The sequence below is a fragment of the Mauremys mutica genome, chromosome 5 (assembly GCF_020497125.1).
Source record: "Mauremys mutica isolate MM-2020 ecotype Southern chromosome 5, ASM2049712v1, whole genome shotgun sequence".
In the NCBI taxonomy this organism is placed as follows: domain Eukaryota; kingdom Metazoa; phylum Chordata; order Testudines; family Geoemydidae; genus Mauremys; species Mauremys mutica.
The window spans coordinates 1,451,085-1,512,032 of NC_059076.1; the positions used below are offsets into that span (position 1 = coordinate 1,451,085).

Genomic DNA, 60,948 nt, shown 5'->3' on the forward strand with positions numbered 1-60,948 from the left:
CTCTGCGTCTGCAGCCTGACAAGGGTCGGCTACCCCCGGGCTACTTCCACTTTCCCCCTCAGGGCTTACCTCGTCCAGGGCACCGGGTCCAGGCCAGTCAATCAGCATAGGCTCCTCAAGGCCAGGGCTTGGTGGCAGGTCCGGCAGCTCCTCGGGGAAGTCCGGCCAGGCGTGCTCGGGCGGCTCCTCCAGGTAACAGCAGGGATGGGGAGGCTCCGACGGCTCCTCTTCGTAGTGGGCGCGGGGGAGTTCCGGCGGCTCCTCCCAGTACCGGGCCCAGGGAAGCTCCGGTGGTTCCTCTTCGTAGCGGGCGCGAGGAAGCTCCGGCCAGTCAGGGCAGCTGCCTCGGGCCCTGGAGAGTTCCCAGTCAGGAGCTCCCGACGGCACGTCTGCTCCCTGCGGCGGCTGGGCTCTGACTGAGCTCTGGCGGCCGGCTTTTCTACTTCCTGTCCCACCCCTTGACTTCCGGGGGGCGGGGCCAGGTGGTGGTGGCTCCACCCACTTACGTGTCTGCAAGGGCACTCCCTCTGCTGGGCAGGAGGGGAGCCACACTGACTCACTACAGGGAGCATTGCGCAATGTTAAACGAGCATGTTCCCTAATTGATCAGCAACGTAACAACGTTACAACGTTAACCGGGGTGACTTTAAGTGAGGAGTTCAGTGCTTTGAATATAGTATCGCTTACTCACAGCCAGTTATGTGCAAGGCAGAAAGCTAAGGACTGTTAATCTCTGCTTAGAACAATGTCCAAGCTGCTCAGGTCCACGTCTGCCACCTTCTCTATGATTCCTCTAGAAGCGCAGCTGCAAAAGCCAAGCATGAGACATCACTACATACACCTCTATTGGTGCGTAAAATCCACTCAGTGAATACAGACCGAGTAAACACTGAGTCACCGCTCCACTCTCGCACCCACTGTCCAGCATGATTTTCATCCCCTCCTACTTGTTCATAGCTCCCAAGACCTAGCCTGTGGGGATGCACACCTAGCACGCCTGCCCGTGTGCTATGAAGGGAGAAGGGATAAGGAGAGGCAAGGACAGAGACAGAGAGAGAGAAAGAGAGTGTTGGCCAACATACTAGAGAAGAGACAGACAGAGAGAGAAACATGGGAGGAAGGGAAGCAACTCGTCACCTGGAGTCATCCCCCTGGATCTCACCTTCTGATGCAGAGGACACACCGCTACTGGCCAGAGAACTGAGCAGCCCCTGAAAATGGGGACCTTGTCTCCCTCGTAACCACAGCTAGTCAAAAACACTTTCTTACAAAAACAGCCCCAGCAAATGGAGCGTCCCTACCAGGAGCAAGGTGGGCCGGGAGCAGAGCAATCACCAAAACAGACACTTATCTCATTGAGAGTGGTGACTGTTCCACTCCCAGTAGGACAGCTTTTCCTTGGCATCAGTAGTTCTTGAGGTCCCATCGCTCTCGCTCGCTTTCCATGACATGAAGGCAGTAGACACTGACACGTGACTTCTTTTCCCTTGGTACTAAACCCAGCACCAGGGGAAAAACAAGTAAGTTACCTTCTCAGTGGGCAATGTTGGGGAGGCTCTAACTTTTCGCCTCTCCCACACAGTGAGGCTCTGCTCTGAACCCTCATCCCATCAGACCTTTAGGACTACAAGTAGAAAGCAACCCTTGGAATGACACCTTAAACAGTCACTCCGCACAGCACACTCTGGTCACACACACCACACCTGTGATAAGCATGATTTGGCTTGTAACTTATTGCTTTCTGTAGCTTGTTGCTTCCAGCAAGCAGAGGCAAAGGGGGGCGAGAGTCAGGGGTGCACAGTGGGCCCACCACAGTCCCAGACTGCAGATGCCAGGAGAGATCCAGAGACTCTGGTCCCTTCAAGCCTTAATCACACAGAGCCCCATAGACAATGAGGAAGCAAACAGAGTGTGAAGAAAATTGCAGTGAGTACAGATGAGGAATTACAAGCTCTGACCTCTTACTCACAGGCAGTTACGTGGGAGGCAGAAAGCTGAAGACTGTTCATGTCTGCTTAGAAGGATTTCCAGGCGGCTCAGGTCCACTTCCGCCAATTTCTCCTCTGGCTGCTGCTCCTGGATGATTCCTCTGCAAACGCAGGACGTAACCCAAGAAAAAGCCATCACTACACAAAATTCAACTGGTGCATGAAATCTTGCCCTCATCCCTACCTCCCTGTCCCACACCATCCACATCAGCCCCACTAGAGCAGAGACTCCGTCAACACCCACAGTCACCGCTGCACTCTAGCGCCCACTGCCCTGCATCATTTTGGTCCCCTCCTACTTGTTCATCGCTCCCAAGACCTAGCCTGTGGGGATGCACAACTACCACACCTGCCCATGTCCTACGAAAGGAGACAGGACAAGGAGAGGCAAGGACAGAGAGAGACAGATATACAGAGAGTGTGTTGGCCAACACATTAGAAGAGAGAGAGACAGAGAGAAAAACGTGGGAGGAAGTCAAGAAACTCACCAGCTGGAGTCATCCCCCTGGATCCAACCTTCTGCTGCAGAGAACGCACTGCTTGTGGACAGAGAAATGACCAGCCCCTGAAAATGGGGACCTTGTCTCCCTCGTAACTACAGCTATTCAGGAAACTTTTCCTACAAACTCAGCCCCAGCTAACGACAAGTCCTGGCCTGGAAGCAGGTGGGCCGTTACCAGAGTCCTCACGAAACCAGACACTTATCTCTCTGATGGTGACATCTGCTCCACTCCCAGCTTCATGGCATCTGCATAGCCTGGAATCAACAACGCTCACTGTCTCACGGCTCTTGGGCGCCTTCCATCTCACAGTTGGGGTGGGCTCTTACCCTTCACTTCTTTCTCCGTGGTACTAAGCACAACACAAGAGGGAAAAACAGAAGTTATCATCGGAATCTGCAGTGTTGTGTAGGTTCTTCTTCTCCCATCTCCCATTACACCTTTATAGATACAATTAAAAAGCACGCAACGCACTCTCAGCCTTTGGAGCTCCTGGCCAGAGAATGCTGTGAAAGCCAAGACTATAATGGGGTTCAAGTAAGAACTAGGTACAGTAACTCCTCACTTAACGTTCTCGTTATGTTCTTGAAAAATGCGACTAAGTGAAACGATGTTAAGCAAGTCCAATTTCCCCATAAGAATGAATGTAAATGGGGGGTTACGCTGCAGGGAATTATTTTTTGCCATACAGGACAGTACTATAGTTGGGGGGTGCCCCCGCCTTACCCCACACGGGCACAGCCCACTGGCACTGGTGACAATGAGGCAGGCAAGGAGGCTGAAGGTGCTGTAGGCTAGCAGAAGCACGTTGCACAGGAGCAGCGGCAGCTTCCCCTCCCTGCAAGCACCAGGGTCGGGGGCCTCAACCCTCTGCCGCCTCTTCCCCCAAGCCCCCACCCTTAACCTGCCTCTTCTTCCCCCCTCCTTCCCCTTTACTTCACACACCGGGTCCTCACTCCTGCCCGCAGCAATCAGCTGGCTTGCGGTGTTTGGAAGCAGGGGAGGGAGGGGGAGCCTGCACAACGAGTCTTCACTCCCCGTCCCCGGACGGCACAAGCCAGCTGATTGCCACAGGCAGGAGGCCGTGGGGGAAGGCACTGATCCGCGGGGTCTGCTGGGTTGTGGTAAGCTGGGAGGATGTTGGAGAGAGATGGGATCTGAGGAGTCCCTTGAATGGAGGAATGAACTGGGGGATACAGGCGTGTAGGTTGGGGAAAGTTGTTGCAGGCTGGGGGGTGTTGGGGAGGGAGGGAGGGGGCGGAAGGGGGCTATGGGAGAAGGCATGTACAGGGGAAAGTAGGGATGGGGTGCAGGTTGGGGTGGCCTAGGAGGTGTTGGAGGGAGAAGAAAGGACGGAGGGGCCCAACGGATGGGGGGATAGATGGGGGTGGGCTGGTTTCGGCTAGAGGAACGGGCGTTCAGACTGGAGAAGGCTGCAGGCATAGGGTGTGGGGTGGGTGGGTTGGGGACCGGGGAAGCGGGTTGGGGAAGGTTGGGGCGGACTGGGAGTTAAAGGGGGGGACGAGGAAAGTCAGGGCGGGCTGGGGGGTGTGGGAGGGAAGAGGAAGGTTGTGGGGGGCTGAGGGGGCTTAGAGAATGTCACGGGGAGCTGGGGAAGGTCACGGCGCACTAGGGATGCAGGGGAGCTAGGGGTGCGGGGGCACCAAGGGGGCTTGGGAAATTCACAGTGTGCTGGGGGCGCCGTGGGGGGAGGGAAGCTTGCGGCACACTGCAGGTGTGTGGGGAAGGTGGTGGCCCATGAGGAGCTGGGGAAGCTCACAGCAGTGCAGGGGCACGGGGGGGGCATGGGGGGTTGGGGAAGGTTGCAGGGGCTGTGGCTGGGCGGGGGCTGTGGGAGCCTGGGGGGGGGAGGAAAAGCACCCTCGAAGGGTGGGGGGAGTGGCTGGGTGAGAGAAGCTGTGGGGATGGGGGGGCTGTGGTTAGGCAGGGGGGAGGAAAGGCACGCTGGGGGTGCCGGGGGGGGCTGTGGGAGCCTGTGTGGGGGGAGGAAAGACACGCTGGGGGGGCCTGTGGCTGGGTGAGGGAAGCGGTGGAGATGGGGGGGCTGTGGCTGGGCAGGGGGGGAGGAAAGACGTGCTGGGGGTGATGGGGGTGCCGGGGGGCACCGTGGGGGCCCATCGGGGGAGGGAAGCTTGTGGCACATTGAAGGTGTGTGGGGAAGGGGGTGGACCATGAGGAGCTGGGGAAGCTCACAGCAGTGCGGGGGCATGGGGGGGGACATGGGGGGTTGGGGAAGGTTGCAGGGGCTGTGGCTGGGCGGGGGGCTGTGGGAGCCTGGGAGGGGAGGAAAGGCACGCTGGGAGGGTGGGGGGCTGTGGCTGGGTGAGGCAAGCTGTGGGGATGGGGGGGCTGTGGCTAGGGGAGGAGAGGCGTGCTGGGGGTGGGGAGGGGGCTGTGGGAGCCCATGGGAGGGAGGAAAGACACGCTGGGGGGGCTGTGGCTGGGTGAGGGAAGCGGTGGAGATGGCGGGCTGTGGCTGGAGGATTATGGGGGTGCCGGGGGGAGGGGGCTCTGGCTAGGCGAGGGGGAGGAGAGGCGAGCTGGGGGCCCCTGGGGGGAGGTGGGGAGGGGGCTGTGGGAGCCCGTGGGGGGGAGGAAAGGGGCACCGGGGGTGGGGGCTGTGGCTGGGTGAGGGAAGCGGTGGAGATGGGGGGGGCTGTGGCTGGAGGGTTATGGGGGTGCCGGGGGGAGGGGGCTCTGGCTAGGCGAGGGGGAGGAGAGGCGCGCTGGGGGCAGGGGGGGGCTGTGGGAGCACTTAGGGGGGAGGCGGGGCCGGTCCCAAACACCCCGCGGGAGGGGGCGGGGTCGCTGCGGGGGCCCCACGTCCCGGCGCCTCCCGCCCACCGCACTAGCGTCCCCCGGTTACCACGGGCGGCCTCCAGCCCGCCGACGTCACTTCCGCTCCAGGCCCCGCCCTGCGAGCGCAGCCCGTCGCGCCCAAAGCGCCGCCCACTGGGTGCGCGGGGGCTGATGGGAGTTGTTGGCCGGGGCGCACCGCCACTCCCACGAGCCCCTGCGTCATCCCGCCCTGCGCCCCTCCCCGCAGCGGGGGCTGGGGGCTCGGGCTGGGACCCCCCCCACTATTAACCCCGCCCCGGGTGCAGGATTGAACAGCTGGAGACCGGGGCCGTGCGCAGAACTCTGCAAAACCCACCGGTGCCCGAGCGAGAGCTGGACCCGGCTCGACCCTATCGGCTTTAAAACCAGATCCACAGACTGGAGCCAAGGGGGCAACGCTGGGGGGGGGAACGTAGCGGGGAGGGTTTTGCCAGGGGAACAGCTGCTATTAATTACTCCCCCCTCCCCCCGGGATCCCCTCCCTCTCCCCCCCCGCCTCGTCACCCCCCAATTCCTCCCCCCACGAGCCTCGTCACCCCCCGATTCCTTCCCCCTCCCCAGCCCCGTCACTCTCTGATTCCTCCCGTCCCCGGCTCTCCTGGGGCTCCGCAGGCTGCCAGGTCTGATTTCCCTGCAGCGGGGGCGGCGGCTGCTGCTGGGAGACCCTAACCCTAAGCCAGGGGTCCTGTCTCCCAGCAGCACCCCCAGCTGCTCGCTGTATGGTAACCCGAACAACAGGTTCTAAACCCGCTTCAAACTTAGCAACCAGTTCCAGCGAACCGGCTCCGGCTCCCCACTGTACGTAGGTATCTGTGCCCTCCACGACCCCCTAAGAAACCAAGGGAACCCTACAACCTGGACATAGAGATATCTACCTCCAGGCTGTAGGGTTCCCTTGGTTTCTAAGGGGGTCGTGGGGGGCACAGATTCCCCTCTATGCTGCACCATCACACAGTGGGGAGAAGGTCTGTCAGCCCACAGGTGTGAATGGCTCCAAGCTGTCTGGAGCTTAGGCCCCATCAGTGATGTTTCTGAGAAGACAACGGCAACCCCAGTCACCTGGGCAGACCATGGCCGGCCGACCTCTCGGCAGCGTTTGCCCAGCTGGAGAAGCAGGGCCAGGGAGGTGCCGCTGGTTAAAGGTCAGCTGCTGAGGGCTTTGGGGACACACCTGAACCGGGCCAAGGGGAGGTGTAGTGAGTGGGTGTGGCTCCCCTCCTGCCCAGCAGAGGGAGTGCCCTTGCAGACACCCAAGTGGGCGGAGCCACCACCACCTGTCCCCGCCCCCTGGAAGTCAAGGGGTGGGACAGGAAGTAGAAAAGCCGGCCACCAGAGCTCAATTGGAGCCCAGCCACTGCTGGGAACAGATGTGCCTGTGGGAGCTCCTGACTGGGAACCGTACAGTGTGCGAGGCAGCTGTCCTGACTGGCCGGAGCTTCCTCTCACCTGCTACGCTGAGGAGCCACCGGAGCCTAACAGTACCCAGAGGAGCTGCTGTAACTCCCCCGCGCCCACTACGAAGAGGGGCTGCCGGAGCGTCCCTGGCCCTGCTGCTACCCGGAGGAGCCGCCTGAGCACGCCTGGCTGGACTTCCCGGAGAAACTACCGGACCTGCCACCAAGCCCTGGTCCCGAGGAGCCTATGCAGCTTGACCGGTCTGGATCCGGTGCAACCGATGAGGTAGGCCCTGAGGGGGAAATGGAAAGTAGCCCAGGGGTAGACGACCCCTGTCAGGCTACAGATGCAGAGGTCCCGATGTCAGTGTGTTGCGGTCAGGACCCCACTGACCAGCGGCAGTGATAGCCGCTGCTAGGGCCCTGGGCTGGGACACAGTGGAGTGGGTGGGCCTGTGTCCCCTCTGCCACCCCACTCGCGGGTGGCAGTTTTCCCCCTCACCCAGGTGTAGGGACCTGGCCCTATATGGCTACTGTTAGTTCACTGCTCAGCCCCTGCAGCAGAAGGGCCTGAGCTTAGTGACTCTTGGCTGCTCACCCCTGCTCCAATGGGCCTGAGCTCCTTGTACTGTTTACTGTGCAGCCCCTGCACCCAAGTGCCTGAGCCTATTGTACTGTTTACTGCCCAGCCCTGCCACCGAGGGCCTCAGCTCATTGAACTGACTGCTGTTCAGCCCCTGCACCAAAGGGCCTGACCTTATTGTACTGATCGTTGCTCAGCCCTTGCACCAGAGGGCCTGAGCTTTCTAACCCTGTTGACTGTCGTTCAGCCGGTTCAACAGGAGACGAGGAGTGAGTCGGTGTGGCTCCCCTCCGGCTGAGAGGAGGGTCGAGCCCCGGCTCAACCGATTACAGGAGGTCAGAGCAGAGGGCTTGGGCTGACCAGGATGGGCTGGGCTGTAACTTTCCTCTCTGGCTAACCAAGAATTTGCCCCACTGTCCAGCCGGCTAATGAACCCATTGTTACCAGCGCTGGCTGCGGAGCTCTGCAAATGCTGCCGGAGATGGTACAAGTCTCCTCTGGGGTCTCAGCGGGACTCAGGGGGCGGCAGGCTCCTCCAGGCTAAGGAGGTGGCGGGGCCTGTGGCTTCCCCTAGAAGAAGATTTGGACCCCTTGGGAGTCTGGCTCAATGAAGGGGGCCCTCCCAGAGACTGCTCCAAAGCTGGGGTCTTAGTACCTGTCCTGTGGATCTGCAACAGTGGGTCCAGCAGCTGGCTGGACAATTCTTCCCCAACCCCTAGTCCTGTCCTCCCCACTCCCATACTTGCCTTCTCCTCTGTCTCCATGTCCTACCTGGAGATCTACCAGAAGTCCCACTCCTCAGCCCCGGGTCAGCGGCTCGCCTCCCGTGTCATTTGCAGGACATCCCGCAGCGCCTGTGGGATCACACCTGGCTGTTCTGTGCTGCCCAGCATGGTGTGCGTCTTACCTGGGGTGGGGGGCAAGAAATGACTTCCACAGCCCCCTGCCCCGCCTCTGGGCTCAGCCTCCCCCTCACTCACCAGCACGGGTGCGTCCATAGGCCAGCACACTGGCGTTCTGCCCCTCCAGCAGATGGCACAGGACAGGCCGCACGGAGCCGGTGTAGATGTCATTCTGGGTGGCTGGATCACCATAGAAGGTGTCGAACCTGGAGAACAGGGTAGGGCATCCTGTGATGGCAAGGGAGGAGCTCAGCCCAGGGGCACCCCCAGCTGGAGACACCCCACCCCACTTACTCTTACTGTATAGTCTCCATCTTGTTCCTCCAATTGATGATCTCCAGGGAGCGGGAATCCAGGCCACGGCTGCAGGGGTCCCCCTGGCTGCAGGGGCGCAGGCGGACGCACACTCGCACATGGGCTGGGGGGCTGGCACAGCGGGGCTCGGCCAGGCTGGCTCTCTGCTGGGACAGCGTGGTGCCCACCACAGGGGCTGGGGGTTGGTGGAGGGGGAAGAGCTCGCTGCTGGGGGGAGGAGAGTTAGGAGACTGCTAGATGGGGAGTGGAGTGGGGGGAAGCCCAAGTTGAGCTATGGGGTGAACCTGCTGCTCTCTGCCCCCCATGGGCCCCGCCACAGCTTTCGGGCTCCTCCCCTCCCTCTACTGCTCCCTCCCCCTCCCCTTCCCAATGCCCTGCCCCTCCCAGTGCCCCTCCAGCTGCTCCCTCGGATGACCTCGATGGGCAGGGGGCGCGGCGCGTGCCGGAGAGTGAGCGGCTCGCTTGACGCGTCCGGAGGCTCGGGTGGTGCTTGCCGCTCTAGCCGCCCTCTCTGTGCTCTGGAGGTCTCTGCGGGGAATGCTGCCCAGGCTGGGGGATGGTTAGTACTTGCGGGGGAGGGGCGCCATTCCCTGGCCTGTGTGCGCGCTGTGCTGCTGGGGCTCTGTGCCCCAGCCCCCCCAGTGACTGTGGCGGTGGGTGGGGCAGGATGCCTGGGTCCTTTTTTTTTTTTTTTTTTTTTTCTGAGCAGGGAGCTGGAGCTGCTGCATCCTGCCCCCCAGGCCAGGGCAGCCCTGAGAGCCTGGGCCTAGCCCAGCCCCAGGGCCTGGCGGTGGGGGGGGGGGGTGCCCTGTGCCTCCAGTGTGGGCTGAGACAATGTCTCGTTGCCCCCCTGTGGGGAGTAGCTGGGGGTAAGTGCGGGTGGCTGTGACCTCCCAGGGGAAGGGTGCTGCAGGCAGGTGCTAATGAACACCAGCTTCCCCCTCATTGTTCTCGTCCTTATCTCTTAGGGAGCCCTTCTTCCTGCGGGATTTTCTCCTTGGTGTTGTTTTGGGCATCAGCTCAGGTTCAGCACTTATGTTGCTGTTCAAAAAACAGAACACAAGAGAAGGACTTTATTTCCTTGCCTGAACGTGATGCTGTTCAACCATTAGCAGCAGCATGTTGTTCATTACAGTGGGGAAAAGGCAAAGTGATGCCATAAGGCTGTTGTACTCAAAGTACTATACAGGGTCTTTTCAGGGGGATTAAGGCAAAACACCACATTTATTAGTAATACAGGTATCAATTAATACTCTGCAATAGGCATATGAGATATCTCACAGTCATGCATGCATACACACACACACACACACACTCCGTCTTGCTGTTGTTACCACCTAGTTGCTCCCCTTAACTGCACTGGCCAGGTGAGTTAGATCGGGGAGGGGTGGAGCCAGGCTTCTGCCGATCCGGATCGATGCTCCGATGGTGACAAGACGAGACCCGGGGTCCTCCTGCAAGACACCTCACATTTATAGCAGCTTCCCTCTTATGCAAATCTAGACCAGATTCAAAATCTGGGTCTGTGTGCCTTGGTCTGTGTCCGTTGGTCTTTGTGCTGCTTTTCTCTGGGTGATGTCCCAATGCTGCTCAAAAGAGGGTGTTTTCTAAAAAAGGTGCTGGCCTCTAATCCCTGAGGCGGTCAATATGTCTGCGCTTCTTTGTGGGGCCCACTTGACAAGTTGTATTGTCCTTTGCTCTGGCTCCCATTCCCTCTGCAACTGTTGTCGCTGTCTGGAGGTGGGTGTCTTCCAAGCCTCACTCATTCACACCTCATTCAGTCAGGAGGGCAATTGATTACAGAGTGGGGGCGGGGAGATCTTATTCTACTTCTAGCAAAAAGGCACATGTTTCTTTTACTTTAACTATATTATTCTTAGGGGCTATAACATTTGATACAAAGTTTCCTACCAATTTTCTATATAGGGATCTAATACAAAGTTCTATGAAAATAGAGAGGCCCAATGCCAAGTCGTATGAAATACAAAATAACATCATGCAAGATGCAATGTCATAAAGATACTTAATACAAAATAACACAATGCAACGTCATAAAGATTCATAGATATAGTTAATACAGAGATTTCTCTACATTGTCCCCCTTTTGACCTCTCAAGAACAATTCTTGAGTGGTCACCATTTTAAAATCTCTGTTTCAAAGCTATGTATTGGGTCATGATTTCAGAATGGGGTTTTAATTTGGAATACATCTGTTTTATCCAGCAGCACATGCAGAGCATTAGAAGTAACATAACAGTTAGGATTACTAATAGAACAATGATGGGATGGAAAACTATATTTAGGACTGGTGACCAACCTTTAAACACATCGTACCACTGGTGGATACTTAATTGTTTTGCCTGTTCAGCCACCCTGAGTGTTTCTCCTCCCTCATGGAGGATAGCCAAACTTCTGGTTTGGATTTTCTCTCGAGTGGATTTTGTTAGTTCAGTAATTTGTTTGTTGTTGTACATCCATCCATATAGGCCTGTCCAATTAATGCCTAGGGAGAAATCAGGGTCAAGGTTTTCCAGGTCCAAGGTCCCCATATCTATTTCTTTTTCTTTGTATGTTGGAAAATAGAATACTAGTGTAACCCTTCTGCCCCTCTAAGTTGGCAGCAACAAGGGCCGGGTTCAGTATCCAGGGGTTCCGTTTCAATAACACAATGCAAAACCGGCTCGAGCCCCCACCCAGTTACCTGGGACAATTACCTACCACCCCCCCGGGCGCCTCTAGGAGGCAATACTTCCCCACTCGCAAGCACGAAGTCTGAGTGTAGCAAAATCCTTTTAATAAAGGAGGGAAACAATGTGGCATCACGTTGGAGAGACACCACAAACAGGACTATACACAAACCATAAGCAAAAACCCCCCTCCAAGTACATTTGGCATTGTCCTTAGGGTCTTAAGTCCAATCACCCCAAAGTCCAACAACCCAAAAGTCTCAGTCTCCGGTCAGTGCCACCCCAGAGTTCAAAAGTTTATCTGCAGAGTTTTACCCCCCCCCAGCCTGGGTGGAAATGGGGGGGGGCACACACAGGGTGCTAGGGACACCTTACGTGGGCCAGGGCCGACTGCCCCGCTTCTCCGTGGAGTTCTGCTGCAGCCTTCACCACGACTGGCTCCACTCCACCAGCTGTGCCGCTCCTCCAGCAGACCCGTGAACCACGTCAGCCGTCCCCCACAAACCGCTCCACACTGCTCACTGTTCCATGGGCTGCTCCAACGTGCTGCAGACTGCTCCGCTCTGCCAGCTGCTTGGTGATAGATCTTCAGGCTCTCCCACCACTTAACACAGCACTCAGTGATCTTAGCTTAGTAAACTTAGCTCTTTTAGTGATTTCAGCTCCTAGTGATTTCAACTTGTAGTAGGAGAGCCCCACTGCTACATGGCCCAACGTGAATTCAGGTCAGCAGCCTCTAGATGGACTCCTAAAGGATTCAAAATTAGCTCTGCTCTTTAACAGTGGAGAGAGGAGGAAGTGCAATTGGTGTTTCAGGCCCTCAAAAGGGGCCCATACCATCAGGTACACACACCAGTCCCCAGCCTCTCTCCCTTCACTGGGTTTTGGAACCCCTGTCCCTTGTCTGGCAAGTACTATTTAATGTAGGTTGAGTCATTTCTGTCATAAAGCAGTCTCATAGTTCCTCATTCACATAATTAAGGTAACAGCCCCTTTTTTTCCTTCCTGCCCCAATAACAAAGAAATTGGGGATTCCACAGTGTGAAAATAACCTTCCCATGCTGCTGTGTGTTATGCTAAGTGGAGTGGGTTTACCAATGCAAATGCACATTCCTAAAATTCCTTTGCCCACTCCTCATAATGTACTACCAGATGTCAGGGTAGGGCTCATCCTGACTCTGCTTACATCCTCCCCCCAGCCGAGAATTTGTCGTCCCGACAAATCACATTCCCTACTATACCAACTTACTGGTCCCCTCCAAAGGGCCTCAGATAGCCCACTTTAGCTTTCACAAACCTGTGTGCTAAAGGTATTGGCTCCTCACTAATCACCCCAGGTGCATCGTAAGTTAGCCGTTTCACTGGTCTTATTACTCTGTCTCGCCTATGAAGAAACTCTGTTGCTGTGGTAGGGGGGACATCCTCTTGAGTGACGGATGGGGAGGTTTCCTGTGAGTTCCCCTCGGATACTGGCATAGGCCCCTGCATTTCTAGTTCTAACCGTGGAGGATCGAAGGTGCTTGGGACATCTTCCATCTGTATGTCGCCACTGTCCAATAATCTGTGTAAGTCATTACATGGGGGTTCCACCAGTGGCTCAGGAGTGTCAGGAATGGGCCTAAATACTTCTGCCATAGGGTTTAGGGCGGAAGAGGAGGTAGTCTCTTTTGATTCAGCTGATCGAGACTGCAATCTTGTCTTCATCCTAGGATACACCATGGTTGTGTCTTCCTCCTCAGACTCACTCTCAGATGTGCTGAGTAGGGGTAGGTTAGCTGCAGGAGGCTGGCTGTCCACGTTGGGAAGTGGCTTTGGTACAGCACCTTCGTTCTGCCCAATTGCCCTGTTGTGGCCCATCTCATAAGGGCTGCCTACCAATTCCCCCACCGGGAGCAAAAGGTTTCTATGCACGGTCTTTGTCTGCCCTGGACCCTCTTCAGGTTTGATCTTGTAGACCGGCAGGTCTCCTAGCTTTTCCATCACCAAGTAAGGTATTGCCTTCCATCTGTCAGCTATCTTGTGTTTGCCAGCAATACCCAAATTTCGCAGCAGGACTCTGTCCCCTGGCTGGAGCTCTTGCGGACGTACTCTAGCATCATATCGATGTTTGTTACGATCTGCATTCTTCTGAGCTGCAGATGCAGCTAAGTGGTAAGCATCCCGCAGCTTTTCTCGTAGTCGGGATACATATTGCTGATGGGTTTCATAGCTATCGCCATCCTCTGATACACCAAAGCACAGGTCTATGGGTAATCTTGGTTCTCGCCCAAACATCAAGAGATATGGGGTGACTCCCGTAGCATCATTCTTGGTGGCGTTGTAGGCGTGCACCAGAAATGCAACATGTTGGCTCCAGGTTGCCTTCTGCTCTGGCCGCAAAGTCCCTAACATATCTAACAGGGTTCGGTTGAACCTCTCTGGCTGAGGGTCACCCTGCGGGTGATAAGGCGTTGTCCTCGACTTTTTAATTCCTGCTATCCTCAGCACCTCCTTCAGAAGGTGACTCTCAAAGTCTCGTCCCTGATCCGAGTGTATCCGGGCTGGGAATCCATAAACTGAGAAATATTTTTCCCAAAGTACCCGAGCGACAGTGGTGGCCCTCTGATCACGTGTGGGATATGCCTGCGCATATCGCGTATAATGGTCGGTCACGACCAGAATGTTCCCAATATTCCTCTTGTCCACTTCTAAAGACAAGAAATCAATGCAAACCAGCTCCAGAGGTTTGTTGCTGGTAATGTTCTTCAGATATGCAGCCCTCGTGGGCAGAGTTTTCCTTTGAACACATCGAGCGCAGGTCTCACATTTCCTGCGAACATCTTCAGCCATCCGGGGCCAATAGAACCTACTTCGGATAAGTTCCAGGGTCCTCTCCATCCCTAAATGTCCAAAGTCATCATGCAGGGCCCTCATGGCCAGGCCTCTGTACTCTTTTGGCAGCACTAGTTGGTTCCGTTGTCTTTGTAGAGGGTCTGTGGTCACACGGTGTAGCACTCCCTGAATCAGTTTTAGCTTGGTCCATTCTCTCAATAGTAGTTTGCCCTCTGGGGTAGGTGGGACAACCGCAGCTGGGCCTCGCCCCTCCCTTTTGGCAAGTAGCGTATCACGAATGTCAGTATCTTGCAGCTGGGCTTCCTGCCAGTCAGCCGCATTGAGCACGGGCAAGGGAGATTGGTCCAAAGCAATATAGTTCACTGAAGCAGAAGGCACGCATTCAGGGGGCAGTCCCAAAGCTTCAGCAACGCATCCATGAAGGCTCTCATGGGCCTCTGGCTCTCGGCGACTCACACTGCAAATAGCTCTCACTCCATCCGTGGGTATCACAGCAACTCCTGGTGCTTGTGGACGCCTGGACAATGCATCTGCATCTACATTGCTTCTCCCTGATCGGTATTGAATGCTGAAGTCATAGCTAGCCAAAGCGGCCACCCATCTTTGCCCTGTAGCATCCAGTTTAGCACTTGTTAACACATAAGTCAGTGGGTTGTTGTCTGTCCACACCTGGAACTGAGCACCATACAAGTAGTCTCGAAATTTCTCAGTGATGGCCCATTTCAAGGCCAAGAACTCCAGCTTGTGGGTGGGATAGCGTGTTTCACTATCAGACAGTCCTCGGCTGGCAAAGGCTACAGGTTTACGCGTGCCTTCCGCCTCCTGGTACAGTACTGCTCCCAGACCCTCCAAACTGGCATCTGTATGCAGGATAAATGGTTTGCTTGGGTCAGCAAAGACTAGGACAGGGGCATGAGTTAGGCAAGTAATGATTTCTCGAAAAGCCTTTTCACATCTCTCATTCCACCGTGGCCCAAAGGGTTCGAAGGGGCCATAGTGTCTCTGCACGGAAGGCCTTTTATTCCTGGTCTTAGATTTGTTCTTGCTGGACTGATATCCCCTGGTAAGATCATTGAGGGGTTTTACAATTGTAGCATAGTTTTTTACAAATCTGCGGTAGTAGCCACTAAACCCAAGGAAAGTCTTGAGTTCTCTGTAGTTGCTTGGACGTGGCCATGTAGTGAGTGCTTCTATTTTATCAGGATCAGTACTCACACCCTCTTGGGACACGATGTGGCCCACATACTTCACTGAGGTCCTGCAGAACTGGCATTTGTCAATTGAAAGCTTCAAACCATAATCCTCCAACCTATCAAGCACTTTAAGAAGTCTTTCTTCATGCTCTTCCAAAGTTCTTCCAAACACAATCAGGTCATCCAAATAAACTAACACTTGCAGTAAATTCATGTCTCCCACAACTTTCTCCATAAGACGTTGAAATGTGGCAGGTGCTCCAGAAATCCCTTGGGGCATGCGTTCGAACTGATAAAACCCTAATGGGCAGATGAAGGCTGTCTTCTCCTTATCTTCTTCACCCAGAGGGATCTGGTAGTATCCACTCCGAAGATCCAACACAGAGAACCACTGGCTTCCCAGTAAACAGTCTAAAGCATCTTGGACTCGAGGCATTGTGTACTGATCAACCACTGTACGGCGGTTCAGGGTGCGGTAGTCAATACACATCCGGATTTTCCCATTCTTTTTACGGACCACCACAATGGGTGAGGCGTATGAGCTGCGGGACTCTGTAATGATGCCATTTGCAGCCAGCTCTTGAAGATGTTGTCGCACATCTTCCATCTCGGAGAGAGCAAGCCTCCTAGATCTCTCTCGGAAAGGTCGGGAGTCATGTAGTCTGATGTTGTGCTCTACTCCTTTTGCACATCCCACATCCCACTCATGCAGTGAGAACACCTTGGGTCTTTCACAAAGTTTCCTCCTCAGACGACCTTTCCACTCCTCCGACAATGGTGAATCTCCAAAGTCAAACTTTGCTGGGTCTATTGTCGGAACTTGAGTCTCGCACTGGGGTTTCACAATTGATTCAGGCTCGAAGAGGTCTGCTATCTTTTGTCCTTGCTTCACAACAACATCTCGACTTGTTTCATTAGCAATCAGTATAGTCACCTTTTCCTGGGCTTCAGCAGGTAGGGTTATGACTCCACTGGGGACCAGCACTCCTTCCGGGAGCTCTCCTTCAACTGGCTGCTCTATCATTGCTAATGTCCCTTTACTGCCTTTCAGCCTGGTACTCATGACAAGCACCTCTTGCTCTGTCCTTGCGGGCACTACTAAGGGGGTTGTGCCCATGTACTTCAGTGCCCCAATCGGTAGCTCAGATGTCTCCGTTTTAGCACTCTCAATCTTCCTATAGGCTTCAGCACAAAGCGTATGGATCATCAGGGTACTCAGGTACTGGTCCCCAGCCCGTCGTCTGCAGTAATCCGCGAGCACCTTGAAGAGACTGGAGTTGGTCCCTATCAGCACAGACACATCAGAGGTCCCTTTAGGGTCAGGGCATATTAAGGCAGCTGTGTCTACCTCTTCCGTTACCCCAGCAACCTCCTCTGGGAATTCCAGGTGCACTATGACATACCCTTGGTAGGGGTATTCATCCATGCTGAGGCCACACAGACCAATGCCAGTCAGTGGCTGTATAGGCAGGTGCCTAAGCATCTGTTGGTAGAATGACTGAAATATAATAGTCACTTGAGATCCAGTGTCAAGCACGGCTTTACACTCCACCCCTTCAATCCTCACCATGACCTCTGCTCGCGGCCCTATCAGTCCTGCAGGGATCCCAGCTGGACGGTCTCTTTTGGGGGAATCTTCAAATCCTGTAGGTCTAGGTGGTCTCTGTCCCCAGACCTTCCGGCCGCTACTGGGTCTCTCCCAACTGCTCCTCAGCTTTTCGTACACTAAGGAGGGGTTCTCTTCCTTATGGCAGTTAGTAGCACTGTGCCCATCCTGGCCACACCGATAGCAAAAGAATTGCCCTTTCCCCCTTCGCCGGGGTGGGACAGTGGCTCTAGATACTGACTTCTCCATTGTCACAGTCTGAGGCTCCTTATTCCTGGAAATCTTAGCTCGGTCAACGGTGCTTTGCAGCTCAGCTATCCGTTCTGTCAGGACCTGCATTTGTTGGGCAAGTTCCTCTGTAGTGCTCACCATCAGTACACTGGCCATTTGCAGTGGCGTTGTGCTGGCTGGTTCCAATGTTTGGGCTTCCCAACACTCGCTGGCAGCCTGCCTTTCTTCCTCTTCCCTGACCTCCTTTATCAGCTGGGAGTAACTTGGGGGATGATCCTGCCGTTCTCTTAGTCGGAGATGAAGTAGGATCGGGTTCTGATACCGAGTCCCTCTTACAACTTGAGCCAGTCTGGTCTGATCCATCTGCTCAGCAGTCACTGCTCCCCTTATAACAGCTCTCTGAAGCAGTCTCTCCAGCCTCTGTATATAGGCTGAAATTTTCTCACCCCTTTCCTGTCGGGAATCAAGGAATTTACAGTAACTGTCTTCAGGGCTCTCTACGCTCCCAAAGGTATTATCAAGGGCCTCTAGGCAGTCCTTCACACTGACCTTAGGGTCAATGAGCTTCAGGGTGCGAAGTACATCTAATGCTGGGCCACTAAGGCTCTCTATTAGACATCTTCGCTTTTCTACATCAGGTACGGCCCACTCCCGCAGCATTTCAGTGGTATGCTCCAACCAGGGTTCAAACTCCTCTTCCCCAGCAAATAACCTTAACTTACGACAAGAGTTTGACGTAGCATAGGCCAACACAATCTTTTCCAATATATGCCCCAGTGCTTGTGCCCAATCATTGGCTGAGGCTGCTGCCCCTGAGCTAGGGGCTGCAGGACTGGGGCCCAACAAATCCGACATATTAGCCATTATACAAACAGTAATTCCCTCAAAATATAAAGACAATTGTTTCCCAATACAGTGGAACACTCAACAGGTGCTTGCGAGGGGTACTGACCCAGGGATCCCGGACGAGCCCCCAAAAATGTAACCCTTCTGCCCCTCTAAGTTGGCAGCAACAAGGGCCGGGTTCAGTATCCAGGGGTTCCGTTTCAATAACACAATGCAAAACCGGCTCGAGCCCCCACCCAGTTACCTGGGACAATTACCTACCACCCCCCCGGGCGCCTCTAGGAGGCAATACTTCCCCACTCGCAAGCACGAAGTCTGAGTGTAGCAAAATCCTTTTAATAAAGGAGGGAAACAATGTGGCATCACGTTGGAGAGACACCACAAACAGGACTATACACAAACCATAAGCAAAAACCCCCCTCCAAGTACATTTGGCATTGTCCTTAGGGTCTTAAGTCCAATCACCCCAAAGTCCAACAACCCAAAAGTCTCAGTCTCCGGTCAGTGCCACCCCAGAGTTCAAAAGTTTATCTGCAGAGTTTTACCCCCCCCCCCAGCCTGGGTGGAAATGGGGGGGGGCACACACAGGGTGCTAGGGACACCTTACGTGGGCCAGGGCCGACTGCCCCGCTTCTCCGTGGAGTTCTGCTGCAGCCTTCACCACGACTGGCTCCACTCCACCAGCTGTGCCGCTCCTCCAGCAGACCCGTGAACCACGTCAGCCGTCCCCCACAAACCGCTCCACACTGCTCACTGTTCCATGGGCTGCTCCAACGTGCTGCAGACTGCTCCGCTCTGCCAGCTGCTTGGTGATAGATCTTCAGGCTCTCCCACCACTTAACACAGCACTCAGTGATCTTAGCTTAGTAAACTTAGCTCTTTTAGTGATTTCAGCTCCTAGTGATTTCAACTTGTAGTAGGAGAGCCCCACTGCTACATGGCCCAACGTGAATTCAGGTCAGCAGCCTCTAGATGGACTCCTAAAGGATTCAAAATTAGCTCTGCTCTTTAACAGTGGAGAGAGGAGGAAGTGCAATTGGTGTTTCAGGCCCTCAAAAGGGGCCCATACCATCAGGTACACACACCAGTCCCCAGCCTCTCTCCCTTCACTGGGTTTTGGAACCCCTGTCCCTTGTCTGGCAAGTACTATTTAATGTAGGTTGAGTCATTTCTGTCATAAAGCAGTCTCATAGTTCCTCATTCACATAATTAAGGTAACAGCCCCTTTTTTTCCTTCCTGCCCCAATAACAAAGAAATTGGGGATTCCACAGTGTGAAAATAACCTTCCCATGCTGCTGTGTGTTATGCTAAGTGGAGTGGGTTTACCAATGCAAATGCACATTCCTAAAATTCCTTTGCCCACTCCTCATAATGTACTACCAGATGTCAGGGTAGGGCTCATCCTGACTCTGCTTACACTAGTTTAGGGGTATGTAGTATGGAGACATTACACGTACATTTCTGCACCGGGGGATCTCAATGAAATTTGTTTTGCCATATTACAGGTTCCAGACCTACACCACAGACACAATTCTTTCCATTAAAATATACTTTGGTGGAGGAATTATCCATTTCATCCCAGAAACATGTAACTAATTCTCTGTTTTGGAGGGAGCATGGCTCCTCCAGGACAGGAAGTGTGTGGCACACCCATTGTTGTGGGGACCACTCCTCACACCCTCTATGGTCTACTATATCCCCTTTAACATTCATGTAAGTTCCAGCTAGCCAGGGAACCCAAATATGTTGTCCTTGGATTACTGGCAGTGCTGAGAATGGCCAAAGTACTGTAGTTACCTGTGCATCTCGGGCTCTTAGCACTTGGACTGAAATACTTCCGCTCAGTTGTTGTACATTAAGGTAAGAATGTAATGGTTTGTACCATCCAGCAATATATGGTGTAAATAGATTACTTTGATGGCATGTCAATAAAGGGGCTAGGACCATCCTATCCTTGGCCCTTACCCAGTCCATTTCCCTCTCCATCAACATTATGGAAAGGATTTGTTGTTCTGAGCACCACAGAGCCATGGCAGTTTTATCTGCGATCTCTCTCATGGTAGCATATTCTGCCCAGAAAGTATGATTTATATGTTGCCATGTAGACCATTGTAGATCTACAGTATCTATATTGCACTAACTGAGCAATTTGGTGTTCCTGCCCCTTAGTTATTGAGTAGTGCAGGTTTCCATGGCACTAACTTTATTTCCTAGTGCTTCAAGGTCTATGGAGTTCAGGGTACTAGTTCCTGTTCCTATTCCCCCCCAGTATGGTATCAGCTACACTTCTAGTCCTTCTTCCAGGAATATGTTCTCGTAATAATGCCCGGTACCATGCATCAAATATGGGGGAACTGTGTGGGGCACACTCGGGCTTCATCTCGGCCAAGTTGTTCTTATTCCAGCTCATGGTGACATGTAGGGTATAAATCATGGGGGGCCACTTGCACCCGAATACAGGGTTGTCTTCGGAGTAAGTGGGGGAAGTTCACAGTTTCTGGATCTGGACCATTTCTAATGAGAGAGGTTACATTTCCAACAGGAATAGTCTCATTTACCCAGATCATTATTGTTCTTGTTTCTGTTGGCTCCGGTTTAAAAGGGGGATGGTTTGAGTTCCAGGGAGGCCAGGTTTACAGGAGGGGTTGGAGCCCCACCTAGAGTCCCCTGGGGCTGACACAGCATAGGTGCATCCATAATCACCAGGAGTCATGTTTACCCAGACTTGGACCGATATGAGTGCGAAGATCCCCTGCAATGTGGTGTTGGTCACTGGTATTTCCTGTGGCGTGTCCCAACTGGTCCAGTTATACCATTGAATTCCCCATTGTGGGTCCGGTTGTTCTGTTTTCCAATGCGTGAATTATCATCAAAGTTACTGGAATCCAAATGCCCCATGCCTTGAGCGCCATCTGCTGGTTTGGGTTCGTTAGTGATGTTGGTATCTGTAGCTTAAGAAAACAATTTTAGTTGCGAGAGATGAGTCCATTTTAGCTTGCCCTCTTTATCTATCCGGTACACCAAAGGACTGAGCCGGTCCACAATAGAATATGGACCTATCCATTTAGATTCCAAATTGTGCTCCCTTCTACCCAATTTTAAATATATAACCAGATCGCCGGGCTCCCAGAGCTGGGAGTTACCAGCTTTTTGCTTATGGAGTCTGTTATTCATTTTATCAATGGCCTCATTGATCTGGTATTGCAAGGTTAATTTGTCCTCCTGTAATTGTTTGAGCCACTGAAAATAATCATGTTGTGGTGTTACCACATCTATTTCCCCTGATCCTAAACCCATCTGTGTGGGATCAATCATCAGTTTCATCGGCTGTCCAAATAAAATTTGAAATGGCTGGATTTTTGTTTTTAGCCGGTTGCTACTGCGGATGGCAGCCAGAATTAGAGGCAGCTTCTCTGGCCGATTCTTCCCAGTATTACTTACCACCTTCCTTAGGGCTTCTTTAATAGTGCGGTTCATGCGCTCTACTTGCCCTGATTGAGGGTGATAGGGGATGTGAAATTTTTGTTTAATACCTAAGGCTTGTAATAAGCTAGTAAACATTTCCCCTACAAATGCTCCTCCATTGTCCGAATCTATTATCTTAGGAGTTCCATAATGACAGACCACCTCAGTAAATAATTTATTTGCAGCTTCTGTGGTGGTTCTTCTGGTGGGGAATGCCTCTACCCAACCAGAGACAGCATCTATGATTACAGTGGCTATGGTCAATAGGGGCTTTCCCCTGTTCTAAAGTTAACTTTTTGACCATCTATGACGTCCTCATCTATGATTACCAGTAGGTACTGAAATCCCTCTTTGCTCCGTGGCAATTTGTCTATGTAGTCAATTTGTATTCTATGCCAGGGACCTACTCGTCTCTGGTGCATACAGGGCTGGTAATGTGGTGGCCGGGCTTTATCCTGAGCACACCTGATGCAATTTTGAACCCAAGTTTTAACATCATCTTCCATACCTTTCCACTGGGCTACCTCTCTTAGCCTGCTTAGCGTCCCTTCCACTCCCTCATGCATGAACCGATGTGCAACATTAACCAGTTCCTGTTTTTCTATCTTTCCTGGGGTTCTGTGTGGGGAACGTAAACAGTTATTGTCATTAATAAATTCATCAATTGACTGCGGATCCCCCATTACCTTTCCCGCCTGACTTCTAGTTGCTACTGCAGCTATATCATACTGCCGTGCTATACCATCTACTTTATTATTCCAAAAAGCCTCTGGAGTGTTCTGTCTGCTATGGGCCTTTACATGCCTGACCTTTAAACGGCCAGGATGTTGTTACCCATTGGTAAATCCATTTCCACTCCTCTACCTACGAAATGCTTTCCCCATCTGCTGCCTTCCACCCATTTCTTTCCCAGTCATGCATCCAGTATTGTATTCCCTTGACACAGAAATCACTATCTGCATAGATAAACACAGGTCTGGGGTTGTTCTTCTATTGCTGTAGTACCCGATCTATGGCATGGAGTTCAGCATGCTGGGCTGACCCATGATCCAAATAGCCCTGTAGTATTTCCTTTTCTAAGTTAATTGCTGCATATTTAATTTTCCTTATGCCTTTAAGCACCATTGAGCTCCCATCTGTGACCCACACGTGTCCCTCTATCCCAATGGTATCTAGCTCCTCCAAGGGGGGTGCCTGTATCAGGGCTATTCTTTGCTCTAATGTAACCTCGGGGCAGTCATGTTTATTGCCTTTTTCAATCAGAGCGTGAGTCAATAGGTCAGGTCTAGACACGGTCTCGGTGGTGACTCCTCTGTTTATCAATGTGAGGGTCCACTGAGCCATGCGGGTGTTTGAGACCTTGCCCCCAACCAGTTTCCCAGACAGAATGTACTTTAAAGGGGTGTGGGTACTTTGGATTGTTAGAGGAGCCGTTCCAGTTAGGGAACTGCCCACACCGCTGCCAAACATTCCCTCTCACAGGGATCAAAATTCATTTCTGGCCCTTGTAACTTCCTAGATTTGTAAGCTACCAGGACCAGTTATCTTCTTCATTCTTTTGGAGGAGAGTAGCTGCTAATGCCAGGTCGTTAGCCGCGAGTCGGATTACAAACGGCTGGGACTCATCTGGGAATCGCAGAGCAGGGGCTGTCAGGGCTTTTTGTTTAAGCACCCTTAGAGCCTCCTCTTGCTCTGATCCCCACTCCCACTTTACCTTTTTCTTAAGCAGTTTTCACAAGGGCAGTGTAATCTCAGCATATTTGTAAATATGAGGTCTTAGAAAATTAAACCCTCCCAACAAGACCCGTAGGGAATGTTGGTCGGTAGGAGCTGGCATTTCTATCAGTGCTCTTACTTTTCATTGGTCTACCTGCCTCCCTTCCTTTCCTATAACAATGCCTAGATAAGTCACTTCAGACTGGACCAACTGGGCTTTTTCTAAGCTAACTTTAAAACCAGTCTCTTGGATTAGAGTCAAAACATTTTCAGTTAATCGTTGTACCTCTGCCTCACTTTCCCCAAAAATTAAAATATCATCTACATAGGAAAACAGGCCCGATCTTGTGGGCTAAGGCGATCCAGCATGTGTCTGACATGTTTGTGAGCTATAGCTGGGCTATTGTGAAATCCTTGGGGTAGACGCTGGAATGCCCATGGCTGCCCATTGACCGTGAAGGCAAATCTATCCTGCGAGTCCGGGTGCAATGGGATAGCAAAGAAGCAATTAGCCAAATCAATGACTGAGAAATATACTTTGAAGTAGCCTGAACCTTTTGAATTACCTGGGTCATATCGGCTACTATAGGGGCCATAGGGATTGTGCCTTTGTTAACACGCCTATAGTCGATAGTTAAACGCCAAGATTTGCCGTCTGCCTTGAGGACTGGCCAGACGGGAGAGTTAAAAGGGGAGTTAGTTTTTCGAATGACCCCCTGCTGTTCTAAGTCCCAGACTGTTTGCTGTAACTGTGTTTCAGCCTCCTTGGGATAGGGGGATTGTTTTTGAGGGGGTACCAAATCCCCAATGATTTTTACACAAGCCTGTATTTTCCCACAGTCCGTTTTCTTTTGAGTCCAGACAGTGGGGATTTTTGAGTGTCACACCTCAGCTTGCTGAGTTGTGGTGGTGGTGGTGGCTACTGGTCCCCCTTTGGTTAGAGGGGTCCTCTGTTCCACTTTTCCCTTATGGGGAGGGGGCATGTCCACTTTCCATAAAGTGCCCCGTGGTAAATCAATCACTAGGTAATTTTTAAATAGCCAGTTTGTGCCAAGAATCATATCATTTGTCATGTCCGGGGTCTGGATCAGATCTCGGTGTGTTCTAAACCCTTGCACGGAGAAAGGCACTTCTGCCCACTCCCATCCTGTACTGGGCTTCCCTTGGAAGGACTGCGGTGTGACTTGTTTGATTCTAGTGCCGGCTGGTGGCTGAGTTCTAATTAGCGAGACTGCAGCTCCTGTGTCAATTAAAGCCAATGTAGGAGCACATGTGCCCTGCTGGATATAAATACATGGTCGACCTTCGGGGTCCCATGCAATTTTACTGATGAACCTCCAACGTGGTGCTCCTACATATGGAGGAGGTTCAATATCCAGAGGGTCTCCCTGTACCGTGTCTCCTGGGAATGGGAGGGGGTCGTCTGTAAATACAGAAGGAGTACGGGGAGGGAGAGGAGCTGTCAGCGTTAGTATGCTCGCTACTCTCCCCTCCTTAGAAAGCATCTGAAGTTGAAAAGCTTCTGCCAATAAGTTCTGTGTGGGTGCCCCGTCCCACTTGTCTCTATCTGCCCCGTGTTGCATTAACACCTTCCAGGCCATGCGGCGAGCGTCTCTGTCAGTTAACTCTTCCTTGCCTTGAGCTGGTGTGTTAGTTTTAAATTTCTGGAGGTCTGGGTACAAATTATCCCTTTGTCTTCCTCCATAATACCCTCTACCCCGAGATCTACCTCTAGTGTGTGCTCCCCGTGCCCCAGTTATGCTTTTATTGCCACTTTCATTAGAATATGTAACCGAGGGCTCTAATGCTGTAACATACGCCACTCGTTCCTTTTTTATGGTAGGGGCAGGACCGGAATATATAAGTATTTGCCGGACCATGTCACTTAGTTCCCGTAATGTGGCAGGCTGGCCGGGTTGCCACACTCCCAGTCTCATTGCATAAAACGGTTGTAGGGAGGCAGCACATTCTCTTAAAGAATCTACACTGAAAGGCACCAGGTCCAGTTTAGTGGCCGTATCACGTGTAACTAAGCCAGCCATCATCTGCATGAGACCCCCTCGGGTTAAAAACGTTTCAGGGTCCTCATCAGTTTCCTGTGAAATCGCAATGCCTTGGGCCTAAAAATTACACCTGCCCATTAGTTCTGCAAATTTTGTCAGAACATCCATTAGCTGGTAATCCCCACCAATCCTGAACCTGTCTATAAGCCCCCGCATATCTGGGGCTGCACAAATGCTCATTAAGCGGTGCAGCTCTTGTGAGTTGAGATCCTCCCTCTCTCCCAGTACAAGAGCATTCACGCTCCATCTAGAGAAATTTTCCCATTGTAAAATCCCCAGCCACTTTGCCATGGCCTGGAGATCGGAGGCAGAAACAGGCACTGTGGTTACTGTTTCACTCCCACCACCCTCCCTCGTGGTGGTGACTGTTCTTTGTTGTTGAAATGGCATTTTGGCTCTCGGAGGGGGAATCTACCCAAATATCCCCTTCCCAATCTCCAGAGGGGTCTAAAAAGTCTGCCCCATCTGGGGTCTCAAATATCCCTTCTCCTGAAGTTACTGCTGCAACTTGTCTGTTTGCAAATCCCACTTTTTGTTTTAGTTGGTTGAGAAGTCATTTACAGTGGCTATGGTCAATAGGGGCTTTCCCCTGTTCTAAAGTTAACTTTTTGACCATTCCCTGTAATACCTGATTTTCTTTTTCAATTCTCTCCTTCTCTTTGGTATGCTCCTGTAAGATTTGAGAGTGTTGTTTTAACTCTCTGTACCCATCCTTAAGGGAGTCTAGCTGGGTTTGGCTGCTAATGGACAAACATTTCCACTTCTCTGCTTCTGCAGCAGAGGCTTGTAAATCTTGCTGCAGTTTCTCCTTTTCATTTTCACATTCAGCCAATCGAAGGAATACCTCATTACAGGTTTTCCATAGAAGCCAAACTGCAGCTGCTTCTTTTTTTATTGGACTTGAGGGTTTATATAAACATAAATTGGCTCAATATATCTTCTAGGTCCGAAATCGTATGGACATCTGCTAACACTTGATCAGACCAAGGGCTGTGCCCAAATTTTTGCAAAATTCGTTCAAAAGGGGTAACATTTTTTACAAACGGCAAGACTGCTCCAAAGCTGGGGTCTTAGTACCCGTCCTGTGGATCTGCAACAGTGGGTCCAGCAGCTGGCTGGACAATTCTTTCCCCACTCCCATAGTTGCCTTCTCCTGGTAGGTCTCCAGATAGGACATGGAGACGGAGAAGTCCCACTCCTCAGCCCCGGATGAGCGGCTCGCCTCCCGTGTCATTTGCAGGACATCCCGCAGCGCCCGTGGGATCAGACCTGGCTGTTCTGTGCTGCCCAGCATGGTGTGCGTCTTACCTGGGGTGGGGGGCAAGAAATGACTTCCACAGCCCCCTGCCCCGCCTCTGGGCTCAGCCTCCCCCTCACTCACCAGCACCGGTGCGTCCATAGGCAGCACACTGGCGTTCTGCCCCTCCAGCAGGTGGCACAGGATAGGTCGCACGGAGCCGGTGTAGATGTCGTTCTGGGTGGCTCGATCACCATAGGTGTCGAACCTGGAGACCAGGGTAGGGCATCCTGTGATGGCAAGGGAGGAGCTCAGGCCAGGGGCACCCCCAGCTGGAGACACCCCACTCGGGGACACCCCACCCCACTTTATACAGTATGAGTGTCTCCATCTTGTTCCTCCAATTGATGATCTCCACGGAGTGGGAATCCAGGCCGCAGATGCAGGGATCCCCCTGGCTGCAGGGGCGCACACTCGCACGTGGGCTGGGGGGCTGGCACGGCGGGGCTCAGCCAGGCTGGCTTTCTGCTGGGACAGCATGGTGCCCACCATGGTTGGCCAAGTCTTCCCCCAGTAGCATGGGGATGGAATAATTGTCATAGACAGCAAAAGTCCACTTTCCTGACCAGCCTTTGTACTGGACAGGCAATTCAGCTGTGGGTAAGCTTACCGATTTTGACATTAATGGAGAAATTGTGATTTTTGACCTCTGGGTTGATGAATTTCGGGTCCACTAAGGACTGGTGGATAACTGACACGCTCGCTGCAGTGTCTCTCCACGCAGTAATCTTCTTCCCACCCACTCTCAAGGTTTCCCTGCGTTTCGGGGGTATTTGAGAGACATCCGGGCCTGGGGATCTTTGGTGTAGTGATGATGTAATGAACTGTACTCGATGGGGGTTCTTGGGGCATTTGGCCTTTGTGTCCCAGTTCATTACATTTAAAACATCGCCCAGCTGACGGATCACTGGGCCGAGGTGGGTTGCTGGAGACTGGTGAGATGGAACTGTAGGTGGTTTGAGGTTTTACTTGGGTTGCAGCTGGGGTCTTGATTGGCCCCCTGTGGTTGGATTTATTGTCCATTTGTCCCTTGTTAGATTCGCTCCCCTGGGTGGTAGCTTTTTTCTTTTCTGCCACAGCCATCCATTTGGCTCCAATCTCCCCTGCCTCAGTGAGATTTTTTGGTTTTCCATCTTGTATGTAGCGTGTAATGTCCTCAGGAACCCCATCCAAGAACTGCTCCATCAGTATCGGGAGGTTTAGTTTGTCCATGGATTTAACATTGGCTCCTGATAACCAGGAAAAATACTGCTTTTCAAGGTAGTGGGCGTGTTTTAGAAATGACACCTCTGGTTTCCATTTCTGGGCTCTTTTCTGAGAAGGATGAACAGTAGGTGGAAGAGGGGTTGGATTGGTTGGATCATTCTGCTTAGCCTTTTCTAATTCCAGTTCTGTCTGGTTTAACTCCATTTGTCTCCTGTGCTCACCCTCTTTGGCTTCTATCTCCCTTTTGTGGTTAGCCTCTTTGGCTAGTTGTTTCTCCATCTCCCTCTTGTGGGCAGCTTCTTCTTTGGCCAATTCTGCTCTAACTAGGTCTATTTGCAACCTAGCAAGTTCCAGTTTGTCAACTGTGTCACTGCCACTCATGTTTCTGCCTTCTGGTGCTGGCCACACCCCTCTGCAGTCAGTGAAGTGCGTTTCCCCCAATTCCTACCCCTTTCTATTCCCGGATAGACTGAATAGAAAAGAAACAAACTCTGTATTTGCATTTGGTGTTATGCTGATGAAGCTGGTTCACAGCTACCAACTGTGCTTTAGACTGAGAAAGGAAAAAAAATGTCCCCCTCCTCTTCACAGCACTAAACAAACCGGTCTAGCAAGTGCCTCTTGCAAATTCTAAGTATCTCTCAGTAGGGGTCTCTTCTAACAAGAGCCTTGCTAGAAAACCCTTATTCCCTTCAGCCAGCCTCGCTGAAAATGTCCTTACAAAACCTTGTTAGAAACCGAATACTTCTAACCCCCCCTCCTCTCTCAGGTTGCTTTCCTGCTCTAGAAGAAGAGAATAGCTCTTTTCAGCTTAGCCCAGCTGAAAAAAACTCCTAACAATACCTTGTTAGACAACCTTGTTTGTTTGCCTTCGGGGTATTTCTCCCTCCTAACCTGCATTCCTGCTTTAGGAGAAGAGAATAGCTCTCAATGGCTCTCTGGTTCAAGTCACCGCTGCTCACCATGTCATAGGTTTCTCCCCCACTTGGAGCTTTTGGGTTCACAAGATGGGGACCTGCATGGACTCCCCTAAACTAATATCCTATTTTAGATCCGATGCGCTGCCACCAGTTAGTTTTCTAAGTGTCTGACACACTGCCTGTTCCCCCAACTTTCCCTGGGGAACACAGATTCAATCTCCCTAACTCTCTACACCCAGGGATTCAAACACCCCCCCTAATTTCAATTCCTGGTGAAACCACTAGCCGGGTCCATTCTGGGGGGCCATGAGCCAGACCCCCACGTCTGCCCTCACTCCTCGTCCCCAGCCAGCTCCAGACTAACAACCCCCTCCAGTCCCTCCCTCCTCTGCTCAGCTCCTTCCCCGGGCCAGGAGGTCTCCCCCCATTGATTCCTCAGCCCCATGGAGCCCAGCCTGGCCCTGCCTTACCTGGGGCCTGCAGCGTCTCCTGGGTGAAGGGCCGGTTCACCACCTGCTTGGTCTTGGCAGCAAAGTTCAGCGTGTCAAAGTAAAAGTGTAGCTGCAGGGCGACATTTACTATGATCACGCTGTGAGCCAAGCCCCCCAGGGAGTCCTGGGGAGAGAGAGAACCCAGGAGTCCTGCACCAGTCCCCCAACGCTGGCAGAGCTGGGCAGGGCATTGGACTGTGCATCTGGCGCTGCCCCTTCCCCGTATCTGGTGTTTGTCCCCTTGGCTCGTTGCCCCCCTGTGGGGAGTAGCTGGGGGGTAAGTGCGGGTGGCTGTGACATCCCAGGGGAAGGGTGCTGCAGGCAGGTGCTAATGAACACCAGCTTCCCCCTCGTTGTTCTCGTCCTTCTCTCTTACGGAGCGCTTCTTCCTGCGGGATTTCCTCTGTGATGGTGTTTGGGGCATCAGTTCAGGTTCAGCACTTCTCTTGTGTTCTGTTAAAAAACAAAAGAACAGCAACTTAAGGACTGTATTTCCTTGCCTGAACATGATGCTGTTCAACCCTTAGCAGCAGCATGTTGTTCATTACAGTGGGGACAAGGCCAAGTGATGCCATAAGGCCACGGTAATAAAGGTAATAGGTAATAATTGGAGATATACCAATCTCCTAGAACTGGAAGGGACCTTGAAAGGTCATCAAGTCCAGCCCCCTGCCTTCACTAGCAGGACCAATTTTTGCCTCCCCGGCACATTTGCACCCCTGCTGCCCCCCCGCTGAGCAATCCACCCCCAAACTCTGCCCCAAGACACATTTCCACCCCTACTGCCCCCCAGTACCCTGTGTCCAGCCCCTCTCACCTGCTTCCTCTGTATTACCAGGATCTCTTCGGCTCCACTGGGCATGGCCTGCTGCCCAACGGGGGTCTGCCCTGCGGAGCAGGGGGCAGGGTTAGCTGGGTAGGAGCTAGGACTTCTGGGTTCCGTCCTGGCTCTGGGAGGGGAGTGGGGTCTAGTAGTTAGAGTGGGGAGGGCAGGGGGCTGGGAACCAGGACACCTGGTTGTCACGGAGTCACCGGGCGATGCTCTGGAACTGCTCCCCACCAAGCCAGTCAGAACTTTGGGGAGCCTCCTCCCGCTTGGAGCAGACTGTCTGCAGGGCAAGAAGCTCACACGGCTTCACCTCCTGGGTCTGACCTTGGAGCGTTCAGCATCCTCCGCCCCTCCGTGCACTTCCCACAGCGAGCCTGCCCCGGCGGGGTCCTGGGGGGGCCACAGGATCCTGCCCCCCCACTGCACAGTCAGACTCTCAGCCAACCAGTAAAACAGAGGCTTATGCGGTGACAGGAACGGGGTCTAAAACAGAGCTTGTAGATACAGCGAACCGGACCCCTCGGCCGGGTCCACTGATTTCCCTACACCCCCCCCTGAATTTTCCCAACACCCCCCAGTTTTGTGAGCTAGTTACATACCAATTTAGTATGTAAATGCCCACAGACAACCTGCCAACCTGAAGCATATTCTCACCAGTAACTGCACACCGCACCATAGTAACTCTAGCTCAGGAACCAATCCATGCAACAACCCTCGATGCCAACTCTGCCCACATATCTACACCAGCGACACCATCACAGGACCTAACTAGATCAGCCACACCATCACCGGTTCATTCACCTGCATGTCCACCAATGTAATATACGCCATCATATGCCAGCAATGCCCTTCTGCTATGTACATCGGCCAAACTGGACAGTCTCTAAGGAAAAGGATAAATGGACACAAATCAGATATTAGGAATGGCAATATACAAAAACCTGTAGGAGAACACTTCAACCTCCCTGGCCACACAATAGCAGATCTTAAGGTGGCCATCCTGCAGCAAAAAAACTTCAGGACCAGACTTCAAAGAGAAACTGCTGAGCTCCAGTTCATCTGCAAATTTGACACCATCAGCTCAGGATTAAACAAAAACTGTGAATGGCTTGCCAACTACAGAACCAGTTTCTCCTCCCTTGGTTTTCACTCAACTGCTAGAACAGGGCCTCATCCTCCCTGATTGAACTAACCTCGTTATCTCTAGCTTGCTTCTTGCTTGCCTATATAAACCTGCCCCTGGAAATTTCCACTACTTGCATCCGAAGAAGTTGGTATTCACCCACGAAAGCTCATGCAAAACGTCTGTTAGTCTATAAGGTGCCACAGGATTCTTTGCTGCTACTAACTTCCTGAACCCTGTGAACTAATGTCCCTTTCCACCCTCATCACTGGATTGGAGAGGTGTGCAGTTTGTGGTCTCCAAGGCTTGCAGGGTAGAGCAGGTTCACCTGTCTGTGCCCCAGGGCTGTGGCATATTCTACCTATTGACCTGAGCAATGCTAAGACCTTCTACAAGGGGCATAAACCCCCATCTGGCCTGTTCAAACAGGGGTCTGTCTGTGGGGCTCATGCTGAAGTAAATGCACTCTCTGCCTGAAGATTGTAGAGTTAGACTTCAGTGCATGACTCTTGACTCCAGCATGTGCGAACAGTTCCTCCATTGATCAGAGTGAATATATTGTCCCCACTACACTTAGATATAATGAATATACTGAAGTAGACTGTCAGACTGTGGTCTTGGTCACCTGTAACATGCTCTTCCAAGGTGCCTAGAAGCCTCTGACAGAAGCACCACAAGAATAAAACCCATAATTTCCTTACTTCCTCTGTGGGAGCAGATCACTTGTCAAAACACCTGTCTCTGTCTCTGTCTCTGTCTCTGTCTCTGTCTCTGTCTCTGTCTCTGTCTCTGTCTCTGTCTCTGTCTCTCTCCTTCCCTCCCCCCCCCAGGCCTGAACTGGAATCAAATGCTGAATGTGACAAGGTAAGGCCCAAGTTGGGCTTTCCTAAGACAAATGTAGTAAGTTAACTGTACTGCTTCCTGGCTGCTAGTCCCTGAGTCTAGATCTCTCTGCTGAACTGATAGAATCACTGTCACTGGAGAATGGGTCTGGGGGATTGGTCTGTCTCAGCTGTCTGAAGTCAAAATTTCTAAGGAAGTAAAGACCTCTCAACTTTGGTTCTTGGTATATTCTGGCACTAGACTGAGACTTCAGAGACCTGGCTTCAAATACAAGACTTCCTGTATCATCTTGGGTGACTCACTTAGGGACAGATTTTTAATGATATTTGTCTTTAAAAATCTGGCCCTTACCCTCAATGTCTTGGTTTCCAATCGTCTGCTTTTATGTTGTATCCCTTTTTATTCACCCTTCTGTGTCTGTTTACAATGTCAGCTTCTTAAGGCACAGATTCTTACTGCTCTACTGTTTTGTACAGCGCCTGACACAACTGGGCCCCAGTCTCCATTGGAATCTCTAGGCACTATCATAAAACATGAGTAAAATTAAAGATTTGTATCAGAACATTTTATAATTTCAGTTCCCAAGTCAGCATCGTTTTACAACTTGCTTCCATTGAGCTTTGACGAACGTGTCTGAAGACCTGTGCACCCAGATTGTGTAGGCTTCTGCTTGAATCACTCGCTTTCCTCACTTCTCACACATGTCTATGCAAGAGAGCTATGTGGATTGGGAGTTACAGTGCAGTGCTTGGTTTGTAAGGAGAGGAGAGGTGCTAATGCCTATGGAGTTTGTGCCTTTTCTAATCCTTCTGGTGCAGGGAGGTTGTTGCCTCCCTAGTAGCTGGGAATCGCTTGCAGCCTCAATCTAGGGCTGTTGAAAAGTGACACTTAAAGGTGCTTGACCAAGATTTTCAAAAGTGACTAGTGATGTTGGATGCCTCAGTTTGTGGGTGTGGGTGTCCAACTAGAAACTCTTGAAGGGATCTCCCCACCGCCCCTTGAAATTGCTGAGACTCTGAAAATCAGACCTCTCTAGGAAGTTTGGGTGCCCAGCCTGAGACAACGTAGTCAGTCTAAAAAAATCTTGACCTTAAAGTCCCGGTGGAGGAAGGACAAATCTGACTCTTTGAGGGGTGGTGTCTGTAACACCCCGTCCCTGCTGTGTCTTTGCTCCATGAGCAGGCATCCTGTGTCCGTAGTAGGCAGAACATCACTCGGTGGGTCTGCCCTCCTGCCACTACAAACCAAAAAGAGCAGTTCCTGGCTTGTTAGCAGCAGGGCTGCAATCAGTGCAGAGTGCACCCAGAGTCACTGGTTTTGCAACCTTCCTTTCCCCCCTTCCCAGGACACAGAATGCTTGCTGAACCCCTGTTTCTGTGGGGGGGGGGTCTTGCTAAAGTCTGCTTCCTTCTCCTACAGGCTCCAAAACACCTGCAGAAAACTTTCATTATTCCAAATGAAGGCAGCCCTGTTGCAGGACAGTCAGCTCAGACTGAACCACCGAATGGGACAGAGCAGCAGGCAGGAAACTGTAAATGTAAATATTGCTAAAACTCTGTTGATGGAGCAGCAAGGAAGCCTGGGACTGTGGAGGTCCGTTGGGGGTTTATGAAAGATCTGATAGGTCAGTAGGTGGCAAAGATGCAAGACAGACTAACTTACCCTGCAAGGGCTCTTTGCTGTCTCCAAAGCAGAGTAAGATTTGTCCTGTGCTAGATCATTCAGCAGAGTTTTTCATCAATGTGCAAGATCTAAATGAGAGAAATTGGACAGTCTATACAAACCACTTCAGTCTGAGCAACTAATGGGTGGGGAACTGTAGAGGAAAATACCTTAAAAGCTTCAGTTTGGTTCAGTGTCTCGTGTTTAAGAGCAAAAGTAATTAGTGTTTGGACTAGTAAGGCTCTTGAGATACATGAAACAAACTGAGGAGGAATAAGAGGAGATTGCAGCCCCTCCCATCTCCTCTGCCTCAAAGTGAGGAGCTATGAGATGGGATCAGCTTTCACTGTAGGAAGTGTGAAATCCCATAAGAGGCATTGGTTGGAGGATTCTGTTAGAGCAGCCTATTGGGTGGGGGTGGAGTGTCCAGAGTCGTCCTATGGACTAACATGCTATCTGTCTCATCAAAGGGTCTCTGCATAGAGCGGTGTGTGATCATACCAGGTGCATACTCTAATACTATTCTTTGTGATGTTGATTAATGCACAGATACAAAACTTGTGTTTAAAATAGCTAGTGTGCTCCTGTTTTAGCTCAGTGTAAGGTTTCTGATTGGCACAGCTCTTAGCAGTGATGTTCTGCAGTATTTTTGAGGCTTGTCTTGGGAGCCATGAAGGCAAGAACCGCTGGCATTGGACCTCTTCTGTAGGAAGCCTTTCACGTGGAACTAACTGTAGCATTCTTCACAGAGAGCCATTTGAAAAAGAGTGGCACTTCTCAGAGCAAGGAGCAGCCCCAGAATGCCAAGCCACTAGAACCGCCCTCGAGTATCCGGTATGTTCCTCCTTGGCCTCAGGCTGGGGGAGAGAAAAGAAATAGACTAGTGAGCTGGAATGACTAAGTTGTTATCTGTCAAGTACCTTGGTTGAAAGCTTTGGTATGATTGATCAAAGGGGGTTTCAAATCCACATAATGTACCAACATTTTTGGGTTATAGATTTTCATCAGTTGAATATAAAATAGGTCTCTTGAGAGGCGGCATGGCCTAGTGAATTAGGCACAGATGGGACGAGAACCTAGGTATGACTGTGCAAGTCACTTGTGTCTGCTTTCCATTTTCTGGATGGGAATAGCACCCTCTTCCCCCCCCCCCCCTCAGGGCTGAAGTAAGGAATTGTGTTTGTAAATCTCTAAGTGCTGCTTGGACGGGAGGAGTAGGGTGGCTAAGGATGGCTGCGCAGCAACTTCATAGAATAGTTTGGACAGACTCTTATCTTAAGTGTCTAGAATATCTAATGGCTTGGCCCTTTCCTTCGCTTCTGCAGCTGCTGATTCTTCTACCTGCACAAGAGAATGGTAGTAAAAGATCCACCAAAGCCAATTGAAATGCAGTTGTTGCTCTCAGTTCTGTCCTTTTTTCAACCTCTTGTCCCTCTGTTGAGGCTCTGTTTGATCTTGTGAAATCTACAGCATCTTCTGTAGTTGGGGAAAAGTGGCAACAAATTCTGGCACTACAACTAAGCTAATGTACAAAAACTCTTCCAAGCAAACTAAACCTTTCACATGGTGCTGGGTATGGACAGTACACAATACACTTTCGACTGTGGCGCATGCCCTGCCCCACCTTGCGTCACTGATGCTGGCTGTGAGAAACTGGCGTCTATCAGAAACTCGCATCTATCACTTACTGAAGCTGGGGCTGGAGAATAACATTGTGGTTGCTTAGTAAGATAGGCTTTATCTCAACTATTGTTTTGTAAGTCTAGGAACCCTCCATCCTTCGCGCTTCAGCCCATCCCCTTTTTCTAGCATCTTCATGGCTGCGTGTTCTGAATATGTGGTGTGTTCACATAAGCATCACAGATCACTTGATGGTGCTGAGTACGCAGGAGGGGTTGTATAAAACAAAGGCTGCAGTGGAGACCAGGAGTGATGTTTCCTGTGCTGCTTGGATGTAACACACCCTTTACTCTTTCAGGAGACAGAGTTATAAGCAAGCAGTGGATGAGCGATGTAATGGGCAACAGCTAGGAGACTGTGACCACTCTCCTTCATATGATAAGGCCACTTCTTCTCCTGTAAGCAAGACTCTAGCCTCACTCAGCCCAGCCAGCAAGGTGAGTAGATTCCACGGCCCCACATCACTCTGCCTGTTCTGGATCCCCTTCTGATGCTCTCTGCTCTCTTCATAGGTCGCGCGTCCGTTCAAACGCGTTTTACGGACGGTGCAGAAGAACCAGCTGCTTGTGACCCCAGGGTCCACAGGGCACAACAGTGTCATGAAAAACCTTATCAAACGCAACACTCCTACCCGACCGGATTCCAAGGTAGAGACGATCTCTTTTCCCTTGAGGGTGAGAAGGGAAGAGCAAATGTATGGAGCAGGGTTGTCCGCTTTGAAATGCTCACTGCAAATCTGCATCACAAGCCGTTCAAGATTCCAAATGAGGAACGGTACCAAGGAGCGAACTTAAATCACAACTCTTCCCATTCCGATATGCTGACTGAATGTCCGATCCAGCACCCAAACTCTCCTCTCAGTGCTCTTGGCAGAGAGGCTAAAAACTGAATGGGTCATGAAGATTTTCCCCTTTGATGTCTGGAGATGCTCCCTCCAGAGTGAGAGATGCTGGTGTTACCGGAGAGCAAAGCCTTCTGTCCCTAGCAAGAGTACAGCATAGGCCGTGTGAGGGTAAGGGGTGTACAGGAGTGCATTGCCATGCTGGTATCTTTCATCAGCATGAAATTGACGGCCTGTAGTCTTTAGCTTAATCCATTGAAAATCCTTTTGACAATCTCTTCCATGCCAAGTACTGGGTTTGGATAGTTTCCCCTGTAGCAGTTGTCTTTATGGCTGCCTGGTAGGTTTACTCCTGGGGGAATTCTGCGGCAAAAAATTACAAATTCTGTGCACAATATTTTAAAATTCTGCACATTTTATTTGTCAAAACACTATATAATCATGCCAGTTTCAATTATTTTGACAATTCATTTCAAAATTGCGTGTGTGTGTGCATGCATGCATGCATACATTCCCCTAGGATAGGGTGAGCAGACGTCCCAATTCTATAGGGATGGTCCTGAGTTTTTGCGTCTTTTTTATATAGGCTCCTATTACCACCACCACCACCCCATCCCGCTTTTTCACACTTTGCTGTCTGGGTCACCCTACCCTAGGAGTAGAGAGTTAAACCCCTACGACAACCCAATTCCTGCTTCTCTGCCCCCTCCCCCACAGAGTCCAACTGGGGGTCAGACACACTCCCTCCCTCCCTAGCCCCCCAGAGCCCAGCCATGCCCCACCCCAGCCCACACACTCTCAGACCCTGCCCTCCTAGAGCACAGGGATCCAGAGGGAGAAGCAGCCTGATGCTGGGTCCTGGGCTTGCACAGTTTCCTGTGTGCCGCCACCACCTTCTTTCAGGGCCTGCTAGGAACTGCAGCTTCTGGGAACCGTCCAGATCACTCACTCACCCACCCCCTGCCCTAAACAGTCCTTTTGCGAGCTAGTCCAGCAGTCCCTATTGATGGCCAACATCTCTGCAGCTGATTTCAGGATGCCGGAATTCTACATGCCCAACATTAATTTCTGCAAAATTCTGCATTGCACCGTGGCACAGAATTCCCTCAGGAGTATAGGTTGGTCCTGGGGTAGTGGTGGCATCCGCTGTTGCATTGAGGTGAGGGGAAGATCATGTAGGGAAACAAAAGTTTGGATGTATTTTTGCAGGTTTGAAAATGTGCATTTTTATAACCTCTTCATGGCATAGGAGCACCTTAAAATCATAATGAATCTGGTCTTTCATTGCCCCTATCAGTTAGCTAATATCAAAGTCTCAACACATATTGTGACCTTGACATCAACTCCTTAAAGCTTTCTTTTGCATGTAGAGAAATCTTGGCTTCTCTATCACATTCAGCCCAAACTCATCCTATTCTGGGATTGCCAAACTCTAGGATGGTCAGTGGACACTTCTTAGAATTTGAAATTGGGTCTTTGCTGCCCAACAGGCTGCTGGAGAGTTGTAAGACAAGCCGGGCATTGAGAACCAAAGCTGTTTGATCATCATAACTAACCACTGAGTCCAAAGGTTGTGGTTCTAGGGTTTACTTGACTAGTTCCACAAGCAGTAATCTTGTTTCTCCTCTTTTCTATCTAAACGGGGGGGAGTTTGCTGTAAGTAACGACTCCTTAATCACAGGGTCTGTGGGCTCATATTGGGCACATTTATTACCTCTCTAACGGGCACTGGCGGCTCTTTAACCTCACCACTAACCTGCACGCAGACCTAATATTTCTTCCGAGTCTCATCTGAGAGCACAATGATGATGTACTGGGCAGCATGCGGAGGGTGTCTACACTAGGAAGTGAGTAGAATTTTCAGAGTGGCCCAAAGGGGATCTAACAGTACCTGGATAAAACTCAGCCATGGCAAATACAAACTGAGACTCTCTGATGAAGGGGATTGCTGTTGGACATCTCATGGTGTGTAAAATGCTCTCCAAGGGAAACAGTGGAAGTGATACTACTTATGTCACTCAAACTAGGCTGGCCAAAGCCCTGGAGAATATACTGTAGGGAATAATCATGCTTTGGCCCCTGGGAATGAACTAGATGACTTAAAAGGCCTCGCATTCTATCTTCTAGACTAAAAACCATGTGTCTAAAAAGGGCGTAAAGAGGTCCCCTTCAGGGCTCTGAAAAGAATGGAGGAATTTTCATGTTTGTAGCATTGACACTGGCTAGTGCCGTTAGATGGTTTGTGGTGAATCCAGCAACACGGTCACTGATGGTGTCTTTGCCTGAACGTGTCAACTGCAGTAACTGTTTCTGCTTGGATGTTGGGCCTGAGGTGTCTTACAGGAACTGCCCCACTCACCCTCTGAGCTCCTTTTCTCAGTCAATGGAGTTGTTGAACTAGCACTGGTGCCAGAACAGCACTGTCTCTTTCCTAACACACGTGCCTATTCCAGAGGGAGTGTGACTGTGTCTCTGACTGAAGCTGCAGTTCCTAGGTGTGTTGTCTCTGGCTTCCTGTTCCCAAGTAGCCTGGGGCAGAAACAAGCCCCAGCAGTTGGGTATAATCTGAGCTTCCTGCCCACCCAAGGAGAAGGAGTGGCAGCGGCTGGAGAGCCTGAGGAAGAAGCAGGAGGCCAAGCAACAAAGAAAACAGAAAGTGGAGGAGGCAAAGAGACGGCGCCTCGAGAAGATGAAATTGTGAGTGGCTGCCCCTCCAGCTGCTCCTTTTCTGGCTCAGCTCTGGAGCACTTCAAGGTCTTGTCTACACTGGTCACTTGCCCTGATTATCGCCATTGGTAGCTAGCTACAGCTACATTACTGCAAACAGCTAGTGTAGGTGGTGTACAGCTGCTGCTGCTGCCAGTGGAGCTTACCCCAGTTTGAAGCAAGGGTAGGTTGAGCCAATGCAAGGCTCTTACACTCTGCATTGAAGGTTTGCACCAGTGCACTAGCTGCTCCAGTGCTGGGGCCTTGATAGCTGTAACCAGGGCAAATCCCCAGTGCAGCCAAAGCTAACTGTCCCCACTCGTCCCCCAGGAAGCGTGAGGAGCGTCTGAGGAAGGCACTGCAGGCTCGCAAACGGGTGGAGCAAATGGAAGAGGAGAAGAAAAAGCGGATGGAACAGAAATTCACTCAAAGTGAGGAGAAGACTAAGAAGGTAAGAGACCCAACCTGGAAACAGAGCCCCTAGGGACAGCTGGGTTTTCTCACGGCAATGGGCAGTGAACCCAGTGGATGGTAGCAATGGATTGCCTCGCTGTGTGATAAACATATCGGCAGTTACTAAAATCCTTGATATAGTGATACAGGCCACAGGGGCCATGAGTGGGTAATGAGGCCGCTTGGTATTAGAGCCAAAAGAGTCACTTTACGGCCTATTCGTAGTCCTCTGTTCAACAGGGGAAGACGCTCTGTTCTGTCAAGTCCATGCAACAGTGTTGTTTGTTCCTATTGTGGATTTCAGTCTCTATGGTACTCTAAGCTCTTTGAGGACTAGTAGTGGTGTCTTCTGTTCTCCTGAGCAAAGTCCTATCAGCAGGGCCTGTGCCCTGCAACCAGACTACAAGTGTTGAGTGGGGTGCTCAGGTTTGGGTTGGCTCAGTTCTCATCCTCCTGCTTGTGCAGTCAGCCCAGCACCAGCTGTGTGCCCCACTCCTGCCAGCTGCCACCACTTCACTGTGCTGTGTGCGCCCTGCGGAGTGACAGGCCCTGCAGCTCCTTGGCACACTCACTCCACAGCACACAGTATGCAGCCATGGATGTGCTCGGTCACCAGTGCTGATCCTGCTGAGTCAGGTAGTAACTCAGACAGAGGTTAGGGGTTTGTTACAGGAGTGGGTGGCTGAGATTCTGTGGCCTGCATTGTGCAGGAGGTCAGACTAGATGATCATAATGGTCCCTTCTGACCTTAACTCTATGAATCTGAGCTTCATGGGAAGGGTTGCACTTAAGTCAGAGAACAACTCGACTCTCAGGCTTGGATCAGGTGAGCTTGGTTCCAGTCCTAGTCGGTCTTAAAATTAGGTCCAAACAGACGTGTACGTGGAGCAGGGAGGTCACTCTGTTCACACTGCACTAAAGCGTGTGGGCCACTCCTGTAATCCACCTTCAGTGCAAAGGCCAGTGCCCCTGCACCTGGATGCAATAGTTCCTAGTGAAAGACCTGCTTTCTTTGATTCCAGCCTGCTGACATCTGTCAGGGACTCTAACCCCGACAGCGAAATTCGTTGTCTGATCACAGAGAGACAGGCAACACCAGCAAGGTCCGATCAAAAGCTCTTTATTGACAAGTGCATGCATCAATAGAGAGCAGCTCGTCTCCAGCGAGAACCAGGCAGCCTTTACAGCTTAGTATTAGCCTATATAGACAGTTTTATTATGTCCTACATCGTTCACTTGAGCAACCACCCCCCTTTTCTAACAACTAGAAATTAGACACCTTTAATATACACGCATGCCTAATCTTTTATGTCTACAGCATTAAATTGTGAATTCTATTTTAACAAGCACCAAAAGTTAGGAATACAGGGGAGTTTTAAACAAGCCTATAACTCAACCAGGGAGTTAGAATCTGAACTGTGGGATGCTAGGGTTTCTTATCAGTTCTTCAAACACTGTTCTTAACACAGCACAGCTGGTACTATGCCAGGAATGCAATCCCTGGTTTATCTCACTTTTTCCCTGGCTTTGTGAGACAATGCTGCTTCTCAGTATTTCCCCACTCTGGGATTATCCAGAAACCTCTGTTAGCCTGACTTTAGTCAGGTTGGCATACCTGTTTTGTCTGCTATATCTTTATTCAGGCCTAACACAACCACGCACAGCTCTGCTGAAAGGTGCATGTGTGACAGATCTCTCTATTTATACCACTTCTGTGAGCCACGCTGTTGCAGGCTGTTCATGTGACAGATACCAGGGAGAATATGCAGAATACTCCAGAGTTGACTGTTGCTTGCATCCAGGGTATTACTGATGAAGTGTAAGGGCAGCAGCAGGAGCTGCCAAGTTAGAGATGTGCTGTGTGTGGTTTACCTGGTGTTCTAGGACATTGGTTTTCAAACCGTGGGTCACGACCCAGAACCGGGCCGCAGAAGGGAAGGGACTTGGTCACGGCGGCTCTGGTCATTAAAAGTCCCATCAGTGGTGCTGCCCGGCTAAGGCGGGCTAGTCCCTACCTGTCTGACACTGCGGAAGTGGCAGCAGCAGGTCTGGCTCCTAGGTTGGGGAGCAGGGGCCACAGGGCTCTGCGTGCTGCCCCTGCCCTGAGCACCGGCTCTGCACTCCCATCGGTCAGTTCCCGGCTTGTGCACCTCTGCCTAGGAACTGAACCTGCTGCTGGCCACTTCCAGGGCACAGCGTGATCTGCGGTGCCAGGACAGGCAGGAAGCTGACCGGGAGCCGCCCGAGGTAAGCCTGGGCCCCAATCCCGTGCCTCAATCCCTTGCCCCGGCCCTGAGCCTCCCCCCACCTCAGCCCAGAGCCCCTTCCCACACCATGAACCCCTCATTCCTGGCCCCACCCTGCAGCCCTCATCCCCACATCCCAGCCCTGAGCCCCTCCCACACCCCAAACCCCCCTTATCCCCAACTTCGTTGAGTTACAGGCATCAACAATTTTCTTCAACTGGGTCGCCAGAAAAAAAGCCTGTTCTAGGGGCAGCCCAAGAGCCTGGGGATCCAGCTTAGTTGGTCTGGCTTAAGCTCTGGGGGAAGGTTGTCATTCACTGAAGCCCTTTTCTTCCTCCTTCCAAATGAGGATGAAAACTCAACAAGCTACAGCGCTTGTTCCCATTCTGGGTGATGGGGCATAAAGCAGATCTTTTCAGGATCCATCCTTCAAGGTTATGGGGAAAGACTAAAGGACTGCATCTTTCCCTTGCACTAACAGCCAGAACCACCTACAGTCCTCAGTACTCTTCTCCCAACCACGTGTTCTTGATTATTGCTAGACCACTCAGCTAAAGTGAAGGAATCTTGCATTTGTGGTCTTCTCACCTCCATGTCCCCTGTTCATTTTGCACATCGGTTTGCCTGCTAGAAAACTATACCTCAAGCAAAAGGGAAGCTCATCTTCCTGCTGGCTCTCCCTTGTTCTGATGAAGGTCACGTAGCAATATGGCATTCTGTAATTTGGATTCTGGGTAACTCTGTTTCATGTGCTCTTTCCAGTCATTCCTGGTGATGGTCTTCTCCTCCTGTGAACTCTGAGGCTGAACTCGCTGCACTGGGTGCCATCTGCCTTCAAAATCTGTACACGCTTCACTGGGGCTTTGGACTTTCACTCCACTCCAGACATCCTCCCCCGTGGGATGTGATGAGCCCCATACTCCTGAAGAGCTCCTGACTCTTCTTTCTATGGTAGATAAACATGTCAAGACTGGCTTGTACAAGGCTGGGCAGGGTCCAGACCTGATGTGTTTGATTCTCTCAGGTGCGAGAAGAGAAGGTGGTAGGAAAAAAGATGAAGAAAAAATTAGCTGAGACGACTGGGGGTGTGCAGACCCGAAAACAGAAAGCGCTGCAGATGGTAAGAGCAAGATTAGGTCCCATCTGTAAGGAGAAGAGTTTGCGTTGGAAAAACAGAATGATGGGAAATCTGCACAGTGTGCTTCATATGGGGAAGAGGGCAGAACAATAACCAGTAAATAGCTGTAGGAGAACAGGCCAATGAGTGTGTCAGAGTACCTTTACCTGCACACGCACATAGACTCTTCCACCCCACCCCCCAGTTTCCTAGTCCTTTTGTGACTGAAGTGCCTTCTTTCCTTCCCAGTGAGGGTGGGGTATGGTCACTCTCCACGTATGTTCTAATGCAGCTCACCATTGAGTGGCATAGCACCATAAATGTGCATGATGTTTTTACTGACTTCTCCTTCATATACGCTTTTCCATAGGGCTGACATTTTCAGACGTAGGTATTTTTCCAAACACTCAGCCCTCCATTTCCTCTAAGGGACTAGGAAAGCCCAGGTGCATAATTCCATCCCAGACTTGCTAGCAATTCCATGACCAAATGAATTCTGGAGATGGGTAACTTTGTGCTGTCCCCTAGACGCAGGTGCAATAGGTGCTGGGGGTGGTGATGTCCCTCTTTATATAGCAGCAAATATGAGGGCCGGGAAGAGGGGGCTGCACAACTAAGGTCCAAGGCACTAGTGGTGGTGATGAGGAGGGTCAGAGTAGGTTATGGGTTAAGGCTAGGAAAGGGCACTTGACCCATAACCCTCCCCATTTAGCATAGAAGAAGTGGACTTGCTTTGGCTTCCCAGGAGGAGGATGAACACAAGCAGCAGGAGCTACTGCAGAAGAGGAGAGAGGATGAGCAGCACGACAAAGGGAGGAAGATTGCGGAGCTGAAGAAACTGGCGGAGCAGGAACAGGCAAAGGAGAGGTGAGAGCTGGCTTGTTTCCACACCCTTGAGAAGAGGGAAGGGGGCAGAGCAACAAGAATGGCAAAGCAGATCTTGTCAGTACTAGGAGAAGGGTGCGAGCGATGGGCTATAGTGGAGGGTTCTGGATGCAGAAGGCAGGTATTGGAGCATCCTGGATGGGAAGTGACCTGGGTCCTTTGGGACTCACTTGGTTATGCTTTAATTTACCAGGAGTCATAAACAGCAAGAGAAGGGGAAGGCCCTTCACCTGCAGATGGAGCTGGCAGTGGTTACAGAGGAGGAGCAAAACCAAAAGAAGGTGGGGAGTTGAGACTCTGTGTTGTGCAGTGGACTTTATTCTATTCATGTCTCTGGCCTTGAGCATGCCTTTAGCTTTACCAGCTGCGTTCTCCTAGTGAAGGGTAGCTGTGAGGCCTATAATCTCCAAATCAGCAAGAGGCTGCCTTGGAGTCTAACAAAGAATTGCTGCTGTTCCTCCACTGTGGAGAGAGTGTCTGTCCCCATCATTGGGTAGTGTCCATCCTACTGAGGGAGGGGATGAACGGGAGACTAGGGCCTCTCGTATAGGACAAGTCAGATTCAATAGAAGTGAAAACAGGGTGATCTGTTTATCACTTGGACTTGGTAACAGGAGGAACAGAGTCCTGAAGAGCAGGAACGGTGGGACAATAAAAGCAAGCCACTAGAATCTGTTGCTATTGTTCCCAGTAAATGGCTGAATATAACAGTGGAGGTGGGTGAGCCAAGAGCATGAGCAAAGACAAGGGTTCCAGTATCTACTGGGCTCTAATTTCCTGGGTCGGTGGAGGCCTTTCCTCTTTTGTTTGGGCCATTCTCCTTCTAAGAGGGCAGGGATGTCTCTTATCTGAGCAGCCATAAGAAACTTGGCTCAACACAGAAACGGTGGAGAGAATTCCTTGGTTTGGAATTTAAACCAAGTGATAGGAAATGGCCACATAATGGCACTAGATCCTGAGGAATCCTGGGAGTTGGTGCTGTATTGTAGCCTCTCATTAGTCACCCCAAGTAGGTGAGAAACTTCCATGTATCTCCAGTTGCTTGAAACTCTCCAACTACCACCATTGGAGTTGAAACACCCTTGTGTTTCTAGCTTAGATGTGTTTGGTGAATCAAACTGAAAAGCTAGACTTAAGGCATAATGAGATCAGCTTTGCTTTTTCAAGCAGCCAGCTACTGCCTCATCCATAACTTCTGGTTGTCTGATGCCTGATACTATCTGAAACTTGACTTGTCTTTTATTCTGTGACTATTTTAGAGCTCACTGGAAAAATGAGGGACTCTTTATTGGGTTCACATAAGAAATATCCTTGCAGCAGGTGGTGGGTCTCATTTTGAACTGTTCCTGCTCAGCCATGCTGGAACAAAGCCCTTTTTTTCCTGCTCTCAGCAAACGCTCTATACAGTGACATTGGCCTAAGTGACTGTCTCATGGGTTCTTACGCTTCTTTCTACAAATGACTAGGTGTTGCACTTACCTGTAGTCAGGAGTTGAATGTTAAAAACTTCATGTTGTCTTATAGCTTGTATTATGGCTAGGAATTCCTGTCATGGTCCCACAGTACTAGGCTCTATACAAACAAGTAACACTCCCTGCTCCAGAGAGATTACAGTTCAGGGGTCAGATTGGACGTGACAAGTGGAGAAATGGAGAGGGTGAGGGGAATGAAGTTACACGATGAACAGAGACTATCAGAAAAATGCAAGTCTCTTCTTGGCACTTGCCTCTCCCATGCCGAATGGAAACAATTTGTAGGCGTCACAGCAGAGTGAGACTTTAAGAAGGGATTCAAAGGTGTATAAGTGGGTGGCTCTTCAAATGTTGACTTTTGTCCCCTATGCATAGTTTCTGACAACTAGTGCAAGACGTTTCTGTTCTCTTTGTGTGGGGAAGAGGTGTAACACTGAGTCAGCGACTCCTTCCCTTGGTTTGAAAAAGGTCTGACTCCTGAAGCACTTTATGGTTGTACAAAGCCCCTTAGGTGTGTGTGCTTTTCAGGAGGTTTTGCTGCTGTAGACCAGAAGCACTAAGCAGGCTGCGATAAGTAGCTTCCTTGCCTCTGCTGCTGTAAGGAGGGAGTGAGATGGAAGGAACACGTCCTGTGACAGTCCATCTTCCCACCTCCTACCCTAAGAACTATCAAACAGCTAATGGTGCTCAGTCCTGTACAGTGTACTGCATAGACAAGCATCAGTGAGTTTACAATGGGAGTAATTGTTGCTGCTGCTTTTAGTTGTACTTTCCAGCCATACTATTCCTGTTGCATGAAAGATGACGCTGCTGAACGGTGGAAAAAACAGGGCAACTTGCTGCTTTTTCAAGAATATTGTTGATGATTTTTTTGATTGTATACAGCTCATTTTTAAAAAAATGGTATCAGCACCACATGGCTTTAGATGAGTCTCTACGCTTAGCTTGATTTTTTTTTTCAGGCTAATTATAGAATAGCAAATGTCTGACATCAAATGTGACTCAGATAAACTGAGTAAGCTGTGTTCTATACAGCAGTCCTGTAGCTGAAAGTGTTATGCTTCAGCACAGCGTGGTAGCTTAATAGGTGAGAGATCCATGTTCAAGTCTTAATTCCTCCCTCCACAAACCCTCTCCGTTGGCATGAGTTGGAAGCACAGCCAAAGCAGCCTGCTCAGCCCCTACAGGGTGGGTGTGCATGCATGGGGAGGGGGGGGGAGTGTGCTCTTCTTTTACAATACAAGGATCTACACTGGCATATGGAGTGACTTTCTGTGCTGTATCATGCAGTTTAAGACTAGAGCTAAGCTTGTAAGCCTTTTCTGGGTGGCTACAGAGGCTGCCCTCTGCAGTTACAGGGAAGCTGCACTTTCTGTAGGTCATTGCCCTATAGCAATGGTATTTACTGCTCAGAAACGTTCTGCTGTGTGTGGTTACTGTAGGACAATGCCCTACAGTATTGCTTTTGGAGCATGTGGATGCCAGTCGAGGTTAAGCTTTTATTTATTTTTTTTGTAACTGAGCTTTGACAAGAATCTAAGGAAGTTAAGCTCAATTGAAAAATCCCAGCCCCAATTATTTAACCAGTATCATTCTTCTGAATGATCATGTGGCTATTGTTGCCTTCCCATAAACGGACAGGTGTGATCTCTGGATCTGGTGTTTTTTGGAGTGGGATTGAAGATCAGGTATAAACATGACATTGACTGCCGGAGGCACACCATTGCCACTTTCTGTTTTCCATGGCTCATCTTTGTTCCCTCCAGGGCAGAGGATTTATTTCATTCTCCTGCCCATAGAGACTCATGGCAGAACAGTAACGTGTAATTCAAACCTAGTGTTGTATGGATAGCAGCAATGCTGTGTATATTAATAAACTTGTCGGTGCTGACAGTTGCTGTCCTACCACCTGCTCTTGGCACCAGTGATTCTTGGAGTACACAATGTAAATCTCCTGCTCCTAGAATCTGGGATATTTCTATCATTAAATAACTAATAGACTAATCAAAATCAACAGTGGATTATTTCTAGAAACTCGAGCTGTCTCATCAGCACCACTACATAGAAGTATCATTTTAAGGTAATTGGGTGGTTTGTTTTTGAAGGCTATATATCTAACTTTTTTCTATATGGTTTCAGAAATCTCCTGTCACTGACTCCTATCAAGGGCTCCCTTTAGGCTCAAAAGAACCCAGATTCCCCAAGGTAAATCCAAATAACTATGGACTGGATCTGAACAATGATGACTCCACAGATGATGAAAGCCAGCCCCGCGAGCCCATCCCTGTCTGGGCCACTGGTACGTGCAGATCTTGTTATACCCACTGAAACTTATCTGTGAGAATTTGGAAGACCCCAGATTTCTCAGGGAGGCTTAGAAGTGGAGGAAGCCACAATTTAGGCCGGAAGTGCATGAAACTTCAGCTTACTGCAGTGCCATATGGTACTAGCTTTGAGTGGTAATCTGAGCAGGCCCTCTTGTTTGGATGTTAATCCGGAATCCCTTGTGCCCATCCCTAGAGCTGAAGTGCTTTTGAAGTGTCTGAAAACGGAAGGCTAGGGAGTTGACCAGTGCCTTTCTTTCAGTGAGGGGTTTTCCACAGTACTTGGGATACCTGGAATGTGAAAGCTGCCTTGGAAACCAATTATATTCTTTGCATGAGGGGGAATGTAAGCTTCTATATGAAGCCAGGCAAAACCCTACCTTGATCCAGTACTGAGAATTCAGTATCTGCTATGCCCACCCCAAATCTCTTCCAGGACTGTCTCTGTGGGGACCTTCTGTAGGGCGAGAGAGCCTGGAGGGTTGCTTTTAGATCTTGGCTTTCATGCACTGATTCGCAGTAATCATGGTACCAAGGGAGTGAGGTTTAACAGGAGCCATGAGATGCTACTTAGACTGCTCATGTAACGTGGTGGTTATTTTCCCAGGGGCTCAGCTTTATCAAGCTGTTACATACCAATATTACAACCCTCCAAATATCGAGACACTCTTTGGTAGTTGTGATCCGCCGAAGCTGGAGGACATTTTCCGCAAGAACAAGCCGTGATATTTCAAACACACCAGCTCTGCTGTCTGTCACTCACCACCCCTTCCTGGTACCAAGTCTACACGGGTAGAAGCTGAGAAAGTACTGAGGAAGGAGAGAGTCCCTCTTCTGTCCACCTGCCATTGCCACGTTGTCCTGGTTTTTGTATAAAGGAAAAAAAATGTTTTCTAAGATCTGTTGTTTTTTAAATAGTTGCATAGAATAAAAGCTTTAATAAAAGTTCATGTTAAAATAATCGGCCACGTTCCTTCCTGTCTGGGGTGGGTTTTTGTTGACACTTCGTTTTGCTGTGGGAAAGAGCAGAGGCTTACTAAACTACGGCACTGCCCCCTCAGTGTCACTTTACTTCCTTCTATGCCCTCTCCCTTATGTGTACCCACGCTGCTGTGTGGTACTTGAGAACCCCTGTCTGATTGTATGCCTCTAGATGGGGAAAAGACAAATTTGGGCATAGGAGGAAGGATTTCTCCCTATAAAAAGGGTGACAATCCACCATTAGGCAGGCGATACACCCATCTTTCTATCTTCCATCGCCTCACCCTGCCTACGCCTACGAAAGCTGTCAATTACTGATAAATCGTGGTGTTATTTCTTTTCACAGTTGTAAGTATGAAATAATTCTTATTTCTGCTTTACCTTTAAAGCATCTAGTCTATAAAGAGTTAACTCATAACCATTTTTCATCACTTACCTATCAAAGGTGTGAACAACTCCCTAGTGCTACAGAGTGCATTTAGAACTGTGTATTATCATAGATTTATATCTCTTAAAGAACTGTGATATTTTGTAACTTTGTAATCTCAAACTGCTTTTAAGATTTTTGCATTTACTTATTGATTCATTGATTTTAAATAAAAGGTCTTGATTGACTAATTTTGTTTCAGTGTAATTTCCTGTCATATATCCCCAATCTCCTTGTATAAATTCTGTGAAGCCTGATTCAAGACGAACTTTATCTTCTGATCACACATGGGCGAGCCATACCTATATTATCTATTAATTATTATTAACATTATTAATTAATTAGAAAATTAATTATTAAATAAAACTAAATTAAGTGGATAAATTCCACTGTCCCTACTAACCCACCCCAAATCAGGCTACAAAGCAGAGCCAGCCTATGCTGCCCCGCGGGAGCGCACAGCCCCGGCCCCAGAGCTCTGCGCGTGCGGGGGCTGGGCTCCGGACGAGCAGGGAGCGTCTCTCTCTCCCTGCAGAGCCAAACGCTGCCCCGCGGGAGCGCACAGCCCCGGCCCCAGAGCTCTGCGCGTGGCGGCAGGGATCCGGTGGAGGAGCCGGCGGCTTGCTGCGCTCGGCCCGGGGCTCCAGCCCGGGAGCGCGGACCCTGCGGCTTGCCGCGCTGGCAGGATTGTTAATGGCACCCTGGAGTCCCGGCAGGCAGCCGCGTGCCATTGAAAATCGGCTCCCGTGACGTCTTTGGCAAGCGGCTGCCGGAGGTTGCTGACCCCTGACCTAGTGTCTCTGTGGCTCCATGAGGGAAATAACTAGTGACACCGTGTGGCCATGTGGGGTATTGCACAGAGCATTTCACGCCTGGAGCAACAGTGACACCGTGTGGCCATGCAGGGTAATGCACAAGCAGTTCCTGGGTGGAGCAACAGTGACACCGTGTGGCCACACAGGGTAATGCACAGAGCAGTTCCTGTGTGGAGCAACAGTGACACCGTGTGGCCACGCAGGGTATTGCACAGAGCAGTTCCTGCGTGGAGCAACAGTGACACCGTGTGGCCATGCAGGGTAATGCACAAGCAGTTCCTGGGTGAAGCAACAGTGACACTGTGTGGCCATGCAGGGTAATGCTACACGCAGGAACTGCTCTGTGCAACAGTGACACCGTGTGGCCACGAAGGGTATTGCACAGAGCAGTTCCTGCGTGTAGCAACAGTGACACCATGTGGCCACGCAGGGTGATGCATAGTTGCTCCATGAAGGAAATGCTTTGTCCGGTAGCCAGAGTGCCCACCCCAGGGGCGGCTCTAACAACTTCGCGGCCCCAAGCATGGCGGCATGCCACGGAGGGCGCGCTGGCGGTCACCGGTCCCACGGCTCCGGTGGAGCATCCGCAGGCACGCCTGCGGGAGGTCCACCGGTGTCGCCTGCTGCCCTCCCAGCGACAGGCAGAGCGCCCCCCCGCGGCATGCCGCCCCAAGCACACGCTTGGGTCTGGAACCAGCCCTGGCCCACCCGGTGTGTCTTGCTCCATGAGAAATGCTGTCTGGACTCTCCCAAGAGGCCACCCACTGACACTGCTGCTCCATGAGGGAAATACTTTGTCCATTAACCCCGACTGGCCCCTCATTGTCACTGTCCCTTGATGAGGGGAAATGGTTTGTGAGTTATCTGGACTGGTCACCCGGTTTCACTCTTGCTCTGGGAGGAAAATATTTAGTGACACCAGGTGGCCACTCGAGGTAATGCACCCAGCATCTCCTTCAGTGCATTCCAGTCTGCCCCCCACCGGGACCTATTCAACCTTCTCCAACCTGCTCCGGCATCCCCAGACTTGCCAGCACTCCGCTCACCCCATCCCAATCTGCCCACTGCACATGGCCCTCCAATCCACCCTATCTGTTCCCCATCTCAGGGCACCCCAACATCCTCCATGACACCCAATCCCTACAGCTCAACCCCAATTGGCTCCAATCTATTTCGCCATTGCTGGGCCCCACTTCCCCAGCACCGCATTTCCCCATGCCACCCACAGCCAGCCAGGCTTCCCTCTCCAATTCCTGTTACCCTTCCCAGCCACACTGGGGCCTTTCAACCCCCTCCACCCTGCCCTTATTCTCCAAGGCTTATGAATCCCACATTCCCTCAGTACTGCTTGGGAACCCTAAACCCCTCTACCTCACAGTGCAGCCCCCACCCCCAGATATCATACAACTAAGCCACTGATGCACGGACCCCAAATTGCCTACTGAACGTGTCCATTGATCAGCCCCATGGACTTTCTCTCTCCTTTCCTCTCCTTGTGTCGTCTCCCTTCCTAGGACACGGGCAGGCATGCTAGGTGTGCAGCCCCAAAAGCTGTGTATCGGGAGCGGTGAAGAAGTAGGAGGGGACAAAAATCCTACAGGGTAGTGGATAGTGGAGTAGAGCGGTGTCTGTTGGCATTGACTCAGTCTCTGTTCAACAAGTGGGGCAGATGTAGATGGGACTGCAGAGGGAGGCAGGGATGAGGGTAAGATTGAACACAGCAATAGAGCTCTGTGTAGTGATAGTTCTTGCTTGGCTTTATTAGTTTGCAGAGGAATCATCCAGGATCCCTCACCGGGAGAGAATATGGCAGAAGTGGACCTGAGAAGCCTGGACATCCTTCTAAGGAGACATGAATAGTTCTCAGCTTCCTGCCTCCCGCTTAAGTGGCTATGAGTAAGCGGTCAGTGCTTTCAATTCCTCATCTGTACTTGCTGTAGTTTTCTTCACAGACCATGTGGTTCCTTGTTGGGTACGGGGCTCTGTGGGATTAAGGCTGGGAAGGGGCCATAGTCTTTGGGGCTTATAATCCGCCAAAACTGGAGGAAATTTTCCACAAAAACAAGCCGCGATATTTCAAACACACCAGCTCTGCTGTCTGGCACTCACCACCCCTTCCTGGTACCAAGTCTACACGGGGGCTGCCCAGAAGCTGAGAAAGTACTGAGGAAGGAGAATGTCCCTCTTCTGTCCACTTGCCATTGCCACGTTGTCCTGGTTTTTGTATGAAGGAAAAAAATGTTTTCTAAGATCTGTTGTTTTTTAAATAGTTGCATAGAATAAAAGCTTTAATAAAAGTTCATGTTAAAATAATCAGGGCCACGTTCCTTCCTGTCTGGGGTGGGATTTTGTTGACACTTGAAGTTTTGCTGTGGGAAAGAGCAGAGGCTTACTAAACTACAGCACTGCCCCCTCAGTGTCACTTTACTTCCTTCTATGCCCTCTCCCTTATGTGTACCCACGCTGCTGTGTGGTACTTGAGAACCCCTGTCTGATTGTATGCCTCTAGATGGCAGTGCAGATGTTCTGAATGGACAACTGACAGCGTTACATAGCTTCTCTCCTTGCGGTAAGCTAAATGCTCAGATAAAAGAGCTGCATGGACGATTATAAGTCAGATGAGTAAGACTTGCTGTCTTCAGGGCCTGAACTCTTCACTTGCTCCTTAGTAGTTAAAATGTATGGCCTTTATAGTCAGGTCCGGCTCCAGACCCCAACGCGCCAAGCAGGCGCGTGGGGCGGCATTGTCTGGCAGGGCGGCATTTGGCTCGGCGGACCTTCTGCAGTCATGCCTGCGAGAGGTCCACCGGAGCCCCGGGACGAGCGGACCTGCCTTAGGCATGACTGCGGAGGGTCCCCTCTTCCCGCGGCTCCACTTGAGCTCCGCACCGGAGCCGCGGGACAACGTGGGATGTGATGAGGCTTAGGGGTCCGGGGGGACCACCCAGGCCTCTCTGCAGGCTGTATGGGGTCCCAGGGAGGCTAAGGGGGTTTGGAGGGGTCCCCCAGACCTCTCTGCAGGCTGTATGGGGTCCCAGGGAGGCTAAGGGGGTTTGGAGGGGTCCCCCAGGCCTCTCTGCAGGCTGTATGGGGTCCCAGGGAGGCTAAGGGGGTTTGGAGGGGTCCCCCAGACCTCTCTGCAGGCTGTAGGGGTCCCAGGTGGGCTTAAGGGGTTCCAGGAGGCTCCCCAGCACTCTCTCCAAGATGTAGGGTTCCCAGGGAAGAGAAGAGAGGAAAAAGAAACCAACCAGTGAGTGAGGCAGTTTCCTCTTTAGCACATTTGCTTTTTTGCGCAATAAACTATAGTGCCAACACGTGACAGCAAGTGGGAACAATGTGGGTGGACCCATGAGTCCCCACACAACACATCCGCTTTTCAGAAGAACAGTGCTGCCCAATTCCCTTGCAGGCTGAAACACGGTTTGTTCTTCAATTTAACAAGGCTGTGACAGCAGGATTGATCTGGTTACAGTTTTACTACACTTTATTCTAGGAATACATGGTCAGATTTTTAAAAGCATATGCACACTGACGACAACAGGAGAAGCTGGGTGTTGAGCAATTGTGAAAATCTGACCCTGGTTCCTACACGGACTTTGGGCACTTATGGACACATAGTTAACACTTCCTCCGCCTGTTACGTTGTTATATTTATGTGAATGGTAAGATTGAATACAAGAAAAGACAAAGGACCAGGTAGCTCTGCTCCAGGCATTCAGGAGAACAAAACATTCATAGAAAGTTAAAGCTCAGCCTCTGGGTATGACTCTCAAGATACACTGTTCCCTGGATATGCCAAGCAGGAAACCTAAGTGCATTCAACAGCCAAGTCCTCCGCTTGGCAGCGGTTATGTAAGGCCTCCCCCAAGGAAGCAAGGCTCAGATTTGTAAAGGTATTTAGCTGCCAAAAGAAGCAGATAGGCACTTAGTGGCATACCAAAAAGTGCCTAAGAAGCTAAATCCTGGGTCACACAAAATTCCATTGATTTGAGGCTGTGGGCCTTAGTTCCTTTGCAAAATCCCACTAGGCATCTAAACACCTTTACAAATCTGGCCCTAAGTGTATTTGGCTCCTTGGACCTACTTGAGAGATGTTTTCCCAAGACAGTCAAGATTTTGCAGTGACAGAAATGTAGAATTGTGGAATAATCCACCCAGATTGGATGGTTCCTCTCCAATCCCGGATGCCCAAAGTTGGCTCGTGTCCAATGCAGGAGGGTTTCTGTCCCTTCCCAATGTCTGGGGGCGATGGGCAGAGAATAAGTCAGCAGTGGTATCTGATTCTCTTTATGCGGTAAAAGGCAAGATGCCCCAGGAGAGCCACCAGCCAGTGGCTTTGCATCCAGTCACATCCCCTCAGAAATCTGCCTTCTCTGGCACAGAGCTGGGAACCTGCATAGTCACAGGGATGTTGGACACCTGACCTGACCCCATCCCTGATGTGACCCCAGTCCTGACCTTACCCCAGTCCCGACATAATCCCTGACCCCCAGTCCTGACCTGACCCCATCCATGACGCCTGACCCCAATCCTGACCTGACCCCAGTCCTGACGTAACCCCCGACCCCCAATCCAGATGTGACCCCATCCATGACACCTGACTCCAATCCTGACCTGACCCCAGTCCTGACATAATCCCCGACCCCCAGAACTGATGTGACCCCACCAGCCCCTGCCCTTGGACTCCCCCAGCCCCGCCCCACCCGGCCCCCGCGCCCGCTGTGACCCGGCTTTGGGCTTGGGGGGCGGAGCCCGGCGAGCGGGGCGGGTACCAGAGGGGTGTCGCCCTCTCCTGGGGAAAAGGGCCCACGGTGTGTCCCGCGCCGGACACCGTCCCGCTCCCGGGACTCACCTTCCCCCAGGGGTCCTCGGGCAAGGGGCCCACCTGCTCCGCCATTTGCCCGGGGACTCGGGTCATGTGACCTCCAGCATCAGCCAATCACAGCGCCCGACCATTGCAGTGAAAGGCGCTTCCGGGAGACACCTGCCGCGGGGGCTGCTGGCAGATAACCGTGTCACCGCGGGGACTGATGGGAGTTGTAGTTCCACCGCGGAGACAGATGGGAGCTGAAGTGTGTCCCGGGCCCTGGCCCGCCTGAGCCACGAGGGGGCGCCGTGACAGCGAAGATCCTGCAGAGGGAGGCGCCGCGCTCTCAGCACGGGGGGAGCCGCGTACCCCGAGTCCGGCGGGGGAGGGGCCCGGAGGGGGGGGCGCACAGTGGAAACCACGTGTCAGGGCTGCGAACGGGGGGACTCTGGTGGGGGCAACGGCCAGGAACACCTGGAGGAGCTGGTCCTGTGACCTCACGTGGCCCCGTTAGTTCTCCAGTGACCCCAGATGACCAAATTTGCTCCCCTGGATCTGGGCTGTAACCTCAGATGACCCCATTACTTGTCCAGTAACCTCAGATGATCCCATTCTGTGTCCTGGGTATGGACCTGTTACCTCAGCTGCCCCATTACTTCTTCAGTGACCTCACATGACCCCATTCCCTGCCCTGAGTCTGGACCTGTTACCTCAGATGACCCCATTACTTCTCCAGTGACCTCACATGACCTCATTAGCTCTTCTGGAGCTGAGTCTGTGTCCTCAGATAACACCATTACTTGTCCAGTGTCCTCAGATGACCCCATTCACTGGCCTGAGTCTAGCCCTGTTACCTCAGATGACCCCATTACTTCTTCAGTGACCTCACATGACCCCATTAGCTCTTCTGGATCTGACTCTGTGTCCTCAGCTGACCCCATTACTTCTCCAGTGACCTCAAATGACCCCATTTGCTCTTCTGGAGCTTAGTCTGTGTCCTCAGATAACCCCATAACTTGTCCAGTGTCCTCAGAGGACCCCATTCCCTGCCCTGGGTCTGGACCAGTTACCTCAGGCGACCCCATTACTTATTCAGTGACCTCACATGACCCTATTTGCTCTTCTGGATTTGACTCTGTGTCCTCAGATGACCCCATTACTTGTCCAGTAACCTCAGATGACCCCATTCTGTGTCTTCGGTCTGGACCTGTTACCTCAGATGAACCCCATTACTTCTTCAGTGACCTCACCTGACCTCATTTGCTCTTCTGGAGGACTCTGGACAAGTAATGGGGGGTCATCTTATGTAACAGGTCCAGGCCCAAGACACAGAATGGGGTCATCTGAGGTTACTAGACATGTAATGGGGTCATCTGAGGACACAGAGTCAAATCCAGAAGAGCAAACGGGGTCATGTGATGTCACTGAAGAAGTAATCTGGTCGTCTGAGGTAACAGGGCTAGACCCAGGCCAGGGAATGGGGTCATCTGAGGTAACAGTCCAGAGTGAGGGCAGGGAATGGGATCCTCTGAGGACACTGGACAAGTTATGGGTTATCTGAGGACACAGACTAAGCTCCAGAAGAGCAAATGGGGTCATTTGAGATTACTGGACATGTAATGGGGTCATCTGAGGACACAGATTCTGATCCAGAAGAGCAAATGGGGTCATTTGAGGTCACTGAAGAAGTAATGGGGTCATCTGAGGTAACAGGGCTAGACCCAGGCCAGGGAATGGGGTCATCTGAGGACACTGGACAAGTAATGGGGTTATCTGAGGACACAGACTCACCTCCAGAAGAACAAATGGGGTCATTTGAGGTCACTGGAGAAGTAATGGGGTCAGCTGAGTTAACTGGCATCATCTGAAGACACGGGACAAGTAATGGGGTTATGTGAGGACACAGATTCAGATCGAGAAGAGCAAATGGGGTGATGTGAGGTCACTGAAGAAGTAATGGGGTCATCTGAGGTAACAAGTCCAGACTCAGGGCAGGAAATGGCGTCATATGAGGTCACAGAAGAAGTAATGGGGTTAGCTGAGCTTACAGATCCAGACTGAAAACACGGAATGGGGTCAACTGAGGTTACTGGACAAGTAATTGGGTTATCTGAGGACACAGACGCAGATTCAGAAGAGCAAATGGGGTCATGTCAGGTCACTGAAGAAGTAATGGGGGGTCGTCTGAGGTAACAGGTCCAGACCTAGGGAAGGTAATGGGGTCATCTGAGATCACTGGAGAAATAATGGGGTCATCTGAGGACACAGACTCAGCTCCAGAAGAACAAATGGGGTTATTTGAGGTCACTGGATAAATAATGTGGTCAGCTGAGGACACTGGACTAGTAATGGGGTTATGTGAGGACACAGAGTCAAATCCAGAAGAGCAAATGGGGTCATGTGAGGTCACTGAAGAAGTAATGAGGTCGTCTTAGGTAACAGGTCCAGACCTAGGAGAGGGAATGTGGTCATCTGAGGACACTGGACTAATAATGGGGTTATCTGAGGACACAGACTCAGCTCCAGAAGAGCCAATGGGGTAATTTGAGGTCACTGGAGAAGTAATGGGGTCAGCTGAGGTAACTGGGGTCAGCTGAGGACACTCACTGGTAATGGGGTTATCTGAGGACACAGATTCAAATCCACAAGAGCCAATGGGGTCATGTGAAGTCACTGGACAAGTAATGGGGTTTTCTGAGAACACAGACTCAGATTCAGAAGAGCAAATGGGGTCATGTCAGGTCACTGAAGAAGTAATGGGGTCGTCTGAGGTAAAAGGTCCAGACCTATGGCAGGTAATGGGGTAATCAGAAATCACGAACTCAGCGCCAGAAGAGCAAATGGGGTCAGGTGAGGTCACTGAAGAAGTAATAGGGGGGGTCATCTTATGTAACAGGTCCAGACCCAAGACACACAATGGGGTCATCTGAGGTTACTGGAGAACAAATGGGATCATCTGAGGACATAGAGTCAGATCCAGAAGAGACAATAGGGTCATGTGAGGTCACTGAAGAAGTAATGAGGTTCATTTGAGGTAAGAGGTCCAGACCGAAAACACAGAATGGGATCATCAGAGGACACTGGACAAGTAATGGGGTTATCTGAGGACACAGACTCAGCTCCAGAAGAACAAATGGGGTCATTTGAGGTCACTGGAGAAGTAATGGGGTCAGCTGAGGTAACTAGGGTCATCTGAGGACACTGGACTGGTAATGGGGTTATGTGAGGATACAGATTCAGATCCAGAAGAGCAAATGAGGTCATGTGAGGTCACTGAAGAAGTAATGGGCTCATCTGAGGTAACAGGGCTAGACCCAGGCCAGGAAATGGGGTCATCAGACAACACTGGACAAGTAATGGGGTTATCTGAGGACAGAGACTCACCTCCAGAAGAACAAATGGGGTCATGTGAGGTCTCTGCAGAAGTAATGGGATCAGCTGAGGTAACTGGGGTCATCGGAGGACACTGGACTAGTAATGTGGTTATCTGAGGACACAGATTCAGATCCAGAAGAGCAAATGAGGTCATGTGAGGTCTCTGCAGAAGTAATGGGATCATCTGTGGTAACCGGTCCAGACCCAGGGCAGGGAATGGGGTCATCTGAGGACACTGGACAAGTTATGGGGTTTTCTGAGGACACAGACTCAGCGCCAGAAGAGCAAATGGGGTCATTTGAGGTCACTGGAGAAGTAATGGGGTCAGCTGAGGTAACTGGGGTCATCTGAGGACACTGGACTAGTAATGGGGTTATGTGAGGACACAGATTCAGCTCCAGAAGAGCAAATGAGGTCATGTGAGGTCACTGAAGAAGTAATGGCGTCAGCTGAGGTTAGAGGTGCAGACCGAAGACACAGAATGGGGTCATCTGAGGTTACTGGACAAGTAATGGCGTCATCTGAGGACACAGAGTCAGATCCAGAAGAGCAAATGGGGTCATGTGAGGTCACTGAAGAAGTAATGGGGTCATCTGAGGTCACAGACTCAGCTCCAGAAGAGCAAATGTTTTCATGTGAGGTCACTGAAAAAGTAATGGGGTCAGCTGAGGTAACTGGGGTCATCTGAGGACACAGACTCAGCTCCAGAAGAGCAAATGGGGTCATTTGAGGTCACTTTAGAAGTAATGGGGTCAGCTGAGGTAACTGGGGTCATCGGAGGACACTGGACTAGAAATGGGGTTATCTGAGGACACAGATTCAGATCCAGAAGAGCAAATGAGGTCATGTGAGGTCACTGAAGAAGTAATGGGGGGTCGTCTGAGGTAACAGGTCCAGACCCAGGGCAGGGAATGGGGTAATCTGAGGACACTGGACAAATAATGGGGTTATCTGAGGACACAGACTCACCTCCAGAAGAGCAAATGGGGTCATTTGAGATCATTGGAGAAGTAATGGGGTCAGCTGAGGTAACTGGGGTCATCTGAGGACACTGGACTAGTAACGGGGTTATCTGAGGACACAGATTCAGAATCAGAAGAGCAAATGGGGTCATGTGAGGTCACTGAAGAAGTAATGGGGACAGCTGAGGTTACAGGTGCAGACCGAAGACACAGAATGGCGTCATCTGAGGTTACTGGACAAGTAATGGGGTCATCTGAGGACACTGGATAAGTTATGGGGTTATCTGAGGACACAGACTCACCTCCAGAAGAGCAAATGGGGTCATTTGAGGTCACTGGAGAAGTAATGGGGTCAGCTGAGGTAACTGGGGTCAGCAGAGGACAGTGGACTAGTAATGGGGTTATCTGAGGATACAGATTCAGATCCAGAAGAGCAAATGGGGTCATTTGAGGTCACGGAAGAAGTAATGGGGGTCATCTGAGGTAACAGGGCTAGACCCAGGCCAGGGAATTGGGTCATCTGAGGACACTGGACAAGTAATGGGGTTATCTGAGGACACCGACTCACCTCCAGAAGAACAAATGGGGTCATTTGAGGTCACTGGAAAAGTAATGGGGTCAGCTGAGGCAACTTTGGTCAGCTGAGGACACTGGACTAGTAATGGGGTTATCTGAGGACACAGATTCAGCTCCAGAAGAGTAAATGAGGTCATGTGATGTCGCTGAAGAATTAATGGGGTCGTCTGAGGTAACTGGTCCAGACCCAGGGCAGGAAATGGGGTCATCTGAGGACACTGGACAAGTAATGGGGTTATCTGAGGACACAGACTCACCTCCAGAAGAGCAAATGGGGTCATGTGAGGTCACTGAAGAAGTAATGGGGTCATCTGAGGACACAGACTCAGCTCCAGAAGAGCAAATGGGGTCATTTGAGGTCACTTTAGAAGTAATGGGGTCAGCTGAGGTAACTGGGGTCATCGGAGGACACTGGACTAGAAATGGGGTTATCTGAGGACACAGATTCAGATCCAGAAGAGCAAATGAGGTCATGTGAGGTCACTGAAGAAGTAATGGGGGGTCGTCTGAGGTAACAGGTCCAGACCCAGGGCAGGGAATGGGGTAATCTGAGGACACTGGACAAATAATGGGGTTATCTGAGGACACAGACTCACCTCCAGAAGAGCAAATGGGGTCATTTGAGATCATTGGAGAAGTAATGGGGTCAGCTGAGGTAACTGGGGTCATCTGAGGACACTGGACTAGTAACGGGGGTTATCTGAGGACACAGATTCAGAATCAGAAGAGCAAATGGGGTCATGTGAGGTCACTGAAGAAGTAATGGGGACAGCTGAGGTTACAGGTGCAGACCGAAGACACAGAATGGCGTCATCTGAGGTTACTGGACAAGTAATGGGGTCATCTGAGGACACTGGATAAGTTATGGGGTTATCTGAGGACACAGACTCACCTCCAGAAGAGCAAATGGGGTCATTTGAGGTCACTGGAGAAGTAATGGGGTCAGCTGAGGTAACTGGGGTCAGCAGAGGACAGTGGACTAGTAATGGGTTATCTGAGGATACAGATTCAGATCCAGAAGAGCAAATGGGGTCATTTGAGGTCACGGAAGAAGTAATGGGGGTCATCTGAGGTAACAGGGCTAGACCCAGGCCAGGGAATTGGGTCATCTGAGGACACTGGACAAGTAATGGGGTTATCTGAGGACACCGACTCACCTCCAGAAGAACAAATGGGGTCATTTGAGGTCACTGGAAAAGTAATGGGGTCAGCTGAGGCAACTTTGGTCAGCTGAGGACACTGGACTAGTAATGGGGTTATCTGAGGACACAGATTCAGCTCCAGAAGAGTAAATGAGGTCATGTGACGTCGCTGAAGAATTAATGGGGTCGTCTGAGGTAACTGGTCCAGACCCAGGGCAGGAAATGGGGTCATCTGAGGACACTGGACAAGTAATGGGGTTATCTGAGGACACAGACTCACCTCCAGAAGAGCAAATGGGGTCATGTGAGGTCACTGAAGAAGTAATGGGGCATCTGAGGTAACAGGTCCATACCCAAGACACAGAATGGGATCATCTGGGGTTCACTGGGCAAGTAATGGGGTTATCTGAGGTTACAGCCTAGATCCAGGGGAGCAAATTTGGTCATCTGGGGTCACTGGACAGCTAACGGGGCCACGTGAGGTCACAGGACCAGCTCCCCCAGGTGTTCCTGGCCGTTGCCCCCACCAGTGCCCCCCCATTCGCAGCCCTGACACGTGGTTTCCACTGTGCGCCCCCCCGGGCCCC

At 51.1% G+C, this 60,948-nt stretch overlaps 1 protein-coding gene across 1 annotated transcript; it reads left to right on the forward strand.

Annotated features, from left to right (window-relative positions):
- The first annotated feature begins 30,386 nt into the window (after positions 1–30,386).
- LOC123371164 (inner centromere protein-like) lies at positions 30,387–48,952 on the forward strand. Its single transcript, XM_045018459.1, has 12 exons — positions 30,387–30,391; positions 31,878–31,911; positions 34,262–34,386; positions 35,531–35,669; positions 35,745–35,879; positions 38,661–38,770; positions 39,110–39,230; positions 42,503–42,598; positions 43,341–43,462; positions 43,674–43,761; positions 47,092–47,251; positions 47,884–48,952. The coding sequence occupies exons 1-12, from the start codon at positions 30,387–30,389 to the stop codon at positions 48,000–48,002; spliced, it is 1,254 nt and encodes a 417-aa protein (XP_044874394.1). The 3' UTR covers positions 48,003–48,952.
- The last annotated feature ends 11,996 nt before the right edge of the window (positions 48,953–60,948 follow it).

What these genes read in the sequence shown, in the direction of transcription:
- LOC123371164 (XM_045018459.1), top strand. An exon ending in CAGGAACAGGCAAAGGAGAG is followed by an intron (nt 43,463 to 43,673) that starts GTGAGAGCTGGC and finishes TTAATTTACCAG; the next exon opens with GAGTCATAAACAGCAAGAGA. An exon ending in AGGAGCAAAACCAAAAGAAG is followed by an intron (nt 43,762 to 47,091) that starts GTGGGGAGTTGA and finishes ATATGGTTTCAG; the next exon opens with AAATCTCCTGTCACTGACTC.